A 66,327-nucleotide genomic window follows, 5' to 3' on the forward strand; every position below is an offset into this window, starting at 1 on the left:
ACGTCACATGTCACCTTAACATTTCCGTTAATACCAGGAACCATTCTCTTTCCTGTTGCCGACTAGAATGTAGCTTCGACTATTTTTTAAATAATTTTAAAGTGTTTGTCCTTGTTTAGTGTAGTGTTATGTGCAATTTTATGTTTAATTTTATGTTTATGACATTCTGCGATTGTTGGATAGCCCAAAATTGACGAAGTTGTAACGATATATATTTGCCTACCATAGGGTAAGATTATAGGGGTAGAAAATTGGGGACAGAAACTAAGGGGGTCGATATAGGGCAAGCAAAATAAATCGAAACGTATCCGAACAGCACTCAGGGGTTAACTGGAGAGCTGGGGTCGTGGGTAAGTAAATGACAAGGGTATCGGATTGGGGCAGCTACAAAAAAATGAAACAAAGTGGTTACTTACATAAACCTCCTGGACAAATGAATTAAATTGACAGACGAGAAATACCTCTAGCTATTTAAAAAAAACTGGATCAGAGAAACAAATCAAACGTTTATTTTTGTCTCAAACAAAACAGTTATCAAAAATACAGATTGCACAAGAAGCATACTAAATAATATAATATCAAAATTAACAAAAACTTACGTGCTTATCTGTTTACAAAGGAGATTGCTACAAAAATTTTCGAAATGGTTCCTAGAATATTTATTAATATGGCCAACGTAGATTATTAAAAATTAAAGATATCCTTGTTTATAAAAATATCTTAAAGTTTAACCTTACATATGAAATATCTTTTCTATATAATATTCAAATTAAAATTGTTTTACAACAACAGTAGATTAAGGCCAAAATGTCATATGTCAACATAACTAGTAAGACAGAATAAATTATGACATTTTGTTGGCCACGCCTCTAACACAATATAAAAACTTTAAATATTACAAATTCTTTTATTTTAATGAAAGCAATTATCAATTGTCAAAAATAATGTCTATTTAATTTGGAAAAATTAATATGTTGATTGTTACCTTAATTCACAAACTTTGCCACTTAACTTTTAGAAACTTGCTACTATCTCTGGGATTGGAGCTGCAAGGTCAAAACTCTCAACTTGGACAAAAAAGAAACCATTTCTATACTCAGGAACGAAGATCTGACGTAGATGGGGTTGGATCAAGCAGGCAAACGACAACAAAGCTGGTGGGACATCCTATATAATCATTTTCAGAATTTCATCAGTTCCGGTGTACTGCACTAATCTTATGGTTGATACTCTGTTCTAAACTGCATTATTGCAAAAGAGTATTATCCAACCTTTCACCGGACTTAAGACATAACACAAAAAAAATGAATCGACTCCTGATTTAAAATCGCCCAAACATCTTTCTAGTCTAAAATCTCTTGCTTGATTTCTCTCTGAGTTCATTTTACAAATTCAACGCCAAATAAATTTTACTTCACGTCTCCAGCCAGTTTGTGGTCTACGAACCTAAACAAACAAAATACCCCTCTTGACCTCGTTCTTACAACAAAATTTCTTGACAAACCGGGGATTTAGCCTTGAATCAAAACAACTTTTTTAAATTCGTAGAAATAACACATATTATATTGATTATTTTAACTTCGTAACTTGATTTTTTCTTTGGGGGATTTGAATGTAAATAAAGACAAACAGATTTATGTATATAGTCCAGGAGTTTTTAGAAAATTTTTAGTTCATAAATATTTCGTAGTTAAAAAAATTTAAAACGCTACAAAGTAAGTCTTAAACGTTAATCACGAAAAAACTTTTATCATCTATTAACTTCCAGATTTTATCGAAGTTAATCAATTTCTTCATTAAAAAAAAACGTTTCTTGGCTTATTTCAGATGCCCCTGAAGATGTTCTAGGAAGCGAAAGTACTTAGGCAAGATTTAATTAATAAAACTGTGCTCAATATCTGTCTTTCATTTTATCAAATTTAATTAGTAATAGTTAATATTGTAAATTTTAGGATGTGGCCATTGAAATTAGGGTGTGGAACTTGAATGTGTTTACTTTATTTTGACTTTACACTACAAAATGAAAGCTTAAAATTATGCGTATGTAAGCGTCTGTCTTTTCACTGCCACTATCTGAGTACCCTTGTCTTGAAGTGGAAAGAAAAAAAATATTGGGCATTGCCAGATCTCATTTAAAAATAAAAATGTCCAACGTCCAACAGGCATATTTGTCGGGCCACAAATACGAGATTTGATAAAAGAAAACCAGTACAAAGACAAACTTAACCACTTAAAAAAAAGAGCATGGACGTGTTTCAATAATGTGGTTAAAAACTACTTTTCAAAATATGATAACTATGCCAACTACAAGGAATATGTCAACAATCTACTAAAATCCTAAGTGATTTGGGCAGCAACAAGTCTCTCAAAATTCATTTACTTGATTACCACTTTTTTCCACAAAATCTTGTAAAGATATTAGTAATGAATATGGAGAACTTTTCCAGTAAGATATTTCAAATATGAAAAAACTCAAGCGATGCATACTTTTCTCCAAATTTCTTAAAGAACAAAATAAATGAAGAAAAATCTACCATAGACTATGAAGATCAAAATAACAGCGAAATAAACTTTCCAATATCGATGGATGAATTAGAAACGGTAATGAAAAACTGTAAGAACTTGTGCCCTGGGCCAGATAATATACCCACTATTTTACTAAAAAACCTCACCTACCCATCTAAAGAATACTTACTCAGCATGTATAACCTAATTTTCTCGAAAAATGTATTTCCAGAATTCTGGAGAAATTCAATAATAATTCCTATTCCTAAACAAAGTAAATCAAAATCAGATCCCGAAACATATATACCAATATCTCTTACTTGTAGTATCTGCAAAATGCTAGAGAAAATAATAAATAATAGACTCATATGGTATCTGAAATCAAAGAAACTAATTATGCCAGAACAAAGTGGCTTCCGAAAGCGTCGTTCTACTGTAGACAACCTTATTGATGTAGAATCGGAAATACAGGAGGCTTTCGCAATCAAACAACACTGTATTGGAATATTTCTCGACATTAGTAAAGCCTACGATTCAGTATGGAAATATTTAATTTTGAAAACCCTCAGTGAATGGAAAATAAGAGGTAATATACTCAAATACATATCAAACTTATTAAAAAATAGACAATTTCAGGTCAGAGTAGTCGGTGTATATTCCTCAACAAAAAATCAAGAAAATGGTATACCACAGGGCTTAGCACTACTCTGTTTCTTATAGCTATGAATTCTATTACCGCAAAAATTAAACATCCTGTAAAAGCTAGGCTATATGCAAATGATTTAGTTATACTTTGTAGAGAAAAGAACCTAACAACCATCCATAACCATGTCCAAAAAGCTATAAATCTTGTTGAAGAATGGTCATTCACAAGTGGTCTTCAGTTCAATGCCCTCAAAACCAAAGCAGTATGTTTTACGAAAAGTCACCAAATACAACTTAAGAACTTATATTTAAATGGAGAATAGCTTAAATATGTAGACGAAGTTAGATTTCTTGGTATGATCTTTGATCAAAAACTAACTTGGAAGAAACATTTAGAATATTTAAAAAAGACATGTCAGCCTGGAATAAATTTATTACGATCACTCGCAAACAAAAAATGGGGCGCCGACTCCTCTTTATTACTACATATCTACAAGGCTTTAGTACGCTCCAAACTGGACTACGGCTCAATTGTTTACAATTTCTCCAAAAAATCGTACTTAAAAACAATAGATGTTATTTAAAACACAGGCCTTCGAATTTCCTTAGGAGTACACCGCACAAGTCCAATACAAACTCTATACTGGGAAACTGGAGAGATTCCACTCGCATTTAGAAGACAATATCTAAGTCTTTCTTATGCCGCAGCAGTATCGTCTAATCAAGATAATTCTGTTATACACAACGTATTCGCTGATCGCTTCAAAAGTTGTTTCCAAACTTCAAATCGAACTGATCACCCTTTCTATCACCGCCTACATAACTACTTGTTAACAATGGGTATATATTTTCCAGACACCTACGATATCTCTTCAATTCAAACCCCTCCTCCTTGGACAATTCGACTTTCCTCTACTGACACCAGCTTATTGCGCCTAAGCAAATATGGTAGCTGTTTTAAAGTTTACACCGATGCCTCTAAAAATGAAGACGAAACTGGGGCAGAAATCTACTCATCAGATTATACAGAAGCTTACAAATTACCTTCATATACAACAACGTTCTCAGCTAAACTGTATGCGATACTAAAAGCACTAGTTCTGATAGTTAACAAAAATAAAAAGATAAATATCATTATTACAGATTCTCTCAGCTGAATAATGGCATTAAACGAAGTCTACTGTAATCATATACTACTCCTTCTCATTAAAAAGGAACTAAAACATGCAGAAAATATGAACATTAAAGTTAATTTTATATAGGTACCGTCACATACTGGAATCGAAGGAAACGAGGTTGTAGATAAAATAGCAAAAAATGCACCTACTAACCCAAACGCAGAAGAGAGTACGAAAGTTTTTCACACCGATCTGAAAGCATTCTTTAAAGAAAGGATTAATTCAATATGGCAGGATACATGGAAGAACTCCCCAACCAGGCTGTACGAAGTTGATAAGAATCATAAAAAGTTCCCAAAATTTAACAATAGAAGACAACAAATAACCTTCACTCGCCTCCGGATTGGCCATACTCGGTTAACACACGACTACCTACTAAAACGTACTGATAAACCTGTGTGTGACATGTGTAAAAGTGTCTTAACGGTAAAACATTGTTTATTGAAGTACTCCAAGTACGATGTGCAACGCAAAATGTATAACATACCATCAACATTAAACAGTGCTCTTGGAAAAGAGTAATATTAAAAATATTTTCGCCTTTCACAAAGACTGCAAGCTGATATCAAAAATCTAATATTTTACTGTGTATAGATCTAGGTTTATTTCTATTTATGTATTGCTATATTCTATTGTTAAGTTCTAACTCTGTATCACAATCTATACACGCTAATAACTCTGCGTGGTTGATGCGTCATATAAGGAAAAAAAATGAAAAAACGATATAAAGAAAAGTGGAGTCAAAGAATGCTGACTGACTATTTCTGGACACAAAATTGTATTTGACTGTCAAAAGAAAACCATATGTGATAAAAAATACTATTATTATTTTTGGATTCATACATACATACATAAATCATATTATAATGATAGGTCAATAAACTTTTTGGGTTAAAACATTATATTTTTTTGTTGGCCAGTGTAATCAGTAAATTTGTTAAATTATATGTATCTTAGACACTTCAAATAACTAATGTCTATAGAATACAGTTATGTAAATAATAAATTGTCTTGACTATCATATTCCAAATTTAAATACTCCAAACTTTCTCTTCATATTAAAACCTTCCATTGCCGCTACTGTGAACTTAAGCAGATCATTGGCAAAACGATTGAACCTTTTAGCATATGAATAGCGACAAAAGAAAATTTCCATAACCTATAACACATGGCACATGAACACTTTTCCTCTTATATAAGAGTGAGAGCAATGCTAGATAATGGCTTATGATATAGGAGGGTCAGGTAGTTGTGAAACTGCCCAGAAAATTACTTTGTATTCCAGACAATTTCATTATTTCAGTCTAAATGAAAATCATGAACTCTGTCCTTATATTAAAATATTTTCTGTTCAATAAATAATTTTATTTCATCTTTAGAGAGAAAATAAAATTCTTGTTATGTCCATCTGTTTATAATTAATGAACTTATAGCCACTTTGTGGTGTTGAATTTGTCTTTTTATTTCTTACAGTATAAAATTGTGCGATAAGCCAAGCATGTAGGTTTTATCGCTTGTTTTTGTAGCGTACTTTAATAGAATAGAAATAAATAGAATAATTTTGGTAAATCATTTTCACAGTTTTAAGCTATCGTAGAATTCTCTAAAGGAAAATTAAAATTATTAAGAATCCAATATTCAAAATTTCTTTTATATGTTTTAATATTTATATGGGAGAGGAGACTGTGTCTGAACGTGTGAAGGTCGTTCTGGATGTTGAGAATCGTTATTTAAGTAAAGTGAATATTTGGATTGTAAATTTTGGACATTTAAACATAAAGGTGTAGTGTATTGAAAACTGCTGTTAACTCTTGCCTACGAGTAAGCGTAAAAGTATTATTTAAAATCTGACTATAATTGTTGCATTGAACTGTTTATTTCGTTTATCTTTGAACTTTTTTGTGCTCATTAGTGAAACACTAATACATTTCAAATTACCTTTCGCTTTATGCTAATTTTATAGGCAACCAGTAATATGACATGGTGTGTTGTGATATAGATACTGGCCAACAATTACAACAATTATGGATAATCCCAAACCTGTTGATTTTGACTACAAGGGCAACAAAATTGAACAAACTACTTCAGACGTAACAAAATCAATAATGTCAACGAATGACGGAGAAAACAATACACCTAAAACTTCATACGTTGTTGTAGCCAAAACAAGACCTAAACCTATTTGTCCAAAAAAAGAACAAGCAATTATCATACATTCTCATACCAATCTTGTGTTATTAGACTACGTTAAAGCAGTTGGAAACATCGTTAATACCAGAAATGTTTGTTTTGCATCGAAAATCTCAAACAACCAAGCGTGTATCTACTTATCAAGAACCGAGCTTGTAGACCAGCTTATATTAGAGGTGTCGCTTATATCATTATTAAAGGCGGGTATCCCAGGAGATGAGTACTCGCATATTCTAAGTTCAGTCGTCAAGTTTACGTTACCCTAGCTACTGAGAACTACGAGCTTTAAACGTTAATTTTAATACAGCATGAGGAAACACTCTTATGGAGCGTTTTAATTTCTTAGTTACTTTTCAAATTAATTCATAGGAATTGTGACGATTTCTATCCGAGATATAAAAAAATCCAACAATTGATCGCAGAAACAGCGGCAGATTTTATATGTTTACAAGAGACCAGAGATGTTTACCTACAAGAGATACCAAAATTGGACAACTTAAAACTTACGAAGGTTATCATTGTTTAAGAAAGGACTTTCTGAGAGCCAGTGGCGGCACCTCAATTTTTGTTTTCAGAGATCTGTTTTCTACACATCACATACTCACTACTCGCATTGAAGCAATCGCAGTCTCTATCTGGTGCCCCAGCAAAATTACGGTATGTAGCATTTACGTGCCACCTAATTACTTTCAGAAGAGGAACTGTATGATCTAATCCATCAACTCCCCACTCCTTATCTTTTTGTGGGCGACTTCAATGAACATAATATTATGTGGGGTTCTGATAAAACATTTGGAAGGGGAAAAGTCATTAAAAATGTATTAAATTGTTCTAGCGCTTGCCTATTAAATACCGAATCAAGTAAGTACTGCAATATATCTTAACATACTGCAATTAATTTGAGCTTTTCTGAACCAAAGTCATCATCTCTATTAAACTGGCATGTCCTCGACAGTCTCCTTGATCCAATATATTGTAAAACAGAACAGGTTAATAAATACTTTATTGAAATCCTGTACAATCCTGTAAAATAATAAAGAAGTTATCATTCTTTGTTAAACAAGTGTAGATGTGTTGTATTCTCTCCATTCCAGTATGTATATTTAATATATATAATTGTACTTTGAAAGCTTAGAAATTAAAAATGGCAGCCCAAAGTAGCGCGAATTTAACCCTGAGTTTGTATCCCTGAGTCTATATTAGAGATGAACATTTAGATTATATTCGTGGTTGTAAGTCAGCTTATGAAGTGGTAAAAAATTTAGAGAATGTTTTTAAAAGAAAAAGTATTTTGATGCAGAATTAAAGTTGAAAAATAATGTGCAAGTAGGTGAAGAATCCTCATGTTATACAAAGCAACGTAATAAAAAACGTCGTTGTTTATTTTGTGGATTTGAAGGCCATTTAGTGTCCAACTGTTTTAGAAAAAAAAACAGTAATTATAGAGGTAATAGCAGATGAGGTAGATATTTTCGTGGAAATAACTATCCCCGTGGCAGAAGAGTTGGTAATAATTTCCAAAGTAATCAGAATATACATGCCAAAGTAGCTGAAGCAGCCCTATCAGCTGAAAATCTCAACAATGATGACAACCAGATTTAATTTATAATAGATTCAGGAACATCACAAAATATGTGTAATAGTAAATGTGAACAGCTTATTAGTAATATTGTTGAAATTTAGCCTGTTGGCATTAAAATAGCAGATATAAGCGTGAAGACTAGTTGTACAAAAAGTATGTGAAAAGTTTCTTACAATGAAATTCCTGTTAAAATTGATGTGCTTATATTAAATATAATATATATATATATATATATATATATATATATATATATATATATATATATATTGTTATGATATGTAAAATCGAGAAAAATATTGGTTTGTTTAAAAATATTTCAAAGTTCAAAAACATTAAAATAATTCAGATAAGTAGGATAATATCCAACAAACATTTCGGAGAAGGAAAGTTATTAAATTCTTGGATTTCCTGTACTAAACAAAATGTAAGCTTTGCATAAATTATTTCTTTGTTATACTTGAGTGACCCGCATAAGTTTAAGTGAAAGCAAAAGACAATAATTGAACGGGGTTTTTTCAAAATACATTAATGCAGTGATTAAAGACAATAGAAGGGATTATAGAAAGAGGTTTTTGTTAGTTTTTAAGAATTATAGAAAAATATTATTTGTAAATAAGTTTTAGGAAATTTATAATTATAGGTAAAGATTTGTTTGTTATCGAAATGAAAAAATGGGGGAATTGTGACGAGTTTTGATTGGCGGAGATTGAAAAAGGTGGGATAAGTATGTAGGAAAAAGTTTAGCGAGATTGAGGAGAGAGAACGTGGAGGAGTTGGTTTTCCAAATCTGTAAGAGGAACAGTGATTGTTCTCTGGCGGTTCCTGAAATGTAGCAAGCAGTAGTGTTGAATGTTAGTGAGTTTTTGTGGAGTTAGTGTATCTGACAGAAGCTGAAGCAACAAAATATTGTAAGTCATATTTCTCTACTTATATTCCAAGAGTCACTGTTCAGGCCAACGAGAGATTCAGTTTATCGTAAAGAGAAGATATTCCAAGAGTCATTTTTCACTCGGGCCAACGAGAGATTCAGTTTATCGAGAGGAGAAAGGCTATCATAATTTGAATGATTTGTGCTTTTGAAGGAGATCATTAAGGACGATATACTTGCAACAATCTGTGTAAGATTGCTGATTACATAGGGAGCGGTTGAGAGGAGATAATATAGTCTACAAGGAACAAGGATTTGGACCACTCATCATCAGAGAGAGATATTTTGTTTTCTGCAGTTTTTTCTTTTATTGATAACACAATTTTTACACTTAATTTAGAAAGGATATAAATATTTTGATTAGGAGAGTTAGAATAGTTCGGAATTTTGAGATTTCAATTAATATTGTTTGTACCATAAATTTTGATTGTTCACGTACGGAGAACAAAATTTTGAGAATCCTTATATGAGATTTGTTTATTGAAAACTTTTGAGTGTGAATTATTTCATTATTTTTATTTCAATATATAGTGTTAGATCATATGTGTTTTTTATTATTCCGGTATTCTCTGGACCTTACCTTTCACATGTAATAGCATAGATATTGAAGCACGAATTTAACCCTGAGATAAAAGAATTAAAAATTGTGATAGAGTCATAATCATATCATTTAAATAATTTTAATTAATCAAAAAAATTAATTAGCTAATTATTGCTTGGCGCACCAAGACTTTAAATATCACAATAACTGGCTTCCAAAACGTGGGGCTTGAAAATATCGCAGCTTTACATTTGAAGGAAGGGAAAGAGATCTGGAATAAGTACAGGTGATCCAGAGATAAAAACATATAACATTGAGTGAATTTAAATTTGAAAGGATTTCGACAATTTTTCCAGGGAATATAAATTTGATTTATTGATTGATCGTAGTTAATGGATATTTGCTGCTATTGAATTATTTGATTTTATTTTCTTTACCAATCGTACATTTGATATTTATTTTGAATTATTTGAATTTTACTGATTGCATATTTGATATTTGTCGTGAAAATTTAATACATTTGGGGAGAAATATTGTCGTGTTCTGAAACATATAGAGTGTTGTAAAATTTCACATTTGGCGGGGACAAAAACAATAACAAAAAGTAACAACATGTCTGTCACAAGGAGACAAAGTAAAATGCAGGAAAGGAAGGAGGATAACAGAGAAGATGAAACAATTTTGGAAGAAGTATCGGATAATGAAGGAAATGTGACAATAGTTGAGGAGAAAAAAGAACTATCAGGAATAGATAAAATATTACAACTAATGCAACTCCAGTCACAAAAAATGGATGAAACAAAACAAACAATAGAGAAAAACCAAAATGAAACATCAAAGAAAATGGATAAAATGGATAGAAATCAACAAGAAACATCACTAAAAATGGAAGAAAACCAACGGGAAACAAAACAAACAATGAGCAATATAGAGCAGCGTCTGGAAAACTATGAACAGGAAATTAGAGGATGTGTTGAGGGGATAAAGAAAGAACTGATACAACAAATAGAAGAGATTAATGAAATTAAAAATGATATGAAAGAACAAGAAATGAGAATTAAAGATAATTTGGAGGAATTAGAAAGCAAACTTGAAAATGTAATGAAAGATAGTAAGACGGTCCAGAAAAAGGAATTAGAACAGTTAGAAGAAAAATTTGAAATGGCGCTACAAGAAGACAGGAAGGAAGTAGAAAGAAGATTAAAGCAAAATGAAAAACAAATGGCAGAAATTGAACTAAGAGGGGTAGAGAGAAAAGAAGTTATCATCCATGGAACAAGCGAGGCGAAAATACAATTTGGCGGGGATATTCGGAAAACACACCCAGTACCGTTTGTTAAAAATTTGAAAACCAAATTACAACATATTAGATATTTTGACGATTGCAAAGAAACAATTAGAAACCATTTGAAAGAAGGAGCAGCGTTATGGTATGAAAGCAAGGAAGATGAGTTCGAAAATTGGACAGATTTTGAAAATAAATTTCTCAACTATTTCTGGGGGAAAAATAAACAGAGAGAAATCAACCAAGAGCTACAGAATGAAAAATATCACGAAAAAATGGGAATATCTGAAGAAAGATATGCTTTGCAGATATATAACAATTCAAAATATCTATAATACAAATATTCTACCGAACAGCTGGTAGAAATGATCAGCAGACATTTTGAGGAAACGTTGGAAGATCACGTGATTTTGAGAAACTATCAAGATATTGATAGTTTGTGCCAATTCCTTCAATTAAAAGAAGCGAAAAGAAAAGAAATGAGAAATAGAAGACAACATGACCAATATAATGGACCGGAAAGAAGGTATTCATCAAATTATGACCAGAGAAACCGACATCCCAGATCAACAAACGAATATAGGCCGAGAAATTACAATAATTACAATAGACAACAAAATTAAAATAACCGGAATGATACACAAAATAGAACAAATGAAAATCACAACAGGAATAGAGATGCACAAAATCCTCCGAATAGGAATACGAACGAACAAAGGGACGATAGAAATAATCAGAGATTCCAACGACAAAACAGGAGAGAGATGAATCATGTAGCAATAGAAAAAGAGGAAGAAGAAGTATTCAATGAATCCAGACAGGATTTTCAATAAGGCATCCACTAAACAAAAGTAAAAAACTCTCCGGTATATTTTGTCACCCGAGAGAGTTTATACAGTTGGCGGGAAACGAAAAACAAAATTCTAATTCCAGTCTAATTTTTTTAGATGCATTTATAAAACATAAAGCGATTAAAATTCTGATTGATTCTGGATCGGAAATTTCGTTAATCAATAAAAAACTAGTAAAAGAATTAAATATGGACAGATTTGTGTATAAGATTCCGAGGGTGGCTTTAGTGGGTGCAAATAATAAAAAATTGACGACAGTAAACGAAGGTTTAGGAGTACGGATCAGAGTGGGAGACCAATTCTATATTATGCAATGTGTGGTGATCGAAGATCTAAATCATGATATGATAGCGGGAATTGATGAATTGAGTGAAAAACATATCACCATCAATTTTTCGGAAAATCAACTGGAAATCAGAGCAGAACCAGACAACATAGAAGAAGAAAAGGAAACAGACAGGAGAAAATTTTCTAAAAGGATAAATGGACAAGAAAAACATAAAGAAATCAATATGACGGTAGAGGATAAATCGAAAGCTCAAGAAAAAAATCAATCCGAAGAGGAAAAGAGAATAAAAAAAAAAGAAGAAGAGTTCGAAAAGAAAGCAGGAAAAAAAGGAAGTTATAAGCAGAAAAATGGAAGGAGCCGAAACATGGTGCTCGGAATACCAGATAGAAATTAAAGATAAAGAAAAAATAGAAGAAGAAATAACGGAAGAGGACAGAGAAGAAATGGCAATTATGGACGAGAATCCAGAATTTTGTGAAGAAGTAATACGGACAGTGAACACATGTGAACAAACTGAGGATGAAAGAAAAATAATATGTGGAGAAAACATGGAGAAGGAAATAGAGAAGATTTTAGAAAATTATGGAGATCTTATTAATGAAGAAAGCCGAGTGGCTAAAAATTATGAACATTCTTTTAAAGTTAAAAACTTAGAAAATTTTAAATCGAAAACATATCCAATCCCGTATAAATACAGGCAAAGCGTCGGACAGGAAATTGAAAATATGATCAAAGACAAGGTGATCGAAAGATGTGACTCTCCATATATCAACCCGATAGTATGCGTAAAAAAATCAAATGGTGATTTGCGATTATGTTTAGATGCAAGAAACATTAATTCGCACACAATCGCGCAATACGAAGCGCCTTTGAACATAGAAGCCATTTTTGGACGAATCACAGGATCACACATTTTCTCCAAAATCGATTTGAAACACAGTTTTTGGTTAATACCTTTGGCAGAAAAGTGTCGAAATTATACCGCTTTTTCTATCGACGGAGTGGTGTACCGATTTAGGGTAGTACCATTTGGACTACAAAGTGCATGCGCTGCTTTGGTTCGCGCATTACACACAATTTTAAATAGGCATGGAGAATTTGTTGTACATTACATAGATGATTTATTAATTTTCTCACCGGATATAACAAGCCATCTACGACATATTCATACTGTTCTCAAAGAACTTGATCAAGCCGGATTAAAATTAAATATTCAAAAGTGTCAGTTTTTCCAAAAAGAGGTATTGTATTTAGGATTCAAATTAGACACAAAAGGGATTAGTCTTGCAGAAGATAGAATAGAAGTCATAAACAACTACCCTAGGCCAACCAATTTAAAAACTTTGCGGGGATTTTTAGGAATGGTAAACTATTTCAAAAAGCTGATACCAGACCTCAGTACAAAAGAAATACCGCTAATAGCATTACTTAAGAAAAATGTCAGATGGAAATGGGGAACGGAACAAGAAATCGCTTTCAAAAATTTAAAAGGAGCGTTTTCCACAGCTGTAAGAGTGCACCACCCAAGATATGAGCAACCTTTCATTCTCAGGACCGATGCTTCCATAAAAAAATTTGCAGGGGTGTTATCACCGATACAAGACGATATAGAGGTGCCAATATGTTTTGTTTCCCGTGTAACCAAAACGTATGAGAGAAAATACAGCGTTACTGAATTAGAGTTTGCCAGTGTGTTATTTTGTGTAAACAAATTACGTTTTTACCTACTTGGGGCAAGATTCACCATTGAAACGGACCACGCAGCGTTGATACACATAATGAAAAATAGGTTGGTAAATAATAGAATTCATAGGGGCATTCTTTTACTCCAAGAATATGATTTTGAATTTAAATATATCAAAGGAACGGACAATATTTTGGCTGATGCGTTGACGAGAGATGAACAATTCCGCAAAGAGGATCACAAAACTCTCCACGTAGGCATGAACATAATGAGAGAAGAAGCAGGCTTATTTTCGTTGGCCAAAATCAGGGAAAATCAGGAAGAATTGAATGAAAGAGAAAAGCAAAGGGCTGAACAAGAAAATAACCTATATTTTAAGAGGGTCGATGGTAAAGAACTCTATGTAATCACGGAGCAAATGGCAAAAGAAGTTTTTTTAAAGTTACACTGTGACAACGGACATATTGGAAGTAGAAAGGTGTGGCTTATGTTCAGGGAGAACTACATTTGTCGACAGGACTATACAATAGCCAAGGAGGTGACTCGAAATTGTGTGACATGCCAAAAGTGTAAAAGTAGGAACTTTAAAAATGAAAACGTCACAAAAAACGTCGTAGCTCGGAAGAAACTGGATATTGTTGCTATTGATATGTTGAGCGATTTGATACCAACAACTCAAAGGAATAAACACATATTAGTTATGGTGGATCTTTTCTCAAAATATGTTAAATTGTACGCATGCAGAACCACAAAAGGAATTGAAATACTTAGGAAGATAGACAATTTTATAGAAACGGTGGGAAGACCAGACAATATTTTATTGGACAATGCGACATATTTTAGGAACGAACGTTTTAAAAGGGAATTAAGAGAGAGAGGCATCGATACAAAATTTATAAGCATCCGTCATCCACAGAGCAACCCATCGGAGCGTTTTATACAAGAAGTCACAAAATTTCTACGAATTGCCGCGGAAGAACATCATCGACATTGGGACAGAAAAGTGTTTGAGATCGAGACCTATTTGAATTGTGCTCCAAATACGGTTACCAAAGAGACGCCTTTATAAATAATGAAAGGAACAATGCCTACAAGACCGTGGGAAGACACCGCCCCCAAACAATACGAAGAAGTGATCGAATTGGTTCAAAGAAGATTGAGACGAAGTGGAGAGAAATATCTCCAAAGACAAGAGAGAACCCGAAGAAGAAGGCCGATCAAATTCCAGAAAGGAGATAAAGTCTTAGTGAAGGCACTGAGGGTGTCGAATTTACAAAATGGTATTTGTGCTAAATTGATGCCGATATTTGAAGGTCCATATAGGGTCAATACGGAAAATGGGGTAAATAGTTATGAATTAGCGCACATAGAGACAGGAAATATACGGGGTATTTTTAACATTCACGACATCTATCAATATCATGAATAGATTTTAATAACATAGTGAAATAATTTGATCCTAGAAAACTTTTGTCATTTTTAAAATTTAACAAAGAGTTTTCGGCAGATCAAATGGCGGGGATTTGTTATGATATGTAAAATCGAGAAAAATATTGGTTTGTTTAAAAATATTTCAAAGTTCAAAAACATTAAAATAATTCAGATAAGTAGGATAATATCCAACAAACATTTCGGAGAAGGAAAGTTATTAAATTCTTGGATTTCCTGTACTAAACAAAATGTAAGCTTTGCATAAATTATTTCTTTGTTATACTTGAGTGACCCGCATAAGTTTAAGTGAAAGCAAAAGACAATAATTGAACGGGGTTTTTTCAAAATACATTAATGCAGTGATTAAAGACAATAGAAGGGATTATAGAAAGAGGTTTTTGTTAGTTTTTAAGAATTATAGAAAAATATTATTTGTAAATAAGTTTTAGGAAATTTATAATTATAGGTAAAGATTTGTTTGTTATCGAAATGAAAAAATGGGGGAATTGTGACGAGTTTTGATTGGCGGAGATTGAAAAAGGTGGGATAAGTATGTAGGAAAAAGTTTAGCGAGATTGAGGAGAGAGAACGTGGAGGAGTTGGTTTTCCAAATCTGTAAGAGGAACAGTGATTGTTCTCTGGCGGTTCCTGAAATGTAGCAAGCAGTAGTGTTGAATGTTAGTGAGTTTTTGTGGAGTTAGTGTATCTGACAGAAGCTGAAGCAACAAAATATTGTAAGTCATATTTCTCTACTTATATTCCAAGAGTCACTGTTCAGGCCAACAAGAGATTCAGTTTATCGTAAAGAGAAGATATTCCAAGAGTCATTTTTCACTCGGGCCAACGAGAGATTCAGTTTATCGAGAGGAGAAAGGCTATCATAATTTGAATGATTTGTGCTTTTGAAGGAGATCATTAAGGACGATATACTTGCAACAATCTGTGTAAGATTGCTGATTACATAGGGAGCGGTTGAGAGGAGATAATATAGTCTACAAGGAACAAGGATTTGGACCACTCATCATCAGAGAGAGATATTTTGTTTTCTGCAGTTTTTTCTTTTATTGATAACACAATTTTTACACTTAATTTAGAAAGGATATAAATATTTTGATTAGGAGAGTTAGAATAGTTCGGAATTTTGAGATTTCAATTAATATTGTTTGTACCATAAATTTTGATTGTTCACGTACGGAGAACAAAATTTTGAGAATCCTTATATGAGATTTGTTTATTGAAAACTTTTGAGTGTGAATTATTTCATTATTTTTATTTCAATATATAGTGTTAGATCATATGTGTTTTTTATTATTCCGGTATTCTCTGGACCTTACCTTTCACATGTAATAGCATAGATATTGAAGCACGAATTTAACCCTGAGATAAAAGAATTAAAAATTGTGATAGAGTCATAATCATATCATTTAAATAATTTTAATTAATCAAAAAAATTAATTAGCTAATTATTGCTTGGCGCACCAAGACTTTAAATATCACAATAATATATATATATATATATATATATATATATATATATATATATATATATATATATATATATATATATATATATATTAAATAGCATTGGATTCTTTAAAACCAAATAAAGCACCAGAAGTGGATAGAATTGCTGCTGAGTTCTAGAAGTTTCTTCTAGAAAACGGAAAAGTGCTTGTACTTGGGCTTGCTAACAATTTTTTCGTCAAATCAGACTTTCCTCATGGTTTTTATAATGCAATAATTTTTCCTCTTTATAAGTAAGGAAACATGGAAAGTGTAGAAGTTTATCGAGGTATTAGCTTCTTAAATGTAGTAACCAAACTAATTGCGGCATTGACTTTACCCAGACTTACCTCGTGGGTACAAAATAATAACATTTTTAATGACTTCCAGGCAGGATATATAGAACCGGCTATTCAACTATAGACAACATTTTTAATCTTACGAGTATAGTAAAAATCCAACATGCACGGGGAGTAAAAAATCTTTATACATTTTTTGTGGACCTTAGTGCTGCTTTTGATACAGTTAATCGGCGGGCCATTTTTTACAAGGCGAGTCATTTCGGATTATCTACTAAAGTGCTGAATTTGTTAAAAAGTATGTTCGCGAATACAAAATCGGCAGTCTGGTGAAGGGAAGGTCTATCTGAATGGTTTGACTGTAATGTAGGGATGTCTTTTAAGTCCATTACTGTTTGCGCTTTTCTGAATGACCTACATGAAGCATTGGGAGGCGGTTTGGAGATAAATGGTTTGATTATAAGACTTTTATTATATGCAGATGATTTGGTTTTAATGGTAATCAATCCGAAGGTGATACAGTGGATGATTAATGAACTGGAGAAATACTGCAGGATGTGGAATCTAAAAATAAATTTAGATAAATACAAAATTCTTGTATTCAGAAGAGGAGGTGGTGTGATCAGGAAATCTTGGAAACTGAATAATTAAGTATTAGAGGTAATGAATATCTATAATTATGTGGGAATGATACTAACACCCAAATTGTCGTTTAAAGCTGTTCTAAAAAAGCGCCAGAGTTTCGCAAAAGTGGCGATTCACACGGCTTGGAGTAGTTTAGTGTCTAAGGCTGATATGCCCTTTTTGGCTAAAGTAGCAGCGTATGAGTCGGTGGTAAGATCAATTTTGACTAATGGGTCACAGGTATGGGGTCTTTTTGAGTACGATGAGGTGGAAATACTCAGAAGATTTTATATAAAAGAAAATTTTTTTTTGTCCAAGGTATTGTCCTAACTTTATGCTCGATTTGGAGACAGGTATTGCCAGCCTTTATACGATGAATTTACATAAAAAGTATGTTAAAAAATTACTAGGATATTTGAGTGATAGGTTGCCAAAATTTCTGTTAAAAGAAATGATGAGAGCAAGGTGTGGCTGGTGGAAAGATTGGATGAGCATGGGAGAAAAATTTGGTATTGAGGTAAGGTGTGAATGGAAATGTAGAGATAGCTGGGCTAGTATGATTGAGAATATGATAGAAAAAAGAAGAAGGAGATACAGCATCAGGCTGAGAATAGGGCACTTGAATCAAATTTTTGTGGACACTACAAACTGCGGGAAGAAGGAGTAAACATGCATTATCTCCAGCTGATTCTCCAAAAAGTAAATGGTAAGAGAGGACCGGGAAGAAGACGCATTTCCTGGCTTCAAAATTTACGAAAGTGGTATAACACGACTACCACTGAACTGTTCCGCGCTTCAATAAATAAAGTAAAGATAGCCGTGATGATCGCCAACATCCGGAACGGATAGGCACTTTAAGAAGAAGATCTACTGGAAATGGAAAATTTTGGGGACATTCGATGGCTGTTCAAATTAAGATGTGTAGTTCTATATTTGAATGATCAACCTGACAGAACTGATGAAAGAAGGTTTTGCTCAATGTGTGACACGAAGAAAAGGGAAGATGTAATACATTTTTTGGAAAAATGTTCGGTGTTGAGACAGATTAGGTTAAAATGGTTGGGTAGAAATGAACTTAGTACAGTGGAAGTAGTTACTATGATGAGGCAGGGACAGGCTGAGTTAGCAGGTTATTGTAGGGAGACATGGCCGTATAGGTATGAGTTAGTGAGCCTATTTAATTACTAAATCTGTTTAGTAAATTAATAATTTGTTTGCGTATAGATATTATCTTTTTATCTGTCTTGTCTATCTTGACTATCTTGATATTATTATTGTTATTATTATTATTATTATATAAACAGCTTTCACTCTCTCTAAGGGACAAATTCAATCATTTCAAATGCAAGCTATACCTTACTGTTATACATTGTTATTATTGTTTGTTACTTAGTAGGATGTACACATTAAGTTTATTAGGTACTATAACATTTATATGAATATTTACCTAATTTATTTTTTATTAATTTTAATGACCTTGTTAAATAGAATGAGCCTTAGTGTAATTTTTTGTATGTTAAGGAATAATATTTGTTTGCCAACCCTCCTGATGGCATGTGCCAAGGAGAACAAATGTCGCTAAAGCAGAATATTGTATTGTAGCCTTTTTAATGAGAAATAAAAAGGCATTAGTGATTAATTGATTGATTGATTGATCGAATATTAAATAAATTAGAATACAATTTATTGTCAGTTAGCAAACTAAACAATTTTGGGTTTCACAGTTGTATTTCAAGAAATCATATAGTTATAATAAAAAAGCCACTTATTTATTGCAAATTTTTAATTAAATAAAGTTCAATCTAGGTTATTAGTAAACGATAGTAAAAGAAATTAATGGCATTTACATTTGGGACATGTAAATAGAAGGGGACTACAATTGTTGGGACTTCCCTACTCTAATGAACTGTGTGATCATGTCTACAAGGAAAAGCAACAAGGCAACCTTTTAAAAAAGTTTTATATCAAAAATCTTCTAGAGTTGGTGAACTTTTACATGTTGTGTTTTTTGGTAAGAAGTATTATCTGTCTATTATTGATGGTTTCTGTCATTTTAGTGTTGTATATTTAATGACAAGAAAATATAAAAGCGAGTCACATCTTATTAATAATATTGAAAAATTAGCAGCAGAAGGTAGGAGAGTATATAGAATAACAATGGACATGGGTGGAAGGATGGTTTCTAAAAATTTTAAAAACTATTGTATTTAACATGGTATAGTACAAGAATTTACAGCTGGATACATACCCCAACAAAATAGTATCGCCGAACAATTTAATCGTACTATTTTTAATAAGGTAAGAGCTATGTTTGTGGGAACAAATCTTCCAAAGAGTCTGTGAGCAGAAGCAGTTAGAACAGCTGTTTATGAGCCTAACCGAACCCCATCACGAGCAATTGAACTTAAAAAACCAGCAGGAAGGTACTCGGGAAGACTAGACTTGCCTAAACTCAGAGTTTTTGGTTAAAGAATGTGGTACTACAATCTACCAAAGCAAAGTAAATTAGAACGAAGAGAAAGTAAAGGTATAATAGCTGAATACTGTAAAGCTGGATGTAGGCTCTGAAATTCACTGACTAATCAAATCAAGATTTTAAGAGATGTTGTTTTCGATGAATCAGAGTATAAATATTCTCCGGAAATATTGTCCAATAATTAAAAGATTTAAGAAATTTTACCAAGCCAACATGAAATGGAAACCTTTGAAGAGAAAAACTATGTTGATAGTACAGTCGAAACATTAAGAAATAGCACTGATATTAATTCACAAGATGAAGAACCAGTACATTCACAAAATACCAAAACTAGTTTCTCCAATAGAGATATAAAACCACCTTCGAAGTTCGAGAACTACGAACTTTATATGCATATTGTTTAGCTACATCAACCCCAGTAACTTGGGAAGAAGCAGTAAAGGAGGATGAATGGAAGCAGTCAATAGAAACAGAAATAGAAAGCTAAAAAGGTACCTCATAATCAAAAAATCATAAATACATAACGGTTATTTAAAACAAAAAGTGAAGGCATGAAAAAGGCTCGCTTAGTTGCCAATTGCCATGAAGAAGAAGTATTTTTAGATATATATTCACCTGTGGCTAAACTGGCAAGTTTCAGACTTTTATTGAATCGATAAATTTAATATACCAAATTGCAATATTAGTAAAACACCAATGGAAACAGGTTTTCAAGTTGAAAAACTATTATTGATAGTCAAATTTCTGCAAATATACCTTACAGGCAATTAATTGGAAGCCTAATGTATGTTGCGTTAGGTAGTCGCCCTGACATGTTTTTAATATCTTGTTTTAGTCAATTCTTAGATTGTCCTAATGATATATTATGGATAGATGCAAAACGTGTTGGTAGATATTTAATACAATTAATTTTGGTCTCATATACAGTAAAAGTATAGTAGAAAAACTTTCAATATTTGCATATTCAGATTCAGACTGGGCAGCTAATGTCAATGACAGAAAAAACATGTCTGTAGGCATAATATATTTTATCGACAATCCAGTTTCATGGTATTCAAGGAAACAGAGTATTCTTTAATTGAATAGCACTGAGGCAGAATATGTTTGTTACATGTTGTGAATTACTGTTCATAAAAAACCTAGCAAAAGAATTATTGTACAAGAAAATAACACAGACACGTTATGTCGCAATGTATCAATATGGGACAATACGCTTGTATGTAAACACACTCAATCACTAGGACGTTAAGAATACAATGGAGGAGTAGACTAAACCGGTCTAGAAAGGTACTATGAAGGTGGGTTCTCCTTCTAAAGGTAAAATTATCTAAACATATTGATACAATATAACATTTTCTTTGAAATTTGATTGAAAATTACATAATTACTTTGTAGTATATAACTACAAAATCGAACTGTGCTGCTATTTTCACTAAGGCTCCTTCAAACGAAATATTTTTACATCTTAGAAGTTAAATCAACATTGAAAACTGTTAAAAGTTACTTCACATCATCTATTTTTTTTTATTTCATCGTCTTATTGTTTTTTTGTGTCATTGGAACTTTTGGGAAATCTCACTATGTGGATATAAGTTATAATCTACACACATGTCCAAAAGTTTGGAATACGTACAAATAATATATATACGCCTATGGTGGTTTTAAAATTGTTATTAATATTCATTCTAGAGCTTTTTTAAATGAAAATGATAAAAAATTTGAATCGTTTTTGTATGATTTTGATCACATTCTGATACACATACGCTGATTAGCGTATTTACACATTTTTTCAGTTTTTGTTTAAATTTGAATTGAGCTGTTTAAAAATGACTAGAAACGTGATATCTCATTTTGACATACCTAGAGTAATTTCTTTGTTACAACAGGGCTTTAGTCAAAGTTATAACGCGAATATTGTTGATGCTACTCAGAGTGCTGCATCGAAAATTAAAAAAAAAATTCAAGATACAAATGACGTTAAGGATTGTCCCAGAACTGGTAGAAGTCGATGTACAACAGCAGCACAAGACCGGCAAATACCATTGATAGCTCGTAGAAATCGTCTGGAATCTACAAGTGGTATATCCAGAGAAATTTTTAGGAGTCAAGGACTGAATATTTCACGGCAAACAATAACACGCAAACTATATGCAGTAAATTTATATCGAAGAAGACCGCTACGTGTTCCTAAACTAATCTACCAACACAAAATAGTAAGGTTGCAATGGGCTAGATAAATGGTGCATCATGGTCCTAACTGGAATAACGTGATGTTCTCTGATGAGTCAAAAATTGGCTTGGTATCTGATTCGCGAACAAGACTGGTTTGTAGGGCACAAGGATGACAAACCCGACTAGAAACAGCCCAAGCGCGTGTCCCATTTGAAGGTGGTAGTATTATGGTTTGGGTTGGTATTATGAGTGGTACACGGACGCCACTGCTGGTTCTATAGAGAAGAGTCACTGGTGATGTGTACATCGAGGAAGTATTAAATCCTATCGTACGTCTTTTGCGAGGGACAGTAGGTGATGAATTTGTGTTTATGCTTGACAACGCACCTCCTCATCGAACAGCAGCAGTACAAAATTTTCTGGAAGAAGAAGAAATATCTACATTACAGTGGCCCTCGAATTCCTCCGACATGAACGTTATTGAAAATGCTTGGGACATTCTCAAAACACGCATCAAGAAGCGAAACAATCCCCCTATTACACTTCGAGAACTAAAAGATGCTGCCTGTGAAGAATGGGAGAGAATTCCGCAAGCCCAGCTCGACCAGTTAATCGTCAGCATGCCAAATCGCCTACAGGCATGCATACAGGCCAATTGAGGAATTACTAATTATTAGTTTTATTAAAAATTATTTTTTTCTATACTTATTTACTTTTAAATGTAAGTTGTACATTATAAGTTTTTCACTCCAAGAGAATAAATAATTTTTTTGCATATCGTTTATCTGGTTTTGAGATTTATTTAGTATTGTTGAAAATTGAAACAAAATGATGTTTAATTATTCAGAAGAGTGTATATATAAAAATCAATAAAAAGATAAAATATTCCAATATTCCAAACTTTTGGACATATGTGTATGTTGTAGTATATATAAGTATTATTTTTATGCCATTTAATTGTATTCAATTATTATCGAAATTTTTCTTCTTTATTTAATTTTTAATTTATCCAAAATTAACCATAAATGTAAATGTTGTATAAATTGAGAGGGGGTATTGAAATGTTGGCTATCTTGATCCAGAAACACTATGTAAATCAGGTTTGCTACCTTGACAGAACAATAAAGGAGTCCGTCCCGATATCTAGCAGATTATAGATCTTTATATCGGTTCTGACCTAAAAAAAAAATATTATATTAAAAAGAAAAAATTAGCCTAGTATTCAATTAACACTAAATGGAGTTGTCCTGAAACATTGAGAAGAAATAAATTTCTTAGGACTTTCTTTTGAACGTAACTTAAACTGGGAAAGCCACATAACTAATTTGCAACGTTCTTGCCAATCCAGAATTAATCTACTAAAAATGCTGTAAAAATACCTCTTGGGGGGCAGATACAACAACTTTACTTACTCTATACAGATCACTAATACGAAGTAAACTAGACTACGGCTGTTTATGCTACGATACTGCTAACAAAACATCTTAAAAAAAACTTGACTACATTCAAAATATGTGCTTGAGATTAGTTTTTGGTGCCACAAGGACTAGTCCAGTAAGTAGCCTACAAGTTTTGGCTAATGAACTGTCCTTAAGCCAACGAAGGCAACTCATAGTAGGTCTTCTAACAGGGCACTGTAAGCTGAATAGGCACTTGAAGCTGATGGGATTATCAGATGATGACCTGTGCAGATTCTGTCACCTCGAAGAAGAAACAGCAGAGCACATTCTATGTCAGTGTGACAATCTGGCAAATGTGCAGTTATTTGCATTAGGAGAAGAAAATCCACTAACAAATAGCTACATGGAAGGTACAGTCTCAAAGCTACTAGACTTTATAAAAAGGCTCAGGCTAGAGAATGATATCTAGGACTAGAGGACCACAATAGATCTGAAAAGGTCGCAGTGAAATAGGCCGAAAGGCCACCTCTCTTAATCTAATCTAATCTAAGTAGCTTACAAACTCTGGCTAATGAACTGCCATTAAGCCAACGAAGGCAACTCCTATCACTAAATTACGTTGTCAGAATTTCAGCAAACAACAACATAACCTACTCAACAATACTTTGCAGAACAATTATATCGTCCGATCTTTACAGAAACATTGCGATAAAAAAACTACCATTTCCTGAGCGAATAAATCGTATTAATCCTAATCTAGAGCAGTTCAATCTTACTATGCGTATTCATGTAAATTTTCCTCCTTGGATGATCAAACCCCCAAAAATAGATACGCCTCTAAAAGAATTCCCGAAACATTCCACAAATCCTTTCCTTATACAGCAAGCTTATAAAAATGTAATATCCAAAAACCCAACAACCCATCAGATCTTCACTGATGCTTCCAAATATGATGAAGGACATGATGCAGCCTACATCTACGAAAACGTCAAGTCTACCATACGAATCTCAACAAATGGTTGTATATATACCGAAGAACTTACGGCAATTCACCAGGCCTTGAAAAAATGTGGTTCTATCAATGAAAGCAAATTTGTTATTATCACCGGTTTAATGAGTGCATTACTTGGAATGAAGCAGCTATATAAAATTCACGGCATACTTCTCAAGATCAAAGAAGAGTTATCTTATCTACAGACTCAACAAAAAGATATTTCCTTCATCTGGGTACCTTCCCATATGGGAATAATAATTGGTAATGAGGAAGTGGACTCCCTGGCAAGCAATGCAACAACCGACCAAAGTATTGCTATCATAAATTAAATGCCTTGGACCGATCACAAAGTAAATATCAAAGCCCACGTGTACAGAGCGTGGCAAACTAGTTGGAATCACACAACAAACTTAAAGAATGTCTAAGTCAAGTAAAGAACCAAACTCATCTTACCATGTAATAGAAAAGACCAAGTTATCATCAACCGACTCCGAATAGGACATACTTTCCTTACCCACAAGCATATCTTCAACCAGGAGGCTGATCCGATGTGTACCAAGTGCAACACTCAGTTGTCAGTAAAACATATAATTGTCGAGTGTCCAGTGTACCAGAACGAAAGAATCGCGGTTGCCTTAGTGACAATTTAAAAAGTGTACTAACGTCAAACTTACAGTCTTTATTAAGTTTTCTTAAAATGACTAAACTATATACCAGATTGTAAAAAAAATATTTTATGTAACAATATATATCTTACTGTTTGTGTATGTCCCCCCGCTTATAACCCTTAATGTTTGATGCGGGTATATCTGTTTAAATAAAAAAAAGAACAATAAAGAAGGTGTCATTCTATGTTGCACAAGTGTAGAGGTGTTTTATTCTCTCCATTCCAATATCCATATTTAATATATATATATATATATATATATATATATATATATATATATATATATATATATATATATATATATATATATATATATATATATATATATATATATATATATATATATATATTGAAAAAGTTGTATTTTATTAATTTTATTTTTATTTATAATAAATGTTGTAATTTTTAAAATCTGTGGTTCGTTGTTTAATTAAATATATACCTCAGCTAGCTCAATTATGTGCTAAGCAATCTGTCACTGTGTGACGTCGACTCTGTAGTCTCCTGGTAGAGTTCAAAAAGAAATTAAACCAAAATTTACTTTAGACCTTTGATAAATTAACCCAAATGAAGCACGTTATTTATTAATATTGAACAAATTTAACATAAACAATAAAATTCGTCTGCAACTTGGGTTGCCTTTAAAAATTTACAAAAATAGGAATCGTATAAATCTTAATGTGGTTTAGAGTCGTGACAATAAAAATTTATTACAAAATGTGGAGACTCTATACAAGTACCTAAAAACTAAATAAATATTACAACTTTATAAAGTGTTTAAATGAACTATAAAGAAAAGAAAATGAACACTTTATTCCGCTGACTTTTAACTTGTATTCAAATATAATCAAAATTTCAAATGATCCCCAAAATTATTATCCAACCTTACTTTAAAACAGTTCTGATTTATTTAAAGAAAACTAACTACTCGCAAAATAATTGGTGAAACTGGAATATCAATCCTCTCTTCGGAAGTTAAGGTACGTACTATTCTATTTTTAATTTAATGATCATTAATATTTTCAATTTTTTTAAGGCCTATCGCAATTATGTTAATTCATGAATTTTAATTTTCTCAATTTAAATGACATTTCTGTACTCCAATAATAATTTATAAGTTAAATTGTTTCTCTTACTCTCTGGAACAAATTCTGGATATCTCTGCTGTGGAAACTGTGGAAAAACTAAAATTCTCTTTAGACGATTTAAAAAAACACTCCCGACCTATTCCACAATTTCAGGACTCTCCTTTCCAAAATTTCTTGTCGGCCTCCCCCAAAAATCTCTCCTTCGTTGCTAACAGCAACCAACGTTCTTTTCTTTTTTTCTTCTATTTTTTTTAAACCATAAAACTGTCCTGTTCTGACACATTTGTCAATCCACATTAATTTCTCATAATCACTTTAATCACATCTTATTTGGGAATTTATAAAAAAAAATGTTCAGATATAAAACTTATACTATTACAATGCTAATACAATTTATTATTTTCATCTCCACATCATTGTAATTTCTTATTTAACAAAACCCCTATTAATTTAGCTCCCACAGACTTGCTTGACAGTTTATTTTCTGACGTTTTTTTAAAATTTCTATGTTTAAATATTTTTTAAGAATTCTTCTTTTTTTGTTCTTTTTAAGGTTTAGACGATTCACCTATACACTAGGCAACTATACTATTCAGAAATTATTAACACCATACCAGGTAAGTCAAAATTAATTTATTTAACAATTTACTAATCTTTTTCTCTCTTTTATTTCAGAGTCGAACCCACATTGTGATGGCTTCATGAAATTCATGAACAACAAACTCATATAAAAATCCATTTAAGTTGTATCCTTTTTAACATATTGAAATCATTTCAACTTCCCCCCAATTTGGATTTTGTTCAGTGCTAACTATCAGCACTTACTAAATCTAAATTCTTACCGGTAAACTTAAATATTTTATTAATATTAACATAACAATAAACTGACTTTTATTAATAAGCATATCTCTTGAATATTTTTTTTTTATAATTTACTCTATGACAAATACAGAATTCTCCAAACAAAATCTACAAATCTTTCACTAATTATATCAACTTCAGAATCAAATTTCCAAGTACTTTCCCAATTTCTTTACTTCTTTTCCTGTACTATTTATTTCTTGTACTATTTTCGTAGAAATTCTTATAATTGTTCCCCTATATACTATTTCATATACTATTTCAGTATCTTTATTCATTGCCGCATTATTATTTATTCTTTTTATATCCGCATATAATATTCATTTCATCATCTCTACATATAACTCTCTATATTTCATATTTCAATATTTCTTATAATTTTATTTTTCATCTTATTTCCGCATATACTATTTATCATTATAATATTCCCTATTTCCCAATTTCTACAAAATATCGATTTGTCCATAGTACTTTGCTCATTTATTTATACTTGTAACTCCTATAAATCTACTTGAAAATAAATCAACCTTTTTTGTTTATATAAATTCATCATTATTCTGTACATCTGTTTCTAATAAATTATTTAATTATCAAATTTATCTCAAGATATGCTTATTTATTAATTATCCTTCTATTTACAAAACTTATATCTTATAATACCAAATTCGTGTCATAATATTGCCTACCCTTGTATGTTTATTCATAATACTTATAAATTCCCTCTATATTAAATATCCCTCTAATTTTATTAGTTTCTGGATGTCTTAGTTTATAACTGTTTACCCCATGTTCAGTACTAATGACATAAGGTCCTTCAAATGGCAAAAGTAATTTTCCACAGAGATTTTCATCCCTTTTAGACACCTGTAGTGACCTGATAAGTACCTTTTCCCCTTTTTCAAAAGTAACTCTTTTCTTTCTCTTCTTATTGATTCTATTTACATAACGATTAGCATTTCTTATTAAATTTTGGTTCACCTTCTTCATTACTTCTTGAATGTCCCCTGTATTACTGATTTCCCAGGGTCTTTCTGGATACTTTCCAGACATTAGGAAATATGGGCATTGTTTGGTGATTCCATGTGGTGTCTCATTTAAAAATCTTTCAACTTGTGGCAAATTTTCCTGCCATAAATAATGTTGTCTAGCACACAAAATTCTTAAGAATTTTACCACCTCTTTGACGTATCTTTCTGCAGGATTAGATGCGGGTCTTCTGATACTAATGAAATTTAATTGGATTTTCTTTTCTTCACAAACTCTTTTTAATCTTGAACTTTCAAAATATGTGGCATGATCTAAGATAATTGTTTCTGGAGTACCTACTTCCTCTATGTATTTTTCTAGATAGTATTTTACGGTTTTTACATTTGTTCTTTCGCTGGGATATAACTTTACAAATTTTGTATGTACCCTTCAATAAACTTTAAAGTATTAGTGTTATTATTTTTATTTAATTCCCCAGTATCTCTAATAAACTCCCTTGGATGTTCATACTTTGATAAGTAGACAATATTATGCACATAGGAGCGGTCTAAACAAAATTTCTCCCTTCTGCATCAACACTTGCTTCCCCCCTATTCTCCTCTGTTCTAACTACATTCACCTGTCTTCTCTCCTCATTTTCCCCCCTACTATATCTTGGATTCCCTTCTCTGTAAACTTCCCTATTTCTCGTCTCCTGTGGATAATTTCCCTGGTTCTGTCTCCAATTATTGCCTCTGTCATTTCCTTGTCTCCAGTTATTCCCTCTATCATTGTTTGGATTCCCTTGTCTACGTTCCCAGTTATATCTTCCGATATCTCTCCTGACATTGTTCATATTCTCTCCCCTATTTGTAAAATCCCTGCTTCTATTTTGTCTCTCAAATTCTCTTTCCCTATAATTATTCCCTCGATTAACATATTCCTGTCTATTTGCTGTGTTATTCCTATATGTCCCTTGCTCTTGTCCATTTCGATTCTGCGTCCCTACACTCCTCTCAATCCTCTGAAGATATCCTGTCAGACTTTCCATCGTCTTTATATTGTGAAGAGCTATTGTTTCCGCCATGTTATGGTTATATTGCCTGGCGATGTATAGGACAATCTCCTCTTCCCGCATAGCCGGTTCTAAGTATTGTGCTGTCTGGAATAACTGCATTGCGTACAGATTGTAGTTGGTACTTTTTTCATAATTGAATTTCCCAAAATACAACCGTTCCCTGAAACTAGCCTGTTGGTTTTCTCCCCAAAAATAGTTAATAAACTTGGCCTTAAATTCCTGCACATTATTTATGGAATTTTCATTATTGCAAAACCATAATAATGGCATGCCCACTAACATGTTTCGAATATTCAATTTCATTTCTATCGGATCCCTTACATTCTTTACCTTATTTTTGATGATATCTACAAATATTCTAGGATGTAAGTGAATTCAGGTTTCCGTCAAACTTAATTCCCCCATCATTATAACTCGGCATCACAGTACTCACTCCCCTTGTTTGTCCCAGATTTGATTCCAAACGCTGAATCTCCTCACTTGCATTTTTAAATTTCTCTTTCAATTCCTCAACTTGTCCCTGTAATACTCTATCTCCCTTTTCCGCCTGATTTGCATGCCTACCAATTTCCAGTTCCAAATTCTGCAATCCCATCTTTATATTGTTTTTGATAATGGTAAGTTTTTCCTCATGATCCTGAGTTTGCCTTTTAACACTTTCTACCTCCCTAACAATCTCTTTATTCTGCTTATTAACTTCTTTGTTTATTTCCCTTGGTAAATTCTCTTGAATGGATGTTCCCAACTCTACAAATCTGCTCCCAATTTCCTGTCCTATTTCCGCTCTAATTATGGCCTTTTCTCTGGATATCTCCTCCTGTACATTCCTCTTAAAATCCTCACTTTCTCCTCTAACCTGTTCTACTTTCTCTTCTAAACCTTGGGTAATGTGTAGCATCTCTTCCCTGACTATCTTCACTTCTTCTTTGATTTCTTCCCTCATTTTAATTAACTCTCCCCTAAGTTCTCCTTTAATATTATTTTCCATTTTGTTCATATCCCCCCTAATATTGTTAATATTACTATCCATTTTGTGCATATCCCCCTAATATTATGATCCATCTGTTGTAGCATCCGCATTATTTGCCTCATATCCATCTGTGTCATCCTTGACTCTCCAACATCTCCTTCCCTGCGTCTCTCCTCCTGCACTCTACTTTCATCCTCACTTTCATCACGTCTATCTCTTACTGTCTCATCCAACTCCTCTCTCAAACTATCTGTTAGACTTCCCTCTCTATCACCTTGTCCTGCTTCTTGTATGCATTGCTCTAAATATACTACAACTTCTCCTGACCTTCCTCTGCTTTCTTCATCTACCTGTATATCCTGTTCCTGTTCTAATACCTGTTCTCCTTTACTCTCTTTCGGTACGACTTCTTTTTCATTTCTTAAAGTCATTCGGTCTGCCATTTTATCCTAATATCTATTTATTCTCAAATTTAACTTTAACTGACCCAGAATCTCTGCAACACTAATCACACCAATTTATTTTTACTCTAATCTGTGTAATATTAATAAATCTGCTTAAAAACACCCTTATTTCTGTTTTCCGAGAGGCCCCACGTTGTTAGCGTCAATTGAAAAAGTTGTATTTTATTAATTTTATTTTTATTTATAATAAATGTTGTAATTTTTAAAATCTGTGGTTCGTTGTTTAATTTAATATATACCTCAGCTAGCTCAATTATGTGTTCTAAGCAATCTGTCACTGTGTGACGTCGACTCTGTAGTCTCCTGGTAGAGTTCAAAAAGAAATTAAACCAAAATTTACTTTAGACCTTTGATAAATTAACCCAAATGAAGCACGTTATTTATTAATATTGAACAAATTTAACATAAACAATAAAATTCGTCTGCAACTTGGGTTGCCTTTAAAAATTTACAAAAATAGGAATCGTATAAATCTTAATGTGGTTTAGAGTCGTGACAATAAAAATTTATTACAAAATGTGGAGACTCTATACAAGTACCTAAAAACTAAATAAATATTGCAACTTTATAAAGTGTTTAAATGAACTATAAAGAAAAGAAAATGAACACTTTATTCCGCTGACTTTTAACTTGCATTCAAATATAATCAAAATTTCAAATGATCCCCAAAATTATTATCCAACCTTACTTTAAAACAGTTCTGATTTATTTAAAGAAAACTAACTACTCGCAAAATAATTGGTGAAACTGGAATATCAATCCTCTCTTCGGAAGTTAAGGTACGTACTATTCTATTTTTAATTTAATGATCATTAATATTTTCAATTTTTTTAAGGCCTATCGCAATTATGTTAATTCATGAATTTTAATTTTCTCAATTTAAATGACATTTCTGTACTCCAATAATAATTTATAAGTTAAATTGTTTCTCTTACTCTCTGGAACAAATTCTGGATATCTCTGCTGTGGAAACTGTGGAAAAACTAAAATTCTCTTTAGACGATTTAAAAAAACACTCCCGACCTATTCCACAATTTCAGGACTCTCCTTTCCAAAATTTCTTGTCGGCCTCCCCCAAAAATCTCTCCTTCGTTGCTAACAGCAACCAATGTTCTTTTCTTTTTTTCTTCTATTTTTAAACCATAAAACTGTCCTGTTCTGACACATTTGTCAATCCACATTAATTTCTCATAATCACTTTAATCACATCTAATTTGGGAATTTATAAAAAAAAATGTTCAGATATAAAACTTATTCTATTACAATGCTAATACAATTTATTATTTTCATCTCCACATCATTGGAATTTCTTATTTAACAAAACCCCTATTAATTTAGCTCCCACAGACTTGCTTGACAGTTTATTTTCTGACGTTTTTTTAAAATTTCTATGTTTAAATATTTTTTAAGAATTCTTCTTTTTTTGTTCTTTTTAAGGTTTAGACGATTCACCTATACACTAGGCAACTATACTATTCAGAAATTATTAACACCATACCAGGTAAGTCAAAATTAATTTATTTAACAATTTACTAATCTTTTTCTCTCTTTTATTTCAGAGTCGAACCCACATTGTGATGGCTTCATGAAATTCATGAACAACAAACTCATATAAAAATCTATTTAAGTTGTATCCTTTTTAACATATTGAAATCATTTCAATATATATATGTATATATATATATATATATATATATATATATATATATATATATATATATATATGTATATATATATAATTTTACTGAGAAAGTTTTTCCAAAACACTAACAAGCGTTTTTAAATTTCTCACTTCACTAAACACCACAGTTACGTTCAAAGGTACGTAACAAAGTCCCTAACGAAGTTTTTCAAAGTAATGTACTTTGAAATTTTATATATTTTCAAGGAGAGCTTTAACAACTGTAATAACTTTGACAGTAATTTTGACAATTATTTTACGTTTTTTCCTTAAGCTTCTTTCTGTTTGTTTGACCTCATCCTGTATATTTTTACATCCACCTATTAGTTTGAATGCAAAATCTCTTTCTTTGAAATCTAAAATATGTCTTCTGATTCTTGCCGATACGAGGAAGTGGTTGCTTTCTTCTCCTTTCTGTTAGAAATATATGAAAATACACTAATATAAAATGCGAAATTTAAAAAATTTATATCAGATTTAAGGCAACAATATTTTCCGTTGATCTTAGATTTAACATCGGGGCCATGTGTACGTCTTGCAGACATGAAATATGCCACAATTTTAAATTCGATCACGTCTCAATTGAATACGAAATGAACATTTCCATAATAAATTTGTTGAAACGTGTCTGGACTTCGGCTCCGTCGTGATTCGGGGGGTAAAACGCACTCGCCGCCACAGCCCGGGTGCTTCTTCCACTCTCTATACCACCTTTAGTCTTCCTTTTTCGTTACAACGTCACAACTCGCATTTTTTTTAAATTATTCATGTCTTATTGCGGAAAAAATAATACGAGACATGAAAAAAGTCGTAAAAACTGCCAGAAAATGCGGGATTTATAGTGACGTTTCGGGAGAACTTTATGTCCCGGTGTGGTTTTCGTTGTTCCGTAAAAGTCGTGATTGACTGTATGTTTGACATTTTTTCTTGTAGCCGATAGGCATCTTAAAATACAATTATAATCTATACAAGCTGTCTTCAAGATTGTTGTACCCACAAGTTGTTAAAAAATGTTAAAATTATTTGTTTAGCTAAATCTGGATTTTTGGAAAGAGATTTTTTTAACCCTCAACTGGTGTCATAGTTTATTCTGTCATTAACTGCGTCCTGGAGTATATCAGACCCCATTTTTTGAGTTTTTTGTGAAATTGATAAAGGCATAATTCATTATTTCGTTATATTATGTAATCATTTAAGCTGGAATAAAACTGTTTTCAAGGTTTTCAGCAAAACATAATTTCTTAGAATAGAAATATAAAACATAAAATTACTATTTCTTTCTTGATTTTTTTGTTTCCTATGAAGAACAAGGAACTAAAATATACAACCTATCTAATTAAAATATATTCTGCCGTCCTAACATGAAAGGTCCTATCTGCAAAATTTGGTAAAATGACTTTATTGGCTCATACGTAAACATTATTATTTATGTATGTACAAAATGAAATTGTCCTATAAGCATCTTAAGTGCGTTATTATATACCTAAATGGTTTGTCCTAACTGACTAAAAAGCAATGTTTACTAACATAAATTGTCCTATCTCACAGATGCTAAGAAAAATTGTCCGTTTTAACTTTAGAAATGCAGTTAGGACTATTTAAGGTAGCATTTTATACTGAACGGCATCAGTTAGGACAATTTTGCGTAGTAAGACAAAAGCATGTTTATAACATAAATTCAAATAATTAATTATGAAAGGTATTTGTTATGTCAGACATTGGGTGTACGTTCATGTTTTTTGTAATTGAAGTAAATATATATTGTGAGAAATGGATGAAGGGTAAGTTTAATAATGTTACCTTAGGTATAAGCAATAACTGACTGTAATTATTGTTTGTAGTAGTAGCAAAAAATATAGACGCATCTGCGTCTATATTCATTGGTAGTAGCAATGTAGCGTCACATAGTCGGAACCGCGATAGATGTAAACTTATGGTATTTAGTCAAAATAGAGAATGATCCAGATTATATACCTGAGCCGTTCAATGAATATCCGATATAGAACCAGAAAAAAACGAATTTAACTCGTTCAGGATTTCAGTCGAGATATTCATTTTCCAGCTCACAATTATAAACAACATAGTTGATAAAGCTAAGAGTGAGTTGTATACAAAAACTGGGAAAATAAGAAAAAGGAAACAAATTGAAGAGCCATTTGTTGAAAGAAAGAAACAAAAAAGAGAGAGTTACATAAGAGCTTATAAAGTTAAAAAGTCACGTAAATTCAAATTCAATTGCGCTGGAAAAATTTTATATACTATGCAAAAATACATTAATACACAATACTGGCTATTGGAAAAGAACACCAAAAACAGTTTGTTTTGAGCTGCGTAAAATAAAGTGAGAAAAAAAGAAGTATATCTCAGAATCAAACATTACCAAGAGTAAAAAATTTAAGTAAAAATCCTTTATAAAAGGTATTGTTCCAGAAATGAACATATCATTTTAAAATATAAAATAAAAATATTGTTCTTTACACTTTTCTTATTGTAGAATAAGTAAAATAGTCACTTTATGAAGTTTGCTCGGAATACCTGACTGGTTGGCGCCACCACAGCCTCTTAAATAGTTTTCACACCTAAATACAAGAGGGGTAATCTACACTTTTACGCACCAAGTATTATTTTTAGTTGGTTCTCACACGCCCTTGAGGCAACACTCTCAATTCATATATAAAATATTTCTCTACGCCGAAATCGGGCATTTTTTCTCATAAATACGGTTTTCTCTTTTACGTGTGATAAAGAAAGAATTATTTGATATTGCACTGTCAGCTACGGTCGTTTTGAACCTCTCCACTCTAAAAATAAGTTAATTATAAGTCGATAAACTTAAAGTGCTTTTATTTCTCTGGAGCAATATTTGCTCACCTTAACAATCCTTATCCTTCAACGGTCACTGAAGAACCAAACCTATGGAGATACATACAGTCACAAGTCCTTTGAAGTAAGGCTTGGAATCAAAGGATTTCCAACCCTCTCATATAGGGAGCCAGTTACAAGGCTCCCACTTATTTCGTGGTCCTATCGAGCACAGATTATTTGATGAAACAGGACTGAAGAAAGAAAAGGATTACACACGCCGGAGAGCAACAGGAAGAAAGAATAATGGTTTCTCGTCCCTAGAAGAAAGATTGCACAAGTTGACCTTCGTTCAAGATTAGACACGTGTGTTTTGTGAAAAGTGCGTTATGTGCTGGTAAGCGACAGCGGTAATTAAATTGGATACTTGAAAAACATTTGGTGAGGTTAAAACTCTTTCTATATTTTCTATAGTTACTGCATGCACGTAATTTATATTGATAGACATTTGTCTCGACTTTTATTTGTTTATTAATATTTATATTAACTAATGGCTTTGATTTGACAACAGATCTTTCTTCTCAATATCGCTAAAGATAGCTGACAATTATTTATTATACAGATTGTCTCACAGCCCGCTCTCACGAAAAATATTTATTTATCACTCTAGTAAAAATACTCTATTAAAATTAAAATCGCGTCTTAGTTGAAAAAGACATTTACACTAAACAAAATCATTCACTCTTATTTCTCGCTCAGCATATATTTGCAAATAAATTCACTTTAAATAAAAAATGGAAGCTTTAAAGAAAAAGCGCAAATCACTTAAAGCATCAATTACACGTATCTCAGAATGGTTTATAGCCAATAAAGACACAGAAAACGAAATACTTGATTTTGAAAATAGGAAAGAAAAACTTTTTAATTTTTTCACACAATATGAACAAATTCAATTAGAAATCGAACAGACTGATGACAGCGACCAACAATCAGCTGATCGAGCAAATGTTGAAGAAAAATACTTCAACACACTCAAAGGTTTGCAAAGAAAAATAATAGAATTAAATTTAACAGAAAATAAAGTACCTAGCTTAAATAATAATGCTGTTTCCAGTGCGAGGCTGCCTGAAATTAGCATGAAAACCTTTACCGGAAATTTCTCAGAATTCAATGAATTCTTTCAACTATTTGAAACTCTGATCACAAACAATTCAAGTTTAAATAATGTACAAAAGTTTATATATTTAAAATCCTTCCTCAAAGGAGAACCTTTAAACTTAATTAGCAGCATCGAAGTAGTAGATGCAAATTTTGCTATCGCTATAAAAACCCTAAAAGAAAGATATGATGACAAATCACGAGTGATTAGTACTCTTATAAAAAGGCTGTTAAAGTCTCAATCTCTAGTTAAATGCACTCCTCAGGTACTAAGAGATTTTCTTGTACACACAAAGCAAACGCTTCAAACTCTTAGTAATCTCGAAGTTCCAATTGAACATTGGGACCTCCTTTTAATAGAAATATTTTAAAAAAAAATAGATTTTGCTTCTCACAAGGCTTTTGAATATGAAGTAGGTTCTAAGAATGTTCCAACACTCAAACAATTTTTTGAATTCCTAGAAAAAAGATGTAATGTTTTAGAGAAACTTAATTACACTGAAACTCAGTCAAGGTTTAATAATAAAGTCACTCAAAAAACTACTCATATTTCCACTATAAATAATAATAAATCTAGCTATGAAAATTGCATATTTTGTAAACAAACTGGTCATAAAATATATCAGTGTAACTTATTTAAAGACACAAATTCTCGAGAAAGGTTTAATTTTGTAAAGCGAGCACAGCTTTGCAGAAACTGTTTTGGCACTAAGCATTTTACTGATAAATGCATCTCTAAATACACATGTAAAATTTGCAATAAAAAGCACAATACACTTCTGCATAAAGAAAATAATTTTTCTCACACTCATGAAAATAATTTATTCTCTCCCACTCGAAGCAATCAGAGTGCTTCAAATTCACATGATGGTAATCAAAGTCACGCCAATAGGCAACAATCACGCTTTAATGCACCACAAACCTCTCAATCGTCCGCAAGTATACAAGGTGATTCACAAACTCGCCATAGTGCACCACATATCTCTCAAAGTCATTTTCATGCTCCTCAAAGGAGTAATAATGCCCAAGTTACTCAAAGAATTAATTCTCCACATTCATATAATGAATCACCAAACACTTCTACTCACTTAAGCACTCACACAAATGAATATTGTCTACTCTCAGACACACAAAGTCAAAATTCATCTTGCATCTCTTCTCTCTCCACTTTCAATCCAAAAAACGAAGTTTTGCTAGCCACAGCGCTGGTAACAATTTACTCTAAAAGTGGACAACCTGTACACGCAAGATGTCTTCTCGATAATGGATCTCAATCGAGTTTTGCAACAAAAGATTTAGTAAATAAACTAAATTACTCTACCACTAATAAAAGATTACAAATTTCCACAATCTCTCAAAATTGTTCCATCTCAAATGAAATGGTAAACATTGAATTTTTCCCATATAAAAACAATGATATGAAATTTGAAGTATCATGTGCAGTTTTGGATAATATTACGTGTAAAATACCTCAGGTACGTCTAGATCGTAGCAAAATAAAAATACCAGCTGGCATAAAGCTCAGTGATCCCTCTTACTCCTCCCCAGGGAGAATCGATCTCTTATTAGGTGCAGAAATTTACTGTGATCTATTAAAGGATGGTTTAATTCATATTGGAGCAGGTCTTTCAGTGCTTCAAAACACTCATTTAGGATATGTTATGTTCGGTAACCTATCTCCACAAGTTTCATCTAAGAAAAAGATGCACTCTCACCCAAACTGTAACTATTCACACTCGAATCATGTTTCTTTATTTGTTCAATCTCACACTGAAGAAGAAAATATAAATAATCTTCTCCAAAGGTTTTGGGACATTGAAGAAGTTCCCGAAATAAAGCATTTAAGTCCTGATGATGAAAAGGCTGAGAAAATATTTAAAGCCACAACACAAATCCTACCGAATGGACAGTTCCAAGTAGATTTACCCCTATGCACGCCTAATGAAAATAATAAATTGGGCGACTCCTTCCAAATGGCGCGAAGGCGATTTCTAAATTTGGAGAACAAATTCTCAAAAAATGATTCTCTTTACAAACAATATAAATCTTTTATAGATGAGTATGTTGAATTAGGACATGCAAAATATGTTCCGTTGTCTCTGCAGAATGTACACTCAGAAAACAAATATTTCTTGCCTCACCACAGTGTAGAAAAAGACACTTCTCTCACAACTCGTTTGCGCGTAGTTTTTGACGCATCCATGAAAAACACTTCTGGTTTTAGCCTTAATGATATTATGTTAAAGGGTTATACCACACAACCAGAACTATTTGACACTTTAGTCAACTTTAGACTCTTCAAGTATGTATTCACATCTGATATAAAAAAGATGTTTAGACAAATCAGAATAAACCCCAACCAAACTTTCTTATTAAATATTTTGTGGCGCAACTTTCCCTCGGAGCCGTTAAAATGTATACAATTAGAAACGGTTACCTATGGAACAAAACCAGCTACCTTCCTTAGCACACGATGTTTAATTGAACTCGCAAACATGCATAAGGAAGAATATCCTCTCGCTTATGATATGCTCATTAATTTTTGCTATATTGATGACATATTATATGGTACAAATAGTATTGAAACACTCACACTTGCGCATGAGCAAATCACTGCACTGCTACAAAAGGCAGGCATATCTCTTCACAAATGGTGTTCAAATTCACCACAATTTTTAGAAAATATTTCACAATTTTCAACTGACTCCACGTATGTCATATCTCCAGAAAATCATTCTAATAAAATATTAGGTCTTTGTTGGGACTCTAAATTAGATAGTTTCTCTATTTCAGTACCAGAAATCGAAATAAAAGATTCCTACACTAAGAGACAAGTGCTCTCGATAATCGCATGTTTTTTCGACCCCAAGGGATTAATTAATCCTGTAATAGTAACTGCAAAAATAATAATGCAAAAAATTTGGCTTTCAAAAATTCAGTGGAATGAAAGTTTAGACTCTACACTCTTAAATGAATGGTTAAATTTTCTCAAACATATTTCAGCACTAAAACATTTAAAAATTCACAGATTATTTTTTATTGAAAATTATGTATGTAGTATACAAATCCACGCATTTTCCGACGCTAGTGAAAAGGCATACGCCAGCTGCATATATATTAGAGTTACTTATAGCTCAAGAAATGTCTCTTCCACACTCATCACCTCTAAAAGTAGGGTAGCTCCAATAAAAACATTAACTTTACCTAAGTTAGAACTTATGGGTGCTGTTTTATGCAGCAAACTCACTAAAAGAATAGTTGAAATTCTAAATAATAAATTAACTCAAATAGACTCAATAAACTGCTGGACGGACTCAGAAATCGTACTTGCTTGGTTAGGCTCACATAGCTCGAGATGGTCACAGTTTGTTGCAAATAGAGTTTCTGAAATACAAGGAAACCCACAATTTAAGTGGCGATATATAAAGTCAAAACAAAACCCCGCAGATATTGCGTCAAGAGGCATGTCTGCTCCTGAACTTCTAAACTCAAAATTTTGGTTTCAAGGTCCCTCATTTCTACTTAATTATGACTTAGATTTAACTTCTTATGATTCAAAACCAAATGTAAGTAAAATACCCGAGGAAAAGAAAATAGTTCATCTAGCACAAGAAAGCCCAATAAGTTTCATTGAAAATTTATCTCTCAAATTTTCAAACTTCTCAAAACTACAACGCAGTATCACACTTATTCTCAGGTACATTCACAATTTCAAGTCTCCAAATGAAAAATATGTTGGACCCTTCTCTGTTTCAGAATTAAAAAATGCTGAAAATTTAATAATAAAACTTTTGCAAAAGGCACACTTTTTTCGAGAATTTTCTTGTCTTGAAAATAAGGAGATAATTTCAAATAGAACAATTTTAAAACTCAACCCATTCATAGATAATCAGCAAATGATTCGTGTAGGTGGTCGTCTAAGGTACTCAGACGTCCCATATGAACAGAAGTACCCATTACTTCTACCCTCTCATAATCACATAGTAAAATTAATGCTGCATAGAGAACATATAAGATTATGTCATGCAGGCCCTCAAAATACTCTTTCCAATTTTCGTTTAAGATATTGATGTCTAAATGGTCTCAAAGAAACTAAAAGGATAATTAATAAGTGTCACGATTGTTTTAAATTTAAAGCAAAGACAGCCACACAGTTAATGGCTGATTTACCACGGGAACGTTCATGTTTCTCCCCTCCATTTACCAATGTTGGTCTAGACTTTGGTGATCCATTTCTTATAAAAGGCTCCAATTTAAGAAAGGCTCCAAAAATAAAATCCTACATAGCGTTGTTCGTATGTATGGTTACTCGTGCAGTGCACATCGAATTAGTCACAGGTCTCTCTACCGAAAGTTTCTTACTTGCTTTAAAAAGATTCATCAGTAGGAGAGGCTGTCCACAAATTATCTACTCAGATAACGCCACTAATTTTCTAGGAGCTAGAAATCAGTTGAGGGAAGTTGCACTATTTCTTAAACAAAAGGAAACCTCTGAGTCCATATTCAATTTTCTCTCCTCTTCTGAAATCCAATGGAAATTTATTGTAGCCCATTCTCCGCATCATGGTGGAATTTGGGAGGCAGCCATAAAAAGTGCCAAATATCACATTTTAAGACTTTTAGGCAATACCACTTTAACTTTTGAAGCCTTTAGCACAGTTCTCGCACAAATAGAAGCAGTACTAAACTCACGCCCTCTTTGTGCTATGTCAAATGATCCAAATGACTTTAACACATTGTCTCCAGGACATTTCCTAATAGGAAAACCAATTACGTCATTTCCTGAAGAGATAGTGATGGAAATACCTGACAATAAATTAACAATTTGGCAAAACTACATGAAGATTCAGCAATCATTTGCCAAACGCTGGAAAATTGATTACCTTAATCAACTTCAGAATCGCCCCAAGTGGTTAACACCACAGAAGAATCTTGAAGTTAACGACTTAGTTCTATTAAAGGAAGATAAAGTTCCACCCCTACACTGGCCATTGGCAAGAATTGTTGAATTGTTTACTGGTAAGGACGATAAGGTCCGTAGTGTTAAAATAAAGACTAGAGATGGATATTTTAACAGACCCATTACAAAACTCTGTCCTCTTCCTGTGGACAAAGTAGAAAATTAAAATTTTAAATTTTGTCACATTTATATGTATTACTCTAGTTTAGGAATAGTTATTTCTTAAATTACATTTAAGTTAAGTTTGCTTACTTTCTCAAATCACTCTTTCTTTCGTTTTGAAGTAAATACTTCAACGCGGGCAGTCTATGTTCCAGAAATGAACATATCATTTTAAAATATAAAATAAAAATATTGTTCTTTACACATTTCTTAGTGTAGAATAAGTAAAATAGTCACTTTATGAAGTTTGCTCGGAATACCCGACTGGTTGGCGCCACCACAGCCTCTTAAATAGTTTTCACACCTAAATACAAGAGGGCTAATCTACATTTTTACGCACCAAGTATTATTTTTAGTTGGTTCTCACACGCCCTTGAGGCAACACTCTCAATTCATATATAAAATATTTCTCTACGCCGAAATCGGGCATTTTTTCTCATAAATACGGTTTTCTCTTTTACGTGTGATAAAGAAAGAATTATTTGATACTGTACTGTCAGCTACGGTCGTTTTGAACCTCTCCACTCTAAAAATAAGTTAATGATAAGTCGATAAACTTAAAGTGCTTTTATTTCTCTGGAGCAATATTTGCTCACCTTAACAATCCTTATCCTTCAACGGTCACTGAAGAACCAAACCTATGGAGATACATCCAGTCACAAGTCCTTTGAAGTAAGGCTTGGAATCAAAGGATTTCCAACCCTCTCATATAGGGAGCCAGTTACAAGGCTCCCACTCAGGTATATATAAATTAAAAACCCAAACGGGCTATGTCATGGAGACAAAACGTTTTCGGAAACCATGTTCCATCATCAGTGTCTAAGTGTACATGTTGTGAACCACTAAATATCAGGGTAAAATCCCGTTAAAATTTATCTATTATAATTTGGTTTACAATATTTGGTATTATATTTTATGATGTTAGAGATACCAGTGGATATGGTAACATGGCGACGTATGACTCTACATGAAGTTTCTGGTCCTGAGACGAAGTATCTACGAGGACCTGATGATAGCAACTGATAGTTGTCTTTTAAAGTCTTTTGTCTGATATTTTTGTACACAAGTATGGGAATTGGAACGTGTTGGCATTTGAAGAATTAAGTCGAGGATGTTGATTGATCCACAGAAAATTATGGAAGAGATTGAGAGACGAGAATGATTTTTGAAGCCGAAAAAGGGATCATCTGCTTTTGGACGGGATGTGAGGAAAGATCAAATCGACAAATGTGTGTTGTTTTTAAACGTTGAAAGAAAAGTATAGATTTTGTGCAATAGTAGTGTCAGTAAGTTTTGAAAGCTGATTTGCTGGATGAAAAGGGTGCAAAATTTGTAAGTACAAACAGATTATTATTCCCGGAGAGATTCGTAGTTAAGCAGATAGGGGCAATCCAATAAGGAGATCGAAGCGTGAGTCAGGACGTTCTTTTGATCGACAGGACTCTTTTTATAAGCAGAACTAGGAAAGAAGTTTTTCGATATAAAGTTGATTAAAGTGAATCATTTTCGTAAAGTGCAGAGAAAATTCTATTGAGACGAGACAATAGATTGTACTTTTTTCCTCTTGTATTTTTTTGATATTGATATTGATTTTTGATATTGTATTTTTCTATTGTATTGAATTTTTCCTATTGTAATTTTATATGTGAAAGCTATATGATTTGGGAACATTTATTTCTAAGGGATTTCATTAGTTGTATAAACTGTAAAGTTTATTTTACTATTATATTTTAATTGTATTGCACAAATTTGAGTTTTTTTTATTCATTCCTTTTACTCCTCTTCTTATTGAATACTATTGAAGATAAAAGTATTTTTTTGAACTCAAATAGAAACCCTGAGATAAGAAAACATAATAGGGGAAGCCAGGGCAAAATGAGCACCGAGGCAAAATGAGCACCGGGGCATGATGAACAATTCCTTAAATTTAGAAAATTTCCAATGCAGTTTGGCAACACCTCTCTAGCATAATGTAAAAGGCGCGTGCCCGTAACAGGCAACTCAGTTTAGACGAATCAACCGTTCGCTGCGGTCGTTATTTGTAATAGATATCTCTTTGTACACGTGATATAATTTTGTATGATATTGTTTAGTATACTACGGCAATCAGTGATAAGTTTTTAAAATTTTTACAGTTTTACGATCAAAGGGTGAGTTTAGTTATTACATTAATGTAACTTAAATCAAAAGAATTGTTGTGGTTTCTTTTAAGGAGGCAAAAATAGTTAAATATGAAGCGTGGGGCATAATGAGCGGGGCAAAATGAGCAATAATAGGGTGCCCATAATGCCCCTGTCCGTACTGCCCCTCGTTATCAAGCTGTTAGATACACTCTTAAACCAACGTTTGTTTCTATTTCAGTTAAGCAAATATGGTGCGTAATTATATAAAACAGACCAACAGACAATCTTGGACAGAGAATGGAATGGCACAAGCAATTGATGCTGTTATAAATCGAAACATGGCGTGTCAAACTGCTGCTACAAATTATGCTGTTCCTCGTGCTACTTTACAACGTCGCATACGTAAATACCAAGCCAATCAAGACATGTCTTGTGCCGTTAAAAAAGGCATGGGATTCTTCAAACCGGTATTTACACCAGAGCAGGAATTGGAGTTGGTTGGCTATATTCAAGATATGGAAAATCGCCTTTTTGGGCTTACATCAAGAGACCTTCGAAAAGTTGCATATCAGTTAGCAGAACGAAACGAAATTTCCCATACCTTTAATCATACCACTAAAATGGCGGGAGAAGATTGGTTGTCTGCTTTCCTTAAAAGGCATGATGTTCTATCTTTGAGAAAACCAGAGGCAACTTCTGCAGCACGCGCTATGGGGTTTAACAAAATTTCAGTAAATCGGTTCTTTGAACTTCTAACTACGACTATTGAGAAATACCAGATAACGGCAGATCGATTATTTAATGTTAATGAGACTGGCATAACCACTGTTGCCAAAAGTCTCAATAAAATTATCGCAACCAAAGGGAAAAAGCAAGTTGGGTCTTTGTCGTCCGCAGAGAGAGGGAAGATGCTTACTGTGGAAATATGTATGGGTGCAGATGGTTCATTCATGCTTCCACTTTTTATTTTTCCAAGGAAACGAATGAAGCCGGAACTGTTAGATGGCGCACCACCAGGGTCTTGGGCTGAGTGTAATGATTCAGGCTGGATGCAAGGTGATTTGTTTGTTAAATGGTTTAAAAAATTCGTAGCATAGTCAAGAGCTTCAAAAGAAAATATTGTGTTGTTATTGTTAGATGGCCATTTTAGGCACACAAAAAATTTAAAACTTATTGACCTTGCAAGACAGCATGGTGTAGTTCTGTTGTGTTTTCCACCTCATTGTACCCATAAACTCCAGCCACTAGATGTAAGCTTCATGAAACCATTAAGTGTCTATTACGCTGACGAAATAAAAAATTGGTTAAGGTTGAATCCAGGTCGAGTAGTTACTCACTACCAAGTGACTGAACTTTTTGGAAAGGCGTTTATTCGAGCGGGAACAATGTCAATAGCTATAAATGGTTTTAAAGCTACCAGGATATGGTCACCTAACCCAAATATTTTTGTGGATGCTGATTTTGTGGCAGCGGATACTACAAATATAGAACAGTCGCAAAATGCTGGAATTATGGAGTCTCGGCAGAACACGCCACCTTCACAAAGCATAAGGCACTCTCCACAACCTGGACCGTCAAACAGATCACCTTCTTCAGACTTACCTTCCCAAAACATAAGGCACTCCCCACAGCCTGGGATGTCAAACAGATTGCCTTTTCACATTTACCTTATCAAAACGATAAGCCAACTCAATTTGTGTTTGCTTCTCCACAGCAAATTTTACCCATTCCAAAGACTACAAAAGAAACAAAGGCAGACAAGAAATCGGGGAAAGACAGCTATTTTAACAGAATCGCCCTACAAGAACGAGCTCATGGAGTCAACTCAAATTAAAGAGGCTAGAAATTCTAACGCTAAATCTAAAAAACGAAAACTGTTTAAGATTGATGAGGATGAAAAAGAAAACAAAACAGAAAAAGTAAACACAAAAAAAGAAGCCAAAAGGTCTAAAACCAATGTGAAAAAACAAAAAACTGTTGAAGATGACTCGGAAAGTGACGTTTCCGATGTAGATTGTCTATACTGTGGATACTCATACTTGCAATCAACTGAAGGGTGGGTAAGTTGTTGTGTATGCGAAAAATGGGCTCATTGCTCCTGTGCTGGAGAAGAGGACGATGACGATGAGTGTAAATATATTTGTGAACAGTGGCAGAAATAAGCAAAACTTTTCTTAAATGCTGTGCTCATTGTGCCCCATACCCGGGGCATAATGGTTTTTTGTTAACTTAACATTTTTTATTATTTTTTTTATTGTTAAGTGAGTTTTAGGTTAAAATTGTATTTTGTAATAAAAAATAATAAATATGCAGTAGAACCTGCTTAATTCGAACTTCGTTAATTCGAAATCTTCTTTAATTCGAATTTTTATTCTGGTCCCTAGCATTTCCTATATAAGTAATGTTAAAAAGTCGTGAATAATTCGAATTATATTTTGGATAATTCGAACTTTTCTACAAGTTAAAAAGTTAAAAATGCCAATTTCATGCTGGAAATTTCCGCTAAAAGAGGTAGTATTCTTTTCTGTTCTAACGTGCCACTTGTTTTCAAGGCATTCAAGGCCATTGTACATTGTACCCGTACCTGTCACCTAGGTTCTACCCCATCTGGCACGCCCCTTCAGTTGAGATGAGTTGGCGTTGCAATTGCAATCACCGCAAATCACGTTAAGTCACTTCGTATTGAGTAAAGATGTCGTCGCATGGTAATACGAAAACATACAAAACTTTAACGTTATCGGAAAAAATAGCGGCAATTAGAGAAGTAGAAAAGGGGACGAAGAAAAAATCTGAGATTGCCAGGGACTTTGGAATTCCTCCTAACACATTATCCACCTACTTGAAAAATAAAGAAAAAATTCTCAACAGTGAAAGTGAGTGCGGTAAAGATCGAAAAAGATTAAGGGAGCCAGAAAATCCAAATTTAGACAGTTGTGTGTTAAAATGGTTCAAACAAGCTAGGGATAAGAAGATTCCCGTGAGTGGTCCCCTTATAAGAAGCAAAGCTGAACAATTTGCTATTGAAATGGGGAAAAATAATTTTAAGGCGAGTACAGGGTGGCTCGACGGCTTTAAAGAACGCAACAAAATTTCTTTCAAATCCATTTGTGGAGAAAGTGGGACCGTTAATCAGCAAGAAGCCAACCAGTGGAAAAAAAATTTGGAAGAGATGATTCAGGGTATAGATGAAAGAGATATCTTTAATGTTGACGAGACGGGTCTCTTTTTTAAATGCACTCCTGACAAAACGCTAGCATTTAAAAACGAAAAATGTCACGAAGGAAAACTAAGTAAAGAAAGAGTAACTCTCCTAATTGGTGCAAACATGGAAGGATCGGAAAGACTGCCTCTACTGATGATTGGCAAGTCGGCTAATCCGCGTTGTTTTAAGAATGTCAAGTCAAAACCAGTGAAATATGTGAGCAGCGCAAGAGCTTGGATGACTAGTGATCTTTTCGAGAACTGGCTGAAAAAATTAGACAAAAAGTTCATAAAAGAAAAAAGAAAAGTTATTTTGTTTATTGACAATTGTACGGCACACACCACTATCCCACTGATGGAAAATGTAAAAGTTATTTTTTTTTCCTGCTAACATGACTTCAGTTCTCCAGCCTATGGACCAGGGTGTAATAAAAAATTTTAAACATTTTTACAGACGTTTTTTGGTTAAAAACATATTGATGGAAGATTGCGACACCCTTAAAATAAAGTTAGACATTCTACAAGCATCTCGAATGTGTAAGAAAGCTTGGGACCAAGTAACACCTGAAACGATCAAACACTGTTTCAAAAGAGCTGGTTTTATAAAAAAGGAGGAGAACACAGACGACAATTTAACAGAAGAGCTGCTTTCAGTTGACTGCTGGGGGGACATCATTTCTGATCCTGCCATCTCTTATGAAGATTTTGTCAACGTGGATGAAGATGTTGTAGTATGTGGTGAAATAACCGATATAGAGATCATCGCTGAAGTGCTTAAGGACAATGATGAAAAACAAGAGAGTGATGAAGACGACGCATCATCAGTGGCGGGAGAAATACATGTTCCGAGTGCGGCCGAAGCAACACACCATATTACGCAACTTAAACGGTACTTGGAAAGTAAAAATGATGTAAGTCACTCTATTTTTAGTTCACTGAACATCTTAGAATCGTTTGTCATTACCGAGAAGTTAAATTCTAAAAAGCAGCTAAAAATTTCGGATTTCTTTGGAAAAAATTAGTCTATTTTCATTAATTGTAACAAATATGTATTCTTATTTTCAATAAATTTTTTGGGACAAAATGTTTTATTGTTTTACTGATGCGTTCTCACTGGGAATTTTTTATCTGCCGATTGTTTCGGCCAAGATTTGCCCAAAAATACCAATGAGAAAACCTGCAAATGATAAAAATCGACAATAATTGACCATTTGTTATATGCTTGCAAATGCTTTAATTGGTATTCTGGCCGAATTTTGTTGGCCCATTTTTTTCGGTTGACAAAATTCGGGCAAAAATTGTAACGAAAACATCTGCAATCGATAAAAATGGTCAACTATTGTTGATTTTTATCGTTTGCAAATGTTTTTGTAGGCATCTTTGTTTTTTGTGGATATATTTTTAATTCGAATTTTTGGATAATTCTGCAAACGATAAAATAATTCGATATTTCTGCAAGCGATAAAAATGGTCAACTATTGTTGATTTTTATCGTTTGCAGATGTTTTTGTAGGTATCTTTGTTTTTTGTGGATATATTTTTAATTCGAATTTTTTGATAATTCGAATTTTTGGATAATTCGAATTTTTGGATAATTCGAATTTTTTTAACGGTCCCTTGAGATTCGAATTATCCACTGTATATAGAACTAAAATAATTTCCATATTACCACGAACAAGATCAAAATTACCCAATGTCCTTAGGGTGCTCATTACGCCCCGGCTTCCCCTATGAATTATGAAATTGGCGTCGTTAATAAATTTATTCACATATTCGTAATAAAACTCATTATATTCAATATATAATATAATATAATCAATAATTTTTTTTTGTTTCAATTAGCTAATTGGATCATAATTAATTTAATTATTTTTTATATTTCAAAAAATTACAATATGATATTATATATATATATATATATATATATATATATATATATATATATATATATATATATATATATATATATATATATATATATATATATATATTATTGTGATATTTAAAGTCTTGGTGCGCCAAGCAATAATTAGCTAATTAATTTTTTTGATTACTTAAAATTATCTAGATGATATGATTATGACTCTATCACAATTTTTAATTCTTTTATCTCAGGGTTAAATTCGTGCTTCAATATCTATGCTATTACATGTGAAAGGTAAGGTCCAGAGATGAATCTTGCCCCAAGTAGGTAAAAACGTAATTTGTTTACACAAAATAACACACTGGCAAACTCTAATTCAGTAACGCTGTATTTTCTCTCATACGTTTTGGTTACACGTGAAACAAAACATATTGGCACCTCTATATCGTCTTGTATCTGTGATAACACCCCTGCAAATTTTTTTATGGAAGCATCGGTCCTGAGAATGAAAGGTTGCTCATATCTTGGGTGGTGCACTCTTACAGCTGTGGAAACGCTCCTTTTAAATTTTTGAAAGCGATTTCTTGTTCCGTTCCCCATTTCCATCTGACATTTTTCTTAAGTAATGCTATTAGCGGTATTTCTTTTGTACTGAGGTCTGGTATCAGCTTTTTGAAATAGTTTACCATTCCTAAAAATCCCCGCAAAGTTTTTAAATTGGTTGGCCTAGGGTAGTTGTTTATGACTTCAATTCTATCTTCTGCAAGACTAATCCCTTTTGTGTCTAATTTGAATCCTAAATACAATACCTCTTTTTGGAAAAACTGACACTTTTGAATATTTAATTTTAATCCGGCTTGATCAAGTTCTTCGAGAACAGTATGAATATGTCGTAGATGGCTTGTTATATCCGGTGAGAAAATTAATAAATCATCTATGTAATGTACAACAAATTCTCCATGCCTATTTAAAATTGTGTGTAATGCGCGAACCAAAGCAGCGCATGCACTTTGTAGTCCAAATGGTACTACCCTAAATCGGTACACAACTCCGTCGATAGAAAAAGCGGTATAATTTCGACACTTTTCTGCCAAAGGTATTAACCAAAAACTGTGTTTCAAATCGATTTTGGAGAAAATGTGTGATCCTGTGATTCGTCCAAAAATGGCTTCTATGTTCAAAGGCGCTTCGTATTGCGCGATTGTGTGCGAATTAATGTTTCTTGCATCTAAACATAATCGCAAATCACCATTTGATTTTTTTACGCATACTATCGGGTTGATATATGGAGAGTCACATCTTTCGATCACCTTGTCTTTGATCATATTTTCAATTTCCTGTCCGACGCTTTGCCTGTATTTATACGGGATTGGATATGTTTTCGATTTAAAATTTTCTAAGTTTTTAACTTTAAAAGAATGTTCATAATTTTTAGCCACTCGGCTTTCTTCATTAATAAGATCTCCATAATTTTCTAAAATCTTCTCTATTTCCTTCTCCATGTTTTCTCCACATATTATTTTTCTTTCATCCTCAGTTTGTTCACATGTGTTTACTGTCCGTATTACTTCTTCACAAAATTCTGGATTCTCGTCCATAATTGCCATTTCTTCTCTGTCCTCTTCCGTTATTTCTTCTTCTATTTTTTCTTTATCTTTAATTTCTATCTGGTATTCCGAGCACCATGTTTCGGCTCCTTCCATTTTTCTGCTTATAACTTCCTTTTTTTTTGCTTTCTTTTCGAACTCTTCTTTTTTTTTATTCTCTTTTCCTCTTCGGATTGATTTTTTTCTTGAGCTTTCGATTTATCCTCTACCGTCATATTGATTTCTTTATGTTTTTCTTGTCCATTTATCCTTTCAGAAAATTTTCTCCTATCTGTTTCCTTTTCTTCTTCTATGTTGTCTGGTTCTGCTCTGATTTCCAGTTGATTTTCCGAAAAATTGATGGTGATATGTTTTTCACTCAATTCATCAATTCCCGCTATCATATCATGATTTAGATCTTCGATCACCACACATTGCATAATATAGAATTGGTCTCCCACTCTGATCCGTACTCCTAAACCTTCGTTTACTGTCGTCAATTTTTTATTATTTGCACCCACTAAAGCAACCCTCGGAATCTTATACACAAATCTGTCCATATTTAATTCTTTTACTAGTTTTTTATTGATTAACGAAATTTCCGATCCAGAATCAATCAGAATTTTAATCGCTTTATGTTTTATAAATGCATCTAAAAATATTAGATTGGAATTAGAATTTTGTTTTTCGTTTCCCGCCAACTGTATAAACTCTCTCGGGTGACAAAATATACCGGAGAGTTTTTTACTTTTGTTTAGTGGATGCCTTATTGAAAATCCTGTATGGATTCATTGAATACTTCTTCTTCCTCCTTTTCTATTGCCACATGATTCATCTCTCTTCTGTTTTGTCGTTGGAATCTCTGATTATTTCTATCGTCCCTTTGTTCGTTCGTATTCCTATTCGGAGGATTTTGTGCATCTCTATTCCTGTTGTGATTTTCATTTGTTCTATTTTGTGTATCATTCCGGTTATCGTAATTTTGTTGTCTATTGTAATTATTGTAATTTCTCGGCCTATATTCGTTTGTTGATCTGGGATGTCGGTTTCTCTGGTCATAATTTGATGAATACCTTCTTTCCGGTCCATTATATTGGTCATGTTGTCTTCTATTTCTCATTTCTTTTCTTTTCGCTTCTTTTAATTAAAGGAATTGGCACAAACTATCAATATCTTGATAGTTTCTCAAAATCACGTGATCTTCCAACGTTTCCTCAAAATGTCTGCTGATCATTTCTACCAGCTGTTCGGTAGAATATTTGTATTCTAGATATTTTGAATTGTTATATATCTGCAAAGCATATCTTTCTTCAGATATTCCCATTTTTTCGTGATATTTTCCATTCTGTAGCTCTTGGTTGATTTCTCTTTGTTTATTTTTCCCCCAGAAATAGTTGAGAAATTTATTTTCAAAATCTGTCCAATTTTCAAACTCATCTTCCTTGCTTTCATACCATAACGCTGCTCCTTCTTTCAAATGGTTTCTAATTGTTTCTTTGCAATCGTCAAAATATCTAATATGTTGTAATTTGGTTTTCAAATTTTTGACAAACGGTACTGGGTGTGTTTTCCGAATATCCCCGCCAAATTGTATTTTCGCCTCGCTTGTTCCATGGATGATAACTTCTTTTCTCTCTACCCCTCTTAGTTCAATTTCTGCCATTTGTTTTTCATTTTGCTTTAATCTTCTTTCTACTTCCTTCCTGTCTTCTTGTAGCGCATTTTCAAATTTTATTTCTAATCCCTCCAAATTATCTTTAATTCTCATTTCTTGTTCTTTCATATTATTTTTAATTTCATTAATCTCTTCTATTTGTTGTATCAGTTCTTTCTTTATCCCCTCAACACATCCTTTAATTTCCTGTTCATAGTTTTCCAAACGCTGCTCTATATTTCTGTTATTTAGTTCTATTGTTTGTTTTGTTTCTTGTTGATTTCTATCCATTTTTAGTGATGTTTCATCCATTTTTTGTGACTGGAGTTGCATTAGTTGTAATATTTTATTTATTCCTGATAGTTCTTTTCTCTCCTCAACTATTGTCACATTTCCTTCATTATCCGATACTTCTTCCAAAATTGTTTCATCTTCTCTGTTATCCTCCTTCCTTTCCGGCATTTTACTTTGTCTCCTTGTGACAGACATGTTGTTACTTTTTGTTATTGTTTTTGTCCCCGCCAAATGTGAAATTTTACAACACTCTATATGTTTCAGAACACGACAATATTTCTCCCCAAATGTATTAAATTTTCACGACAAATATCGAATATGCAATCAGTAAAATTCAAATAATTAAAAATAAATATCAAATGTACGATTGGTAAAGAAAATAAAATCAAATAATTCAATAGCAGTAAATATCCACTAACTACGATCAATCAATAAATCAAATTTATATTCCCTGGAAAAATTGTCAAAATACTTTCAAATTCAAATTCCCTCAATGTTATATGTTTTTATCTCTGGATCACCTGTACTTATTCCAGATCTCTTTCCCTTCCTTCAAATGTAAAGCTGCGATATTTTCAAGCCCCACGTTTTGGAAGCCAGTTATTGTGATATTTAAAGTCTTGGTGCGCCAAGCAATAATTAGCTAATTAATTTTTTTGATTAATTAAAATTATCTAGATGATATGATTATGACTCTATCACAATTTTTAATTCTTTTATCTCAGGGTTAAATTCGTGCTTCAATATCTATGCTATTACATGCGAAAGGTAAGGTCCAGAGAATACCGGAATAATAAAAAACACATATGATCTAACACTATATATTGAAATAAAAATAATGAAATAATTCACACTCAAAAGTTTTCAATAAACAAATCTCATATAATGATTCTCAAAAATTTTGTTCTACGTACGTGAACAATCAAAATTAATGGTACAAACAATATTAATTGAAATCTCAAAATTCCGAACTATTCTAACTCTCCTAATCAAAATATTTATATCCTTTCTAAATTAAGTGTAAAAATTGTGTTAGCAATAAAAGAAAAAACTGCAGAAAACAAAATATCTCTCTCTGATGATGAGTGGTCCAAATCCTTGTTCCTTGTAGACTATATTATCTCCTCTCAACCGCTCCCTATGTAATCAGCAATCTTACAACAGATTGTTGCAAGTATATCGTCCTTAATGATCTCCTTCAAAAGCAACAATCATTCAAATTATGATAGCCTTTCTCCTCTCGATAAACTGAATCTCTCGTTGGCCCGAGTGAAAAATGACTCTTGGAATATCTTCTCTTTACGATAAACTGAATCTCTCGTTGGCCTGAACAGTGACTCTTGGAATATAAGTAGGAAAATATGACTTACAATATTTTGCTGCTCCAGCTTCTGTCAGATACACTAACTCCACAAAAACTCACTAACATTCAACACTACTGCTTGCTAGTTCTCAGGAACTGCCAGAGAACAATCACCGTTCGTCTTACAGATTTGGAAAACCAACTGATTCTCTTTTTTCTCTCCTAAATCTAGCCAAACTCTCACTCCTACATACCTATCCCACCTTTTTCAATCTCCGCCAATCAAAACTCGTCACAATTCCCCCATTTTTTCATTTCGATAACAAACAAATTTTTACCTATAATTATAAATTTCCTCAAACTTATTTACAAATAATATTTTTCTATAATTCTTAAAAACTAACAAAAACCTCTTTCTATAATCCCTTCTATTGTCTTTAATCACTGCATTAATGTATTTTGAAAAACCCTGTTCAATTGTCTTTGGCTTTCACTTAAACTTATGCGGGTCACTCAAGTATAACAAAGAAATAATTTATGTATAGCTTACATTTTGTTTAGTACAGGTAATCCAGGAATTTAATAACTTTCCTTCTTCGAAATGTTTGTTGTTTATTATCCTACTTATCTGAATTATTTTAATGTTTTTGAACTTTGAAATATTTTAATCAAACCAATATTTTTCTCGATTTTACATATCATAACAATATATATATATATATATATATATATATATATATATATATATATATATATATATATATATATATATATATATATATTGTTATAAATTGAAATATACTCGTACTCTAACGTTTTTTTCCAATTTTATTTCAATATAAAATTTGCATAATCTGTGTAATATAAGAATTAAACAAATAATAAAATGTTTGTTTTTGTTATTAAAAATAATTTAAATTTTATTCCACTCTGATGGTTAAAATATATATATATATTCTGCATTTTAAACAGCTGCGTCGCAAATAATTACAAAATCATTACCCCAAAAGATAAGGGAGCTAAACCTTTAATCTAGCGTTCGATCACGAGTTAGTATCCCTTTTGACACTTTGAGTAATGGTTAATTTTTGAAAGTGTTAGTTTACTTTGAAGCCTCCAGCCACAAACATTTTTTCCGGAGATCGCTGTTATTGACAGTGCAGATAAAGGTTTCAAAGTATTATGTGTTTGATGCGATAACCATTCACGGGATTTTCAATTTTGATTAAAGGTTTATTACACTTGAATTTTGACGACAATTAATAATACCTATAGTAATATGTTTAAGTTACGATATTAAAGTTAAGTTGTATGATTTCTTTTTTCTCCCTGAATTCCAACTTTTTAATATATTCTGGAAAAAATATTCGGTAATCGGTAATTCGGTAATAATAATATCGTCGGCTTACTGCCAAACCCTGACAAGTGTTAAATTAGTTATTTTGAGATAATCGCATTCAAAGGTTTTAGATAAGGATATGGATATATAAAACTCGGATTTTTTTTTTGGTATTTTTTATTTTTACAAAATGTAACTAAGAATCAGATTATAATACTTATAAACAATATATTATTACGGTTTTGAACAAAAAACTTAATAAAACAATTATAGTTTTGATATAAGGTTGAATGCTCGAATAAATAAACTTTGAAAAAATTAAAGGCAAATTAATATCGAGCACAATTTGAATAATCAAATCTTGCCCAAGTACTTTCGCTTTCTACAGCATCATCAGGGTTTAGCAATTATAGTGTTAGCAAACTGTAAGTTGTTGGGTTTTACCAGTAGCAAAATCGAGAATTGGGTAAGTTAGTTAGTTGTTGATAAAAAAATAGATTAATCTCCATCATCTGAACTGTCTTGTACATCTGTTTCCGTTATTCTTTCTGTTATGCCAGGTAATGTTGATAATCCCTGAAACCAACCATGATACTCTTCCGGTATGGTAAGATTCTTGCACAGTTTCAGAAGATCATTCTTTTTCGCCACGCTTATAGGAAGTGGTTGTTGATAAAGTCTTATAAAATCTTTGGCAGTGTTGGTGACGTCCTTTTTAGTTCTTTTAGGTTTACTTGCAGAGCATGATTTTTTTGGATTACTCTTTTATTGTTCCTTCAAAAACATTAATGCAATCAAAATTATCCGAAAGGTTATAGGGTAAAACATACAATTATTGGACACTTAAGAAAATTTTAACTTTAAGAGTTCGTAATTCACACTGTTCTTTGCAGATTAAATTGAAATTTATACAAAACGTAGTCTAAACAGTTTATTACAATATGGCTAAAAGAATTTAAAGAAAGTGTTCAATTCTTTTTATCAATATATATTTATTAAAAATAGTTACAAAAATTATAGTTATTGGACAGTTTATTAAGTTACAGGATACTCAAAATTAGTTATTGGACAACTGTAATAACACAATAAAAAACTAGAAACAAATAAAAATTACAAGAAAAACCAAAGATTTCTGTACGGTAAGGGGTACCTATATACAGTTGACACAATTAAATTTTATAATAGCTTCTGTGATTAGCATCGGAATCACTCTCCTGAATATTGAAGCAGTTGTGACATAAAAATAGATCACCATCGTTAGGCATATGCTGTCTGTGATTAACAGGAGTATAACATTCGTAATAATAAAGACAAAAGTCATCGCATTTTAATTTATTCGATTGAATATCATTGGAATAAATAGAACATTTGACTTTTTTTTAATTCTTTTTGTTGTTACACTGGTTTTTGGTTAATTTTTCTTGTGTTTTCCGTTTCTTTCTTGTTTTTGTTTTTTCTGCTCTTCTTTCAACTTCTTCTTTTTTCGTAACATTTCTTAATATCGTGCAGATGTAATAGCAAAAGGAAGACGTTCCGTGTTACTTTTATTAAGTGTGCGAAACCCTCGATATCTTCAGGATTCGTCTATAGCACCACAATTCGAATGCTTCTAACTTGTTTAGTATTGTGGTTTTAAACGTCCATGTCTCACAACCATACAATAGGATGGACCACACATAACATTTCAGGACCTTCTTACGAATATTCATCTACAGATTTCTGTTGCATAAAACTGGTTTTCAGGTCATAAAAGCCTTACGTGGTATTTCGATCCTGGTTATTATCTCTTCATCAGAGTCACAATTTACATTTAACCAGCTGCCAAGGTATTTGAAATGATTTACCCTTTCGATCTTTTCTCCATTAAGAGAAATCAGACCTTGATCTATATTGATCTTTCCAACTGCCATCCACTTTGTCTTTGAAATGTTGATTTTTAGGTCTCCCCAATAACTTGCTTCACTGACTAGATTTAGTAATGTTTGGAGATCTTGTAAATTTTCTGCAAGAATGGCTGTATCGTCAGCGTATCTAATATTGTTGATTACTTCTCCACCTAGTCTTACTCCCTCTTGTCTGTCATCCAAAGCCTCCCTAAAGATTTCTTCAGAGTACAGATTGAAAAGAGTGGGTGACAAAACACAACCCTGCCGTACTCCACGTTTGACGGATATTTTTTCAGTCGGACTGTCTTCAATTTGGATAGAGGCTACTTGATTGTAATATAAGTATTTCAGCAGTCTTATATCATAGTGGTCAAGTCCTGCTGCCCGTAGGCAATCAAAAAGTGTATCGTGTTGTACTCTGTCGAACGCCTTCTCGAAGTCGATGAAACAAACATAAACATTCTTTCGGAATTCACAACTTTTTTGTAATAGAACGCGCATACAGAATAGTGCCTCTCTAGTTCCTAGACCGTTTCTAAATCCAAATTGCATATTACCGATCCTACTTTCGCATAGAAGGAATACTCGGTTTTGTATAATTCGTAAGAGTATCTTCAGTGTGCGACTCATCAAACTGATTAGTCTAAAATCGCTGCATTTGGTGGGCCTGCTTTTCTTTGGTAATGTTATAAACGGTGACTCTAACCAATCATCTGGTATTTTTCCTTCGTTGTAAATTTTGTTGAAGAAAGTGGTTAAGCAGGCAATGCTTTCCTCATCCAAAAGTTTAAGTAGCTCAGCAGGGATTTGGTCTGGTCCAGGTGCTTTATTGTTTTTGGCTTGCCGTATTGCCTTTTTGATTTCCGAATTCAGTATACTGGGACCTCTGTCTAACTGGTTGTCACAGGCAGTATTTAGAGCATTTTCTCTAGAAGCATCGTCAAAAAGGTCAGTGATGTATCTCTCTTATTCTTTGCACTGTTGTTCGTGATCACACATTTTTCCGTCCGCGCTTTTAAGTATGTGAGCATTTTTCTGTTTTCTAATTCCGGCAGTATATTTAAGTTTCTTGTGGAGGTTGAAACTGTCATGCTTTTTTTGGAGGTCTTCTATTTCTTTACATAAATTCTCAAACCAGGATTCTTTGGCTTGCTTAATTTTTCTTTTTATGCGTTTATTGATTTCACGGTATTCGATAATATTTCTATTTTTGTGTTGCCGTCGAACTTCCATTAGGTCTAGAATTTCTTGTTTCATCCACTCATTTTTGCCAACATGGTAGGTGTTTTCAAAGACTCTTGTATATATCTTGTATACTCTAATATTAATGCAAGTGTCTCTTTAACATTAAATGTTAAACATTAAATGTTCTCACTTGAAATCTGTTTCTCCTGTTGACTTCATGCAATTAAAAGGAAAAGACCAAAGAAAATCAAGTACACTATAAACATTTATCTGCTTAGTAAATACTTGCTGTAATATGTAATACTTGTTAAAGTACTGCTTAGTACCTACTAAACAGTGACTTCAAACACTAAGTATAACTCTTTTTAGGTTACTGATTTGCAAGTGTTAAAATATACACCGGGAGAGATTTATTATAAATTACGCTTCGCAGATGATTTTAAATTACTATCACAAAGAAAAAACAATAATATACAATAATGCAGTGCGTTACAGTTACCAAATTTGTCTGCTTATGACTCTTTTTCGACAAGTTAAAAGAAAGTTAGATCAGACACATATTACTACAGTGTAAAATATCTATTGCAATATTTAATTTTTTTTTTATAAATTAGAAATTTATCTTTAAATATGAAATAATGATTAAAACATATTATTTAAGTGACTAACCTTTGCATCTCCCTTCATTTTGCCTGGTCTGATAGCTTTATAGAACTGTACTGATTGAAAATTCTTAAAATAGGAATGATCCAGGTAGTTGACTTCATAGGGATGTCCCTTTTTTGATTTCCTGCAGATGTCAATGTAGTCAGCTGGAACGTTAATAGTCCGGTTCTGTAATTGCTTCTCGATCATTGCATGCATACTATCTACTTCCATCTGCGTGTGTCCTACCTCTAAGTATTTGTGAATAATTGTGACATTATTTATCATAGCCACATTGAGTAGGGCATTCTTCATTACAGTATTTCGGTTCTGATAGGTGCAACCGTCTGTAAATAAAATAATTTCTGGATTCTCATTTGAAGCAGATAGTATTTTTGGGATTACGTTCTCTTGTAGACATCTTGATACAATTGTGGCAAATTCATCACCGTTTAAACCTCCTTCTGATTCGTTCCATAGAAAACAGTGACCCTGTTGAGTTTTTAAATCAAAAATACATAAGTTATGTACACACAACTTTGTTTTATAATAGTGACTGGATACATTGGAGCGTGGTGCTAATAACACAGCCTGAAAATATATTGTGAAGACATACTCTTTATTTTGCTTGTCAGTTTCCTTTTCAGCTCGCGCTTCATTCTTTTCTTTTGGGTTTAAACAGAGACACATTTTTCAAAGTAAGTGCATTAGAGAATGTAGCTATGGACAACGGTGACATATTTTTTGATTTACAGTGTTGGATATACAGATGATAGAATTCCTGTTTCGACCTGATATCTGCAGATAGAGCTTAGATGTTCTCTGCCTGCAATAATGTGATTCCATTTTGGGCATAAAATCGATAAAATCATCAATCACGTTTTTTCCTCGCATCTTCCGATACAAGATGGCATTTTAATACACAGTTTACCTTTTTGGCGCATTTACAACGAGGTTTAAGTTTCTTGGCTATTTTTTTTATAGGTATCCATTTTCCAAGTGGTACTTTTTTTTTCCATAGCATGCGAGTCCCTGTTCTCTTTGTTGCATATTTTTGATACTTTGCCATTCTTGTGTATTTACTTCACGGCGCTTTTTTCTTTTGATTTTCAATTTTTCTGTTTATAATTCAGATTCAGAATCACTGTAAGGAACAAGACTTTTTAAGTCATTTTTTTGTTTTAAAATTTTATTGTGTATAGTGGGTATCAGAGGTTTTTCAGGTATGGGTATTTCTCCATCCTTACTATTTGTGTCAAAATCGTGGGTACTGTTTTCAGGTGGTAATAATTTTCCCTGACTATCGGAGCTTAAGTTTGTTGGAACCTCATTATATTTAGATTCATCAGTTGGTTGCTTACATGATATTAGGGAAGTAAATTCATCTGTGCTATATTCAGAAGTTAACAAATTTACGTCTTCAATAACAACAGTACGGTCAATAATAAACTCTGGAAAATCAAAAGACAAAACTGGACTATTCGTGTATTCAAGTTTTTCTGTGAAATTATGATCATGTGAAGAAGTTTGACCATTTTCGTTTGTCAATACATTGTCCTGTTCATTTGCATTAACTGCAAGTTAGAGGATTCTTTGTGCACGTGACATTATTCTGTAAGTAGGTAATAAGTAAGAATTAAAAATAATCGGAAAAGGCACACATTGGTGTGTTTACATTTAAAATTACAAAATTTAAAAGTACAAAATACGATAAGTGGGTACTATAAGTTACCTGAGTTTTACTACTTATTATATTTTATTAAATTTTGAAGTAAAATCATCATATTATTAGATAAAATTTATAGTTTTTTATTTAAAGTGATGCCAACAACAACCTCAACAGATAATAAGGATTTGTTGCTAACTCCACAATATATCAAATATATGACTTAGAAAAGCGGATATCTCCACATACTAATTAAAGCAGTAAACTACTCACTAAACTTCTCTTTTTAATACAATATTGTTAGTACTTACCATGTAAAAGCAATCCTTCCGCATAAACCAACAATATTTCAGCTAGAACACAAGTCTGAGACTAATAATAAACGAGACGAACAAACTACCAGTGTTAACAGCAAGGTTGTACTGCCATTGTTATTACGGAGTTAGCCGATCAAAATCGACACCGCTGGAGTTGCCCGATTTTCTTACAGGCTGTTGTAAGTCAAATTTAGGAGTTATTCGTTTTGGAACGAGTAGGTATTGTTACAAAGAATCAGTTTCAATGAAAAAGTCGATTTGACCAAAAAGTGGAGTTGGCCGATTTGCGAATTAAGGTATCGATATCCTTTTATTTTTTAATAATACATGTGAGATTATTTCATCGGAAAATAATAACAAGTAAATTTTAATTAGTAACGAAATAGCCCGCAAAGGGTATGTATGTAAGGGGTGTCCATTTGCATTTCCCGCCAAAAGATTATTAGTAATGACCCCAGCTGCAAGGGGTCCTAATGAACGAAATTTATACATTGAGTTGCCTATCTATTTCTAATATTATATTATTTATCTATGGTTTTACAATTTTTTACAAAAGAAGTCTTCTTCTTTTTCTCTATTAATTATTCTTTATATACAGTTTCGGATCAAATCAATATATATATATATATATATATATATATATATATATATATATATATATATATATATATATATATATATATATATATATATATTATTGTGATACTTAAAGTCTTGGTGCGCCAAGCAATAATTAGCTAATTACTTTTTTTTGATTAATTAAAATTATTTAAATGATATGATTATGACTCTATCACAATTTTTAATTCTTTTATCTCAGGGTTAAATTCGTGCTTCAATATCTATGCTATTACATGTGAAAGGTAAGGTCCAGAGAATACCGGAATAATAAAAAACACATATGATCTAACACTATATATTGAAATAAAAATAATGAAATAATTCACACTCAAAAGTTTTCAATAAACAAATCTCATATAAGGATTCTCAAAATTTTGTTCTCCGTAAGTGAACAATTAAAATTAATGGTACAAACAATATTCATTGAAAACTCAAAATCCCAAACTATTCTAACTCTCCTAATCAAAATATTTATATCCTTTCTAAATTAAGTGTAAAAATTGTGTTATCAATAAAAGAAAAAAACTGCAGAAAACAAAAATATCTCTCTCTGATGATGAGTGGTCCAAATCCTTGTTCCTTGTAGACTGTATTATCTCCTCTCAACCGCTCCCTATGTAATCAGCAATCTTACAACAGATTGTTGCAAGTATATCGTCCTTAATGATCTCCTTCAAAAGCAACAATCATTCAAATTATGATAGCCTTTCTCCTCTCGATAAACTGAATCTCTCGTTGGCCCGAGTGAAAAATTGACTCTTGGAATATCTTCTCTTTACGATAAACTGAATCTCTCGTTGGCCTGAACAGTGACTCTTGGAATATAAGTAGGAAAATATGACTTACAATATTTGCTGCTTCAGCTTCTGTCAGATACACTAACTCCACAAAAACTCACTAACATTCAACACTACTGCTTGCTACTTCTTGGGAACCACCAGAGAACAATCCCTGTTCGTCTTACAGACTTGGAAAATCAACTGATTCTGCTTTCTCTCTTCTCAATCTCCCTAAACTTTTTCCTACATACTTATCCCACCTTTTTCAATCTCCGCCAATCAAAACTCGTCACAATTCCCCCATTTTTTCATTTCGATAACAATCAAATTTTTACCTATAATTATAAAATTTCCTAAAACTTATTTACAAATAATATTTTCTATAATTCTTAAAAGCTAACAAAAACCTCTTTCTAAAATCTCTTCTATTTGTCTCTAATCACTGCATTAATGTATTTTGGAAAACCCGTTTCAATTGTTTTTGGATTTCACTTAAAATTATGCGGGTCACTCAAGTATAAACAAAGAAATAATTTATGTATAGCTTACATTTTGTTTAGTACAGGTAATCCAAGAATTTAATAACTTTCTTTCTTGGAAATGTTTGTTGGATATTATCCTACTTATCTGAATTATTTTAATGTTTTTGAACTTTGAAATATTTTTAAACAAACCAATATTTTTCTCGATTTTACATATCATAACAAATCCCCGCCATTTGATCTGCCGAAAACTCTTTGTTAAATTTTAAAAATGACAAAAGTTTTCTAGGATCAAATTATTTCACTATGTTATTAAAATCTATTCATGATATTGATAGATGTCGTGAATGTTAAAAATACCCCGTATATTTCCTGTCTCTATGTGCGCTAATTCATAACTATTTACCCCATTTTCCGTATTGACCCTATATGGACCTTCAAATATTGGCATCAATTTAGCACAAATACCATTTTGTAAATTCGACACCCTCAGTGCCTTCACTAAGACTTTATCTCCTTTCTGGAATTTGATCGGCCTTCTTCTTCGGGTTCTCTCTTGTCTTTGAAGATATTTCTCTCCACTTCGTCTCAATCTTCTTTGAACCAACTCGATCACTTCTTCGTATTGTCTGGGGGCGGTGTCTTCCCACGGTCTTGTAGGCATTGTTCCTTTCATTATATATAAAGGCGTCTCTTTGGTAACCGTATTTGGAGCACAATTCAAATAGGTCTCGATCTCAAACACTTTTCTGTCCCAATGTCGATGATGTTCTTCCGCGGCAATTCGTAGAAATTTTGTGACTTCTTGTATAAAACGCTCCGATGGGTTGCTCTGTGGATGACGGATGCTTATAAATTTTGTATCGATGCCCCTCTCTCTTAATTCCCTTTTAAAACGTTCGTTCCTAAAATATGTCGCATTGTCCAATAAAATATTGTCTGGTATTCCCACCGTTTCTATAAAATTGTCTATCTTCCTAAGTATTTCAATTCCTTTTGTGGTTCTGCATGCGTACAATTTAACATATTTTGAGAAAAGATCCACCATAACTAATATGTGTTTATTCCTTTGAGTTGTTGGTATCAAATCGCTCAACATATCAATAGCAACAATATCCAGTTTCTTCCGAGCTACGACGTTTTTTGTGACGTTTTCATTTTTAAAGTTCCTACTTTTACACTTTTGGCATGTCACACAATTTCGAGTCACCTCTTTGGCTATTGTATAGTCCTGTCGACAAATGTAGTTCTCCCTGAACATAAGCCACACCTTTCTACTTCCAATATGTCCGTTGTCACAGTGTAACTTTAAAAAAACTTCTTTTGCCATTTGCTCCGTGATTACATAGAGTTCTTTACCATCGACCCTCTTAAAATATAGGTTATTTTCTTGTTCAGCCCTTTGCTTTTCTCTTTCATTCAATTCTTCCTGATTTTCCCTGATTTTGGCCAACGAAAATAAGCCTGCTTCTTCTCTCATTATGTTCATGCCTACGTGGAGAGTTTTGTGATCCTCTTTGCGGAATTGTTCATCTCTCGTCAACGCATCAGCCAAAATATTGTCCGTTCCTTTGATATATTTAAATTCAAAATCATATTCTTGGAGTAAAAGAATGCCCCTATGAATTCTATTATTTACCAACCTATTTTTCATTATGTGTACCAACGCTGCATGGTCCGTTTCAATGGTGAATCTTGCCCCAAGTAGGTAAAAACGTAATTTGTTTACACAAAATAACACACTGGCAAACTCTAATTCAGTAACGCTGTATTTTCCCTCATACGTTTTGGTTACACGGGAAACAAAACATATTGGCACCTCTATATCGTCTTGTATCTGTGATAACACCCCTGCAAATTTTTTTATGGAAGCATCGGTCCTGAGAATGAAAGGTTGCTCATATCTTGGGTGGTGCACTCTTACAGCTGTGGAAACGCTCCTTTTAAATTTTTGAAAGCGATTTCTTGTTCCGTTCCCCATTTCCATCTGACATTTTTCTTAAGTAATGCTATTAGCGGTATTTCTTTTGTACTGAGGTCTGGTATCAGCTTTTTGAAATAGTTTACCATTCCTAAAAATCCCCGCAAAGTTTTTAAATTGGTTGGCCTAGGGTAGTTGTTTATGACTTCAATTCTATCTTCTGCAAGACTAATCCCTTTTGTGTCTAATTTGAATCCTAAATACAATACCTCTTTTTGGAAAAACTGACACTTTTGAATATTTAATTTTAATCCGGCTTGATCAAGTTCTTCGAGAACAGTATGAATATGTCGTAGATGGCTTGTTATATCCGGTGAGAAAATTAATAAATCATCTATGTAATGTACAACAAATTCTCCATGCCTATTTAAAATTGTGTGTAATGCGCGAACCAAAGCAGCGCATGCACTTTGTAGTCCAAATGGTACTACCCTAAATCGGTACACCACTCCGTCGATAGAAAAAGCGGTATAATTTCGACACTTTTCCGCCAAAGGTATTAACCAAAAACTGTGTTTCAAATCGATTTTGGAGAAAATGTGTGATCCTGTGATTCGTCCAAAAATGGCTTCTATGTTCAAAGGCGCTTCGTATTGCGCGATTGTGTGCGAATTAATGTTTCTTGCATCTAAACATAATCGCAAATCACCATTTGATTTTTTTACGCATACTATCGGGTTGATATATGGAGAGTCACATCTTTCGATCACCTTGTCTTTGATCATATTTTCAATTTCCTGTCCGACGCTTTGCCTGTATTTATACGGGATTGGATATGTTTTCGATTTAAAATTTTCTAAGTTTTTAACTTTAAAAGAATGTTCATAATTTTTAGCCACTCGGCTTTCTTCATTAATAAGATCTCCATAATTTTCTAAAATCTTCTCTATTTCCTTCTCCATGTTTTCTCCACATATTATTTTTCTTTCATCCTCAGTTTGTTCACATGTGTTCACTGTCCGTATTACTTCTTCACAAAATTCTGGATTCTCGTCCATAATTGCCATTTCTTCTCTGTCCTCTTCCGTTATTTCTTCTTCTATTTTTTCTTTATCTTTAATTTCTATCTGGTATTCCGAGGACCATGTTTCGGCTCCTTCCATTTTTCTGCTTATAACTTCCTTTTTTTCCTGCTTTCTTTTCGAACTCTTCTTCTTTTTTTTTTATTCTCTTTTCCTCTTCGGATTGATTTTTTTCTTGAGCTTTCGATTTATCCTCTACCGTCATATTGATTTCTTCATGTTTTTCTTGTCCATTTATCCTTTCAGAAAATTTTCTCCTATCTGTTTCCTTTTCTTCTTCTATGTTGTCTGGTTCTGCTCTGATTTCCAGTTGATTTTCCGAAAAATTGATGGTGATATGTTTTTCACTCAATTCATCAATTCCCGCTATCATATCATGATTTAGATCTTCGATCACCACACATTGCATAATATAGAATTGGTCTCCCACTCTGATCCGTACTCCTAAACCTTCATTTACTGTCGTCAATTTTTTATTATTTGCACCCACTAAAGCAACCCTCAGAATCTTATACACAAATCTGTCCATATTTAATTCTTTTACTAGTTTTTTATAGATTAACGAAATTTCCGATCCAGAATCAATCAGAATTTTAATCGCTTTATGTTTTATAAATGCATCTAAAAAAATTAGACTGGAATTAGAATTTTGTTTTTCGTTTCCCGCCAACTGTATAAACTCTCTCGGGTGACAAAATATACCGGAGAGTTTTTTACTTTTGTTTAGTGGATGCCTTATTGAAAATCCTGTCTGGATTCATTGAATACTTCTTCTTCCTCCTTTTCTATTGCCACATGATTCATCTCTCTTCTGTTTTGTCGTTGGAATCTCTGATTATTTCTATCGTCCCTTTGTTCGTTCGTATTCCTATTCGGAGGATTTTGTGCATCTCTATTCCTGTTGTGATTTTAATTTGTTCTATTTTGTGTATCATTCCGGTTATC

At 32.7% G+C, this 66,327-nt stretch overlaps 1 protein-coding gene across 1 annotated transcript; it reads left to right on the plus strand.

Annotated features, from left to right (window-relative positions):
* Window positions 1–43,805: 43,805 nt before the first annotated feature.
* Window positions 43,806–44,654, plus strand: LOC140450579 (uncharacterized). The gene has a single exon (XM_072544234.1). It carries the CDS (start codon window positions 43,806–43,808, stop codon window positions 44,652–44,654), a length of 849 nt encoding a protein of 282 aa, XP_072400335.1.
* Window positions 44,655–66,327: the final 21,673 nt, after the last annotated feature.

Source organism: Diabrotica undecimpunctata, chromosome 9, assembly GCF_040954645.1.
Source record: "Diabrotica undecimpunctata isolate CICGRU chromosome 9, icDiaUnde3, whole genome shotgun sequence".
NCBI classification, from domain to species: domain Eukaryota; kingdom Metazoa; phylum Arthropoda; class Insecta; order Coleoptera; family Chrysomelidae; genus Diabrotica; species Diabrotica undecimpunctata.

What these genes read in the sequence shown, in the direction of transcription:
- LOC140450579 (XM_072544234.1), top strand. Translation starts at nt 43,806, where the DNA reads ATGGTGCGTAATTATATAAAACAGACCAACAGACAATCTTGGACAGAG.